Raw genomic sequence first — 72089 nt, forward strand, 5'->3', positions numbered from 1 at the left:
GGTGTAGTTGGGATGAGGGGTAGTTGGGATTGGGGTTAGTTGGGATTGGGGGAGTTTGGGATTGGGGTTAGTTTGGGATTGGGGTAGGTTGGGATGGGTGTAGTTTGGGATTGGGGGAGTTTGGGATTGGGGGTAGTTTGGGATTGGGGTAGTTTCGGATTGGGGTAGGTTGGGATTGGGGGTAGTTTGGGATTGGGGTTAGTTTGGGATTGAGGGTAGGTTGGGATTGGGGGTAGTTTGTGATTGGGTGCAGTTTGGGATTGGGGTAGTTGGGATTGGGGGTAGTTTGGGATTGGGGGTAGTTACAGATTGGGAGTAGATTGGGATTTGGGGATTTGGGGGTAATTGGGATTGGGGGTAGTTGGGATTGGGGGTAGTTTAGGATATGGGTCACTTGGGATTGGGGTAGTTTGGGATTGGGGGTAGTTGGGATTGGGGGTAGTTGGGATTGGGGGTAGTTTAGGATATGGGTCACTTGGGATTGGGGTAGTTTGGGATTGGGTGAGTTTGGGATTGGGGGTGATTGGGATTGGGGGTAGTTTGGAATTGGGGGTAGTTTGGAATTGGTGCAGTTGGGAATGGGGGGAGTTTGGGATTGGGGGTTGTTTGGGATTGGGGGTAGTTTGGGATTGGGGGTAGTTTGGGATTGGGAGCAGTTTGGGATTGGGGTTAGTTGGGATTGGGGGTAGCTTGGGATTGGGGGTAGTGGGGAATGGGGTTAGTTTGGGATTGGGGTAGTTTCGGATTGGGGTAGGTTGGGATTGGGGGTAGTTTGGGATTGGGGTTAGTTTGGGATTGGGGGTAGGTTGGGATTGGGGGTAGTTTGTGATTGGGTGCAGTTTGGGATTGGGGTAGTTGGGATTGGGGGTAGTTTGGGATTGGGGGTAGTTACAGATTGGGAGTAGATTGGGATTTGGGGATTTGGGGGTAATTGGGATTGGGGGTAGTTGGGATTGGGGGTAGTTTAGGATATGGGTCACTTGGGATTGGGGGTAGTTTGGGATTGGGGGTAGTTGGGATTGGGGGTAGTTTAGGATATGGGTCACTTGGGATTGGGGTAGTTTGGGATTGGGTGAGTTTGGGATTGGGGGTGATTGGGATTGGGGGTAGTTTGGAATTGGGGGTAGTTTGGAATTGGTGCAGTTGGGAATGGGGGGAGTTTGGGATTGGGGGTTGTTTGGGATTGGGGGTAGTTTGGGATTGGGGTTAGTTGGGATTGGGAGCAGTTTGGGATTGGGGTTAGTTGGGATTGGGGGTAGTTTGGGATTGCGGGTAGTGGGGAATGGGGTTAGTTTGGGATTGGGGTAGTTTCGGATTGGGGTAGGTTGGGATTGGGGGTAGTTTGGGATTGGGGTTAGTTTGGGATTGGGGGTAGGTTGGGATTGGGGGTAGTTTGTGATTGGGTGCAGTTTGGGATTGGGGTAGTTGGGATTGGGGGTAGTTACAGATTGGGGGTAGTTACAGATTGGGAGTAGATTGGGATTTGGGGATTTGGGGAAGTTTGGGATTGGGGTAGTTTGGGATTGGGGGCAGTTTGGGATTGGGGGAAGTTGGGGTTTGGGGGAAGTTGGGGATTGGTGACAGTTTTGGATTGGGGGTAGTTTGGGATTGGGGTAGGTTGGGGTTGGGCGTAGTTTGGGATTGGGGCTAGTTTGGGATTGTGGTAGGTTGGGATTGGGGGTAGTTTGGGATTGGGGTAGGTTGGGATTGGGCGCAGTTTGGGATTGGGGGTACTTTGGGATTGGGGATAGTTTGGGATATCGGATAGTTTGGGATTGGGGGTAGTTTGGGATTGGGGGTGTTCGGGATTGGGGGAGTTTGGGATTGGGGATAGTTTGGGATTGGGGTTAGTTTGGGATTGGGGGTAGATTGGGATTGGGGGAGTTTGGGATTGGGGGTAGTTTCGGATTGGGGTAGGTTGGGATTGGGGGTAGTTTGGGATTGGGGTTAGTTTGGGATTGGGGTAGGTTGGGATTGGGGGTAGTTTGGGATTGGGGTAGGTTGGGATAGGTGTAGTTTGGGATTGGGGGAGTTTGGGATTGGGGGTAGTTTGGGATTGGGGTAGGTTGGGATTGGGTGTAGTTTGGGATTGGGGGAGTTTGGGATTGGGGTAGGTTGGGATAGGTGTAGTTTGGGATTGGGGGAGTTTGGGATTGGGGGTAGTTTGGGATTGGGGTAGGTTGGGATTGGGTGTAGTTTGGGATTGGGGGTAGTTTGGGATTCGGGTAGGTTGGGATTGGGGGTAGTTTGGGATTGGGGTTAGTTTGGGATTGGGGTAGGTTGGGATTGGGGGTAGTTGGGGATAGTTTGGGATTGGGGGTAGTTTGGGATTGGGGTTAGTTTGGGATTGGGGTAGGTTGGGATTGGGGGTAGTTTGGGATTGGGTGTAGTTTGGGATTGGGGGTAGTTTGGGATTCGGGTAGGTTGGGATTGGGGGTAGTTTGGGATTGGGGTTAGTTTGGGATTGGGGTAGGTTGGGATTGGGGGTAGTTGGGGATAGTTTGGGATTGGGGTAGGTTGGGATTGGGGTAGGTTGGGATTGGGGTTAGTTTGGGATTGGTGTTAGTTTGGGATTGGGGATAGATTGAGATTGGGGGAGTTTGGGATTGGGGGTAGTTGGGGATTGGGGGTAGTTGGGGATTGGGGGTAGTTTGTGATTGGGGGTAGTTTGGGATTGGGGTTAGTTTGGGATTGGGGTTAGTTTGGGATTTTGGGTGAAATGTGGCGTTTAAGCAGTTTCGGATTTAGAGGAAATTTGGTGAATGGGGCGGGGCTTCAAAGGAGGCGTGAGGCCCACGTGCAGGGGCGGTTCCCACGTGATCCGGAATTTCCGTTTGAATTGCCCCACCCCCCGCACATTCGATTGGATGAGCCCTGTCATGAGCGGTTCTGATTGGTTCACGAACACGACGATCGGAGACCCGGAAACATCGAGCGCCTGAGGGAAGCAGGTCAGTATCCGAGAGGGGCAGGGTATTCATGAGTAAGACTGCGCTGTTACTGTCTGACGGGGTCAGAGTGTTAATGTGTATTAGTGGGCAGTGTGTCCCTGACACGGTCGGAGTAATCATGTGTAACACTGGGCTATTGGTGTCTGACAGGGTCAGAGTAATCATGTGTAACACTGGGCTATTGGTGTCTGACAGGGTCAGAGTAATCATGTGTAACACTGGGCTATTGGTGTCTGACAGGGTCAGAGTAATCATGTGTAACACTGGGCTATTGGTGTCTGACAGGGTCAGAGTAATCATGTGTAACACTGGGCTATTGGTGTCTGACAGGGTCAGAGTAATCATGTGTAACACTGGGCTATTGGTGTCTGACAGGGTCAGAGTAATCATGTGTAACACTGGGCTATTGGTGTCTGACAGGGTCAGAGTAATCATGTGTAACACTGGGCTATTGGTGTCTGACAGGGTCAGAGTAATCATGTGTAACACTGGGCTATTGGTGTCTGACAGGGTCAGAGTAATCATGTGTAACACTGGGCTATTGGTGTCTGACGGGGTCAGAGTAATCATGTGTAACACTGGGCTATTGGTGTCTGACAGGGTCAGAGTAATCATGTGTAACACTGGGCTATTGGTGTCTGACAGGGTCAGAGTAATCATGTGTAACACTGGGCTATTGGTGTCTGACAGGGTCAGAGTAATCATGTGTAACACTGGGCTATTGGTGTCTGACAGGGTCAGAGTAATCATGTGTAACACTGGGCTATTGGTGTCTGACAGGGTCAGAGTAATCATGTGTAACACTGGGCTATTGGTGTCTGACTGGGATACCAATTTAATTCTGTTTATTACTGGGAGTTCAGTACCGGTGGGGTCAAATCTATACCTGTATGACACTGGGGTACAGTACCGGTGGGGGACGGGGTCTGTCGCTGTGTAACACTGGGGTACGGTACCGGTGGGGGACGGGGTCTGTCACTGTGTAACACTGGGGTACGGTACCGGTGGGGGACGGGGTCTGTCACTGTGTAACACTGGGGTACGGTACCGGTGGGGGACGGGGTCTGTCACTGTGTAACACTGGGGTACGGTACCGGTGGGGGACGGGGTCTGTCGCTGTATAACACTGGGGCACGGTACCGGTGGGGGACGGGGTCTGTCACTGTGTAACACTGGGGTACAGTACCGGTGGGGGATGGGGTCTGTCGCTGTATAACACTGGGGTACAGTATCGGTGGGGGACAGGTCTGTCGCTGTGTAACACTAGGGTACAGTACCGGTGGGGGACGGGGTCTGTCCCTGTATAACATGTGGTGCTGCCTTCTTTGTGATCCCATTATGTGTTTTTGCTTCCTCTTGTTCTGTGCTTTTCCCACTTGAGGGAGCTTTTCGCTGCCTTTTTTTAATCCAAAACTTTGTTTTTCCTGAGTCGCTGTTTGTATTTTGTCACTTCCTTGCCGTTCTGTTCTGTCCCAGAAAGCCCCACATTTCAGATGTTATGTTGTTAAACACTGCGCTCTCACTGTGCCTGATCGTCCTGACTATGTGGTGCCCAGCCAGTGTGGTTTCATACAGTCCCAGGCCTTGCTTTCGAACCACACGTTTGCTTTTCTGTTCAAATCTTCGAGTGAAAGAGAGAGAGAAATCCTTGTGTTTGTGTCTTGCTAATTTTTGTGGTGTAATGTTTACCACTTAAGTGCTCAGCACGTCCTTGATTTTTGTCTTCTATCTGGACTTTGCTCTTCCCAAATGTCAAAGTACTGTCCTTGTGGTTCCTGCCAAAATAGGCGACCTTGCGTGTATTTCTGCTGAGCTGCTTTTGCCAATTATCGGCCCATTTCCATAGCAGTATCACATCCTCCTTTAATTCATCGCAGAGCTGTTCAGTTCTAACCCTCTCCACCCACCACAGTGTGGTGCGTTCTGTAAGTTTATGAAATGTGTTCTTGCCTCATGATCCCCGATGTCAATTGTGGACACTGCCATCTCTTAGAGAACACCAGTTTGAGCTCTGTTTCAATCTGACTAAGCTCTGCACTTCCTTCCCTTGAAGCTAGACTAACCTTTTGACGATTCCAGATAAATTATGCTTGCCACTCTACCCGCACTCTCCCCTCGTTACCCTGACTGTGTCTACAAGAGCAAGTTGAGAATCCTGTAGCAAGTAACTCACCTCCTGACTGCACCCCCCTGCCCCCCCAAAGCCTATCCACCATCAACAAGATGCAAATCAGGGGTGCAGTGGAATATTCTGCACTCCCTGAATGGGTGCCTGCTTGTACCCCATATCTGTTCCCCATTTCTATCCGAATAGTCATCCAAATTCACCCCCACCCCTCAACAACTGAACCCGCCTGCACTACAGTTCCAGGTAGTGCATTTCCGATCGCTCCAGTTGTGATGGAAGAGTCCTGCCAGATTTGAACCATTACCTCTGTTTCTCTGCTCTCTCTCCACCAGACGCTGCCAGACCCGCTGAGTTTCTCCAGCGTTCTGTGTTTCTACTGACTCTTTGGAATTCAGAGCACTTCTTGTAAGACAGTATTGTGAGGGAACTTGACCAGTTAGGCTTGGAAAGGATGTTTCCTCTTGAGAGAGAGTCTACAACGGGGTGTGTGGCGGTCACTGTTTAAACATAAAGCGGTGCAGATGGGGAAACATTTTCCTCTCTCGGAGGGCAGTCAGTCCTTAGGATTCCCTTCCTCAAAAGGCAGTGGATGCAGAAGCTTTAAACATCTTTAAGGCAGAGGGAGGTAGATTCCTGATGTCTGAGGGGGTGAAAGACTGTCAAGAATATGCAGGAGTCGCAGAGTCGTACTGCACCCTTCGGTCCAACCAGTCCATGCTGGCCATAATCCCAGCCTAAACTAGTCCCAACTGCCCACCTCCAAACCTTTTCCCTATTTTAAACATTGGTACTAACCCTTCATGCACTGCTTAGAATCCTAGAATAGAGCTGTACAGCGCGGAAACAGACCCTTTTGTCCAACTCATCCGCGCCGACCAGATGTCCTAAATTAATCAAGTCCCATTTGCCAGCATTCGGCTCCATCCCTCTAAAACCCTTCCTATCCGTGTCCCCATCCCGAAGCCTTTTAAATGCTGTAACTGTACCAGTCCCCACCCACTTCCTCTGGCAGCCCGTTCCATACACGCACCACCCTCTGTGTGGAAAAGTTGCCCCTCAGGTCCCTTTTAAATCTTACCCCTCTCACCTTAAACCAGTGACTCTAGTTTTGGACTCCCCCCTACCCCTAGGGGAGAAGACCTTGCCTATTCACTCTATCCATGTCCCTCATGATTTTATGAACCTCAATAAGGTCACCCCTTGGCCTCCGACGCTCCAGGGAAAATGGCTTCTGCTTCTCCCTATTAGCTCACCCCCTCCAAACCCAACAACATCAAATCTTTTCTGAACCCTTTCGAGTTTAACAACATCCTTCCTGTAGCAGGGAGACCAGAATCAAACGCAGTATTCCCAAAGTGGCCCTAACCAATGCCCTGTACAGCTACAACATGACCCCCCCAACTCCCTATACTCAACGCACTGACCAATAAAGGCAAGCGTACCGAACACCTTCCTCACCACCCTGTCTACCTGCAACTCCACTCTCAGGGAGCTATGAACTGGCACTCCCCCAGGACCTTACCATTAAGTGTATTAGTCCTGCCCTGATTTGCCTTTCCCCAAAATGCAGCTCCTCACATTTATCTAAATTAAACTCCAGCTGCTATTCCTCGGCCCATCGACCCATCTGATCAAGGTCCCATTGTACTCTGGAGGTTAATTTCTTCACTGTCCACTACACCATCAAAATGTTCCTGTTGTGGCATCCTCTACATCGGGGAAACCGAGCGGAGGCTTGGGGACAGCTTTGCAGAACACTTACACTCAGTTTGCAACAAACAACTCCACCTCCCTGTCGCGAACCATTTCAACTCCCCACCCCAGCCCCAAATAACTCCACAGACGACATGTCCATCCTGGGCCTCCTGTATTGCCATGATGACACCACCTGAAGGTTGCAGGAACAGCAACTCCTATTTCTCTTGGGAACCCTGCAGCCCAATGGTATCAATGTGGACTTCACAAGCTTCAAAGTCTCCCTTTCCCCCACTGCATCCCAAAACCAGCCCAGCTCATCCCCGCCTCCCTAACCATTCCTCCCACCTCAAGTACCACCCCCATCTCCTACCCACTAACCTCATCGCGCCCCATTGACCTGCCCGTCCTCCCTGAACTGACCTATCCCCTCCCTAACTCCCCACCTACATTCACCTTCACTGCCTCTAACCCCACCTGTCTGTCTCCTCTCACCCTATCTTCTCTTCTATCCATCTTCTATCCGCCTCCCCCTCTCTCCCTATTTATTTCAGAACCCCCTTTCCCCTCCCCCATTTCTGAAGAAGGATCTCGACCCAAAACATCAAACTTTCCTGCTCCTCTGATGCTGCCTGGCCTGTTGTGTTCATCCAGCTCTACACCTTGTTATCTCAGATTCTCCAGCATCTGCAGTTCCTACTATCTCTGTAACCTTACTTCCTGATGTTCACATCCAAATAATTTATAAACGACAGAAAAACAGTGGACCGAGCACTGATCCTTGTGGTACATCACTGGCCACAGCCCTTCATTTCAAAACGCAACTCCACCACCGCCCCGCCCGCCCCCGACTCCTACCCTTGAGCCAGTTCTGTATCCAAATGGTTAGTTCTCCCTGATTCCATGTGATCTAACCTCACTAACCAGCCGACCATGAGGAACCTTGTTGAACACCTTACTGAAGTCCATATAGATCACACCCACTGCTTTTCCCTCATCAGTCCAGTTCATTATTTCTTTAAAAATCTCAATCAAGTTAGTGAGTCACGATTTCCTACACAAAAACCATGTTGACTATCCCTAATCAGTCCTTACCTTTCCAAATCCACGAAATCCTGTCCCTCAGGATTCCTTCCAATAACTCGACCGCCACCGATGCCAGGCTCACCGGCCTATGGCTCCCTGGCTTTTCCTTGCCACCTATCCTAAATAGCTGCACCACATTAGCTAATGTCCAGACTTCTGGTACCTCACCCACAGCTATCGATCGCACTCCACTGAAAGCTCATTCCATGTGCAAACCACTCCGTTTAAAAAGAAAAATGCCCTTCATTCTTTTTAAAGTTTTTCTCCTCTTGCCTTACAAAGATGCCCCCTTGTCTTGAAATCCCCCACCCTAGGGAAAAGACACTTCTCCGTTTATTTTATAAACATCTACAAGGTCACCTCTCAACCTCCTAGGTGCCAGTGGAAAATGTCCCAGCCTATCCAGCCTCTTCTTACAACTCAAGCCCTGTATTCCCAGCAACGCCCTGGTAAATCTGAACTCTCCCCAGTTTCATAATATTCTACCTCTAACTGGGCGACCAGAGTGGGGGACAGCGCTCCAGAAGAGGCCTCACCAACATCCTGTACAACCTCAATATGATGTCCCCGACTCCTACACTCAAAAGGTCTGAGCAACGAAGGCGAGTGTGCTAAACACCTTATGAACCCCCCCCCCCCCCCCGTTTACCTGTGACGCAAATTTCAGTGAATTACGTCCCTGAACCCCTCAGTCCCTCTGTTCTACAGCACTACCCAGGGCCCTACCACTAATTGTATAAATCCTGCCCTTGTTTGTTTTACCAAAATGCAGCACCTAACATTTATCCAAATTAAACTCCATCTGCCGCTCCTCAGCCCATTGGCCCAATGATCAAATCTCTTTGTAATCTTAGATAAACCTACTGTCCACTGTACCACCCAATCTTGGTGTCGTCCATAAACTTACTAACCGTGCCTTCTATATTGTCATCGAAACCATTTATATAAATGAAACAGAAGAAGACCCAGCACCGATCCCTGTGGAACACCACTGGTCACAGGCCTCCAGTCCAATAAGCAACGCTAACCCACCACACTCTGTCTCCTGCCGTTAGGCCAATTTTGTATCCAATTGGTAAGCTCACCCTGAATCCCATGTGATCTAACTTTACTAGTTAGCCTACCGTGTGGAACCTTCTCGAAGGTTCTACTAAAGTCCAAGTGAACAATTCCACCCACTGTACCCTTGCCAATCCTCTTAGTTACTTCCTCCAAAAGTGCATCAGATTTGTGAGGATGTAGGGTTCAGGTTAAAAACAGATCAGCTGTGATTTTTATTGAATGGCAAAGCATGTTCGAGGGGCTGAGTGGCCATGCCCTGTTCTTATGTTGCCGAATTTGACTTGTGCTGGCTTGCTTTGAGCTGAAACTATTGACACAGGTTAGAGAGACCATACATTAAAACTCAGCACCTGAGCTTCTCTGTGCAGTTGTGTGGACGGTCTGCCATCCTGTTGCATCTCTCCCCCCACCTACCCCAACAATCTCCCAACCATTCTCAAATCAACAAGTGAAAGGTTAGAACTGCACCTCTTCCTGGCTGCACCGAATTCCCTCGCTCACCATATTAAGTCAGCCTTGTGTCTAGCAGGTACCTCGTTTGGACCTGACACTCCGCCAATGGCCGCCCAGGCAGCGGCGAGGGGTTGGACCGGATTCTGAGACGTTCCCGTACCTCGGTTGGTGGAGCAGGTGCCCACCCCCGGGCCGCGAGCCATGGACGACAAGAGGAAGATTCCAATCATCGAGTGGCAGGACCTTGACAAGCGCAAGTTCTACGTCTTCGGGGTCTTGATGACCATGGCCATCCGGGTCAGTGTGTACCCCTTCACCCTGATCCGTACCCGCCTGCAGGTGCAGAGAGGCAAGAGTCTGTACACGGGCACCTTTGACGCGTTTGCCAAGATCGTGCGGGCGGAGGGAGTCTCTGGACTGTACCGGGGCTTCCTGGTCAACACCTTCACGCTGGTGTCAGGCCAGTGCTACGTTACCACCTACGAGCTGACCCGCCAGTACGTGTCACGGTACAGCGACAGCAACACGGTGAAATCGCTCATCGCTGGAGGATCGGCGTCGCTGGTGGCGCAGAGCATCACGGTGCCCATTGACATCCTCTCGCAGCACCTGATGGTGCAGGGCCAAGCCATGGGCCGCTTCCGAGAGACTCCCCAGGGGCGTGCTGCGGGCAGCATGGGCAGGGCCAAGGACGTGGTGCTGGAGATTCTCCGACTCGACGGCCCAAGGGGTTTCTATCGCGGCTACGCTGCCTCGCTGTTGACCTACATCCCCAACAGTGCTCTCTGGTGGCCATTCTACCACCTGTATACAGGTGCGTGCTAACCCCCCCACCCTCACTCCCTGGAACCTCGCTCGCGGAGGGCCCCCATGTCCTGGCGGGATCCACTCTGGCCCACCCTCGTCCTTTCTACTCTGGGGGGTGGGCACTGCTGGTGAGGCTGGCATTTACTATATCCTCCCCCCACCCCAACCTCATCCCTAATTGCCTGTGAACCGAGAGCCTCGCTTGGGGCCATGCCACGGGGCGGTAAACATTATGGTGTAGTGACTGGAGTCACGTGGAGGATTTCATAAGAACGTGAGCCACGAGAGTAGCTGATCTCTTTGGTGGCCTCAGCTCTGCTTACCTGCCCGCTCACCCTAATCCCAAATTCCTCTACTGTTCAAGAATCCATCTATCTTTGCCTTAAAAACATGCAACGAAATAGCCTCAACTGCTTCACTGGGCAGGGAATTCCACAGATTCACAACCCTTTGAGTGAAGAGGTTCCTCCTCAACTCAGTCCTAAACTTCCTCCCCTTATGTTGAGGCTATGCCCCCCCAGTTCTCGTTTCACCCACCCCCGTGGATACAGCCTTCCCGCTTCTATCTTATCTATTCCCTTCGTAATGTTACATGATCCCACTTCATTCTTCTAAATTCCAATGAGTATAGTCCCAGTCCCGGAGTAATACAGTATGGAAACAGGCCCTTCAGCCCAAACTGGTCCGTGCTGACCATGACAGCCACTCACCTTGTTCCAATTGCCTACATATGGCCCATATTCCTCTAAACCCTTCCCAACCATGTACCTATCCAAATGCTTTAAATGTTGCTGTTGTGCTTGCCTCAACTGCTTTCTCCGGCAGCCCATTCCATATATGAGATAACAAAGTGTGGAGCTGGATGAACACAGCAGGCCAAGCACAGGAGCTTTCCTGCTCCTCTGATGCTGCTTGGCCTGCTGTGTTTATCCAGCTCCACACTTTGTGATCTCAGATTCTCCAGCATCTGCAGTTCCCTTTATCTCTGATCACAATTTTAACCCCCCCCATTCCATATACGCACCAATCTCTGTGAGAAGAAGTTGCTCCTCAGGTCCTTCCTAACTCTTACCCCTCTCACCTTAAACCTATACCGTCTAGTTTTCAATTCCCCATCCCTGGGGGAAAAAAAAACTATAAGCATCCATCCTATCTATGCCCCTCCGTGATTTTATACTCCTCACTAAGGTCACCCTTCATTCCCCTCCTTTCCAAGGAATAAAGTCCTATCCTGGCCAACCTCTCCCTATAACTCAGGCCTACTAGTCCTGGCAACATCCTTGTAAATCTTTGCACACTTTCCAGTTTAACTTTATCTTTCCTATAACAGAGTGACTAAAACTGCACACAATACTCCAAGTACAGCCTCACCAACAACATATACAGCTGTAACATAACACCCCAACTCCGATACTCAATCCCTCGAACAATGAAGGCCAGCGTGCTAAACGCCTTCTTCATTACCCTGTCCACCTGTGACACCACTTTCAACAAACTATGTACTTGTACTCCTGGGTCCCTCTGTTCCAAGACACTCCTCAGCGCCTCACCAGTTACTGTATACGTCCTACCTTGGTTTGACTCTCCAAAGTGCAACACCTCAAACTTATCTGTATTTGCCAATCGTCAGCCCACTTCCCCGTCTGATCCAGATCCCTCTGTAACTTTTAATAACTTGCTTTTCTATCAACGTTACCTCCTGATTTTGTATCATCTGCAAACTTACTGATCATGCCTTGTACATTCGCATCCACATCATTTCTGTCAATAACCAGTAACAAAGGTCCCAGCACCGACCCCTGTGGCACACCAGTAGTCACAGGCCTCCAGTCCGAGAAACAACCTTCAACCGTCACGGTCTGCTTCCTACCATCGAGCCAAGTTTGAATCCAATTAGCTAGCTCTTCCTGGATTCCATGTGACTTAACTTTCGTGACTAGTCAACTCAATCTGCCCTTATGAGCCAACACTATCAATTCCAAGTCAACCTACTGAACCTCATCTGCACCCCGTCCAGTGTCAGTACATCCTTTCTCGAGTAAGGAGACCCAAACTGTCTGCACTACTGCAGGTGTGGCCTCACCAGCCCCCTATACAGCTGCAGCTGAAGTTCTCCCCCTACCCCCCACCTCTTAGGGACCCCTGATGGGAGTTTTTAACCAAAATTGATGACTGTCATCACAGTCACCAACCCCAAGACTAGATTCCAATTTTGAATTTGATTCAGTGAATTTAAATACTACCGCGGATGCCTTGGTGGGATTCGAACCCATGCCCCCTGACCATTAGCCAGGGGGCATCAGGAAAGCTGGTTCCACTGGCTCCCGTTAGGGATCTGAGCAATTTGGGGCATGATGGATGGAGGCCAGGCCTCAGACTGTAAGTGTGGTTGGGAAGAGCTCTGCACACTTCAGGTAGACTGTGCACATTGAGAGAGAGGGTTGTTGCAGACAGAGACAGCAATATCCCAAGTACCACATCTCACAGGTAAGGAATGGGGTCTCCTCTGTCCCTGTGTAACACCAGGGTACAGTACCAGTGGGGTCTCCTCTGTCCCTGTATAACACTGGGGTACAGTACCGGTGGGGGACAGGGTCTGTCGCTGTTTAACACTGGGGTACAGTACCGGTGGGGGACGGGGTCTGTCGCTGTATAACACTGGGGTACAGTACCGGTGGGGGACGGGGTCTGTCCCTGTATAACACTGGGGTACGGTACCGGTGGGGACGGGTCTGTCGCTGTATAACACTGGGGTACAGGACCGGTGGGGGACGGGGTCTGTTGCTGTGTAACACTGGGGTACAGTACCGGTGGGGGACGGGGTCTGTCGCTGTATAACACTGGGGTACGGTACTGGTGGGGGACGGGGTCTGTCGCTGTATAACACTGGGGTACAGTACCGGTGGGGGACGGGGTCTGTCCCTGTATAACACTGGGGTACAGTACCGGTGGGGGACGGGGTCTGTCCCTGTATAACACTGGGGTACGGTACCGGTGGGGGACGGGTCTGTCCCTGTATAACACTGGGGTACGGTACCGGTGGGGGATGGGTCTGTCCCTGTATAACACTGGGGTACGGTACCGGTGGGGGACGGGGTCTGTCGCTGTATAACACTGGGGTACGGTACCGGTGGGGGACGGGGTCTGTCCCTGTGTAACACTGGGGTACAGTACCGGTGGGGGATGGGTCTGTCCCTGTATAACACTGGGGTACGGTACCGGTGGGGGACGGGGTCTGTCGCTGTGTAACACTGGGGTACGGTACCGGTGGGGGACGGGTCTGTCGCTGTATAACACTGGGGTACAGTACCGGTGGGGGACGGGTCTGTCGCTGTATAACACTGGGGTACAGTACCGGTGGGGGACGGGTCTGTCGCTGTATAACACTGGGGTACAGTACCAGTGGGGGACGGGTCTGTCGCTGTATAACACTGGGGTACAGTACCGGTGGGGGATGGGTCTGTCCCTGTATAACACTGGGGTACGGTACCGGTGGGGGACGGGGTCTGTCGCTGTGTAACACTGGGGTACGGTACCGGTGGGGGACGGGGTCTGTCCCTGTATAGCACTGGGGTACAGTACCGGTGGGGGACGGGGTCTGTCGCTGTATAACACTGGGGTACGGTACCGGTGGGGGACAGGGTCTGTCGCTGTGTAACACTGGGGTACGGTACCGGTGGGGGACGGGGTCTGTCGCTGTGTAACACTGGGGTACGGTACCGGTGGGGGACAGTGTCTGTCGCTGTGTAACACTGGGGTACGGTACCGGTGGGGGACGGGGTCTGTCCCTGTATAACACTGGGGTACGGTACCGGTGGGGGATGGGGTCTGTCCCTGTATAACACTGGGGTACGGTACCGGTGGGGGACGGGGTCTGTCCCTGTATAACACTGGGGTACGGTACCGGTGGGGGACGGGGTCTGTCCCTGTATAACACTGGGGTACAGTACCGGTGGGGGACGGGTCTGTCCCTGTATAACACTGGGGTACAGTACCGGTGGGGGACGGGGTCTGTCGCTGTGTCACACTGGGGTACAGTACCGGTGGGGGAACGGGTCTGTCCCTGTATAACACTCGGGTACGGTACCGGTGGGGGACGGGGTCTGTCCCTGTATAACACTGGGGTACGGTACCGGTGGGGGACGGGGTCTGTCCCTGTATAACACTGGGGTACAGTACCGGTGGGGGACGGATCTGTCCCTGTATAACACTGGGGTACAGTACCGGTGGGGGACGGGGTCTGTCGCTGTGTCACACTGGGGTACAGTACCGGTGGGGGACGGGTCTGTCCCTGTATAACACTGGGGTACAGTACCGGTGGGGGACGGGGTCTGTCGCTGTGTCACACTGGGGTACAGTACCGGTGGGGGAACGGGTCTGTCCCTGTATAACACTGGGGTACGGTACCGGTGGGGGACGGGGTCTGTCCCTGTATAACACTGGGGTACGGTACCGGTGGGGGACGGGGTCTGTCCCTGTATAACACTGGGGTACAGTACCGGTGGGGGACGGGTCTGTCCCTGTATAACACTGGGGTACAGTACCGGTGGGGGACGGGGTCTGTCGCTGTGTCACACTGGGGTACAGTGCCGGTGGGGGACGGGTCAGTCCCTGTATAACACTGGGGTACGGTACCGGTGGGGGACGGGGTCTGTCCCTGTATAACACTGGGGTACAGTACCGGTGGGGGACAGGGTCTGTCGCTGTATAACACTGGGGTACAGTACCGGTGGGGGACGGGTCTGTCGCTGTATACCAGTGGGGGACGGGGTCTGTCGCTGTATAACACTGGGGTACGGTACCGGTGGGGGACGGGGTCTGTCCCTGTATAACACTGGGGTACGGTACCGGTGGGGGATGGGGTCTGTCGCTGTATAACACTGGGGTACGGTACCGCTGGGGGATGGGGTCTGTCGCTGTGTAACACTGGGAAACTGTACCGGTGGGGGATGGGGTCTGTCCCTGTATAACATTGGGGTACGGTACCGGTGGGGGACGGGGTCTGTCGCTGTATAATACTGGGGTACGGTACCGGTGGGGGACGGGGTCTGTCGCTGTATAACGCTGGGGTACAGTACCGATGGGGGACACGGTCTGTCCCTGTATAACACTGCGGTGGGAGATGGGGTCTGTCGCTGTGTAACACTGGGGTACGGTACCGGTGGGGGATGGGGTCTGTCCCTGTATAACATTGGGGTACGGTACCGGTGGGGGACGGGGTCTGTCGCTGTATAACACTGGGGTACGGTACCGGTGGGGGACGGGGTCTGTCGCTGTATAACACTGGGGTACAGTACCGATGGGGGACACGGTCTGTCCCTGTATAACACTGCGGTGGGAGATGGGGTCTGTCGCTGTATAACACTGGGGTACAGTACCGGTGGGGGACAGGTCTGTCACTGTGTCACACTGCGGTACGGTACCGGTGGGGGACGGGGTCTGTCGCTATAAAACACTGGGGTACAGTCCCGGTGGGGGACAGGTCTGTCACTGTGTCACACTGGGGTACGGTACCGGTGGGGGACGGGGTCTGTCGCTGTGTAACACTGGGGTACGGTACCGGTGGGGGACGGGGTCTGTCGCTGTATAACACTGGGGTACAGTACCGGTGGGGGACAGGGTCTGTCGCTGTATAACACTGGGGTGCAGTACCGGTGGGGGACAGGGTCTGTCACGGTGTAACACTGGGGTACGGTACCGGTGGGGGACGGGGTCTGTCACTGTGTAACACTGGGGTACGGTACCGGTGGGGGACGGGGCCTGTCGCTGTATAACACTGGGGTACAGTACCGGTGGGGGACGGGGTCTGTCGCTGTATAACACTGGGGTACAGTACCGGTGGGGGACAGGGTCTGTCGCTGTGTAACACTGGGGTACGGTACCGGTGGGGGACAGGGTCTGTCGCTGTGTAACACTGGGGTACAGTACCGGTGGGGGACGGGGTCTGTCGCTGTGTAACACTGGGGTACAGTACCAGTGGGGACAGGTCTGTCGCTGTGTAACACTGGGGTACAGTACCGGTGGGGGACGGGTCTGTCGCTGTATAACACTGGGGTACAGTACCGGTGGGTGACGGGGTCTGTCCCTGTGTAACACTGGGGTACAGTACCGGTGGGGGACGGGGTCTGTCGCTGTATAACACTGGGGTACAGTACCGGTGGGGGACGGGTCTGTCGCTGTATAACACTGGGGTACAGTACCGGTGGGGACAGGTCTGTCGCTGTGTAACACTGGGGTACAGTACCGGTGGGGGACGGGGTCTGTCGCTGTGTAACACTGGGGTACGGTACCGGTGGGGGACAGTGTCTGTCGCTGTGTAACACTGGGGTACGGTACCGGTGGGGGACGGGGTCTGTCCCTGTATAACACTGGGGTACGGTACCGGTGGGGGATGGGGTCTGTCCCTGTATAACACTGGGGTACGGTACCGGTGGGGGACGGGGTCTGTCCCTGTATAACACTGGGGTACGGTACCGGTGGGGGACGGGGTCTGTCCCTGTATAACACTGGGGTACAGTACCGGTGGGGGACGGGTCTGTCCCTGTATAACACTGGGGTACAGTACCGGTGGGGGACGGGGTCTGTCGCTGTGTCACACTGGGGTACAGTACCGGTGGGGGAACGGGTCTGTCCCTGTATAACACTCGGGTACGGTACCGGTGGGGGACGGGGTCTGTCCCTGTATAACACTGGGGTACGGTACCGGTGGGGGACGGGGTCTGTCCCTGTATAACACTGGGGTACAGTACCGGTGGGGGACGGATCTGTCCCTGTATAACACTGGGGTACAGTACCGGTGGGGGACGGGGTCTGTCGCTGTGTCACACTGGGGTACAGTACCGGTGGGGGACGGGTCTGTCCCTGTATAACACTGGGGTACAGTACCAGTGGGGGACGGGGTCTGTCGCTGTGTCACACTGGGGTACAGTACCGGTGGGGGAACGGGTCTGTCCCTGTATAACACTGGGGTACGGTACCGGTGGGGGACGGGGTCTGTCCCTGTATAACACTGGGGTACGGTACCGGTGGGGGACGGGGTCTGTCCCTGTATAACACTGGGGTACAGTACCGGTGGGGGACGGGTCTGTCCCTGTATAACACTGGGGTACAGTACCGGTGGGGGACGGGGTCTGTCGCTGTGTCACACTGGGGTACAGTGCCGGTGGGGGACGGGTCAGTCCCTGTATAACACTGGGGTACGGTACCGGTGGGGGACGGGGTCTGTCCCTGTATAACACTGGGGTACAGTACCGGTGGGGGACAGGGTCTGTCGCTGTATAACACTGGGGTACAGTACCGGTGGGGGACGGGTCTGTCGCTGTATACCAGTGGGGGACGGGGTCTGTCGCTGTATAACACTGGGGTACGGTACCGGTGGGGGACGGGGTCTGTCCCTGTATAACACTGGGGTACGGTACCGGTGGGGGATGGGGTCTGTCGCTGTATAACACTGGGGTACGGTACCGCTGGGGGATGGGGTCTGTCGCTGTGTAACACTGGGAAACTGTACCGGTGGGGGATGGGGTCTGTCCCTGTATAACATTGGGGTACGGTACCGGTGGGGGACGGGGTCTGTCGCTGTATAATACTGGGGTACGGTACCGGTGGGGGACGGGGTCTGTCGCTGTATAACACTGGGGTACAGTACCGATGGGGGACACGGTCTGTCCCTGTATAACACTGCGGTGGGAGATGGGGTCTGTCGCTGTGTAACACTGGGGTACGGTACCGGTGGGGGATGGGGTCTGTCCCTGTATAACATTGGGGTACGGTACCGGTGGGGGACGGGGTCTGTCGCTGTATAACACTGGGGTACGGTACCGGTGGGGGACGGGGTCTGTCGCTGTATAACACTGGGGTACAGTACCGATGGGGGACACGGTCTGTCCCTGTATAACACTGCGGTGGGAGATGGGGTCTGTCGCTGTATAACACTGGGGTACAGTACCGGTGGGGGACAGGTCTGTCACTGTGTCACACTGCGGTACGGTACCGGTGGGGGACGGGGTCTGTCGCTATAAAACACTGGGGTACAGTCCCGGTGGGGTACAGGTCTGTCACTGTGTCACACTGGGGTACGGTACCGGTGGGGGACGGGGTCTGTCGCTGTGTAACACTGGGGTACGGTACCGGTGGGGGACGGGGTCTGTCGCTGTATAACACTGGGGTACAGTACCGGTGGGGGACAGGGTCTGTCGCTGTATAACACTGGGGTGCAGTACCGGTGGGGGACAGGGTCTGTCACGGTGTAACACTGGGGTACGGTACCGGTGGGGGACGGGGTCTGTCACTGTGTAACACTGGGGTACGGTACCGGTGGGGGACGGGGCCTGTCGCTGTATAACACTGGGGTACAGTACCGGTGGGGGACGGGGTCTGTCGCTGTATAACACTGGGGTACAGTACCGGTGGGGGACAGGGTCTGTCGCTGTGTAACACTGGGGTACGGTACCGGTGGGGGACAGGGTCTGTCGCTGTGTAACACTGGGGTACAGTACCGGTGGGGGACGGGGTCTGTCGCTGTGTAACACTGGGGTACAGTACCAGTGGGGACAGGTCTGTCGCTGTGTAACACTGGGGTACAGTACCGGTGGGGGACGGGTCTGTCGCTGTATAACACTGGGGTACAGTACCGGTGGGTGACGGGGTCTGTCCCTGTGTAACACTGGGGTACAGTACCGGTGGGGGACGGGGTCTGTCGCTGTATAACACTGGGGTACAGTACCGGTGGGGGACGGGTCTGTCGCTGTATAACACTGGGGTACAGTACCAGTGGGGACAGGTCTGTCGCTGTGTAACACTGGGGTACAGTACCGGTGGGGGACGGGGTCTGTCCCTGTGTAACACTGGGGTACAGTAGGAGTGGGGGACGGGGTCTGTCGCTGTATAACACTGGGGTACAGTACCGGTGGGTGACGGGTCTGTCGCTGTATAACACTGGGGTACAGTACCAGTGGGGACAGGTCTGTCGCTGTGTAACACTGGGGTACAGTACCGGTGGGGGACGGGGTCTGTCACTGTAAAACACTGGGGTACGGTACCGGTGGGGGACGGGGTCTGTCCCTGTGTAACACTGGGGTACGGTACCGGTGGGGGACGGGGTCTGTCCCTGTGTAACACTGGGGTACGGTACCGGTGGGGGACAGGGTCTGTCGCTGTGCAACACTGGGGTACGGTACCGGTTGGGGACAGGGTCTGTCGCTGTGTAACACTGGGGTACGGTACCAGTAGGGGACACGGTCTGTCCCTGTATAACACTGCGGTGGGGGATGGGGTCTGTCCCTTTATAACACTGGGGTACCGTACCTGTGGGGACGGGTCTGTCGCTGTATAACACTGGTGTACAGTACCGGTGGGGGAACGGGGTCTGTCCCTGTATAACACTGGGGTACAGTACCGTTGAGGGACGGGGCCTGTCGCAGTGTAACACTGGGGTACAGTACCGGTGGGGGACGGGGTCGGTCGCTATAAAGCACTGGGGTACAGTACCGGTGGGGGACAGGTCTGTCACTGTGTCACACTGTGGTACGGTACCGGTGGGGGACGGGGTCTGTCGCTGTATAACACTGGGGTACGGTACCGGTGGGGGACGGGGTCTGTCGCTGTGTAACACTGGGGTACAGTACCGGTGGGGGACGGGGTCTGTCGCTATAAAACACTGGGGTACAGTATCGGTGGGGGACAGGTCTGTCACTGTGTCACACTGGGGTACGGTACCGGTGGGGGACGGGGTCTATTGCTGTATAACACTGGGGTACGGTACCGGTGGGGGACAGGGTCTGTCGCTGTGTAACACTGGGGTACCGTACCGGTGGGGGACAGGGTCTATCGCTGTATAACACTGGGGTACAGTTCCGGTGCGGGACAGGGTCTGTCGCTGTGTAACACTGGGGTGCAGTACTGGTGGGGGACAGGGTCTGTCGCTATATAACACTGGGGTGCGGTACCGGTGGGGGACGGGGTCTGTCGCTGTGTAACACTGGGGTACGGTACCGGTGGGGGACGGGGTCTGTCACTGTGTAACACTGGGGTACAGTACCGGTGGGGGACGGGTCTGTCGCTGTGTAACACTGGGGTACAGTACCGGTGGGGGACAGGGTCTGTCGCTGTGTAACACTGGGGTACGGTACCGGTGGGGGACGGGGCCTGTCGCTGTGTAACACTGGGGTACGGTACCAGTAGGGGACAGGGTCTGTCCCTGTATAACACTGCGGTGGGGGACGGGGTCTGTCCCTTTATAACACTGGGTACACTGGGGTACCGTACCTGTGGGGATGGGTCTGTTGCTGTATAATACTGGGGTACGGTACGGGTGGGGGACGGGGTCTGTTGCTTTGTAACACTGGGGTACGGTATCGGTGGGGGACGGGGTCTGTCCCTGTATAACACTGGGGTACAGTACCAGTGGGGGACAGGGTCAGTTGCTGTGTAACACTGGGGTACAGTACCGTTGTGGGACAGGGCCTGTCGCTGTGTAACACTGGGGTACAGTACCGGTGGGGGACGGGGTCTGTCGCTGTATAACACTGGGGTACAGTACCGGTGGGGGATGGGGCCTGTCGCTGTGAAACACTGGGGAACGGTACCGGTGGGGGACAGGGTCTGTCGCTGTGTAACACTGGGGTACGGTACCGGTGGGGGACAGGGTCTGTCGCTGTGTAACACTGGGGTACAGTACCGGTGGGGGACGGGGTCTGTCCCTGTATAACACTGGGGTACAGTACCGGTGGGGGACGGGGTCTGTCCCTGTGTAACACTGGGGTACAGTACCGGTGGGGGACGGGTCTGTCGCTGTATAACACTGGGGTACAGTACCAGTGGGGACAGGTCTGTCGCTGTGTAACACTGGGGTACAGTACCGGTGGGGGACGGGGTCTGTCACTGTAAAACACTGGGGTACGGTACCGGTGGGGGACGGGGTCTGTCCCTGTGTAACACTGGGGTACGGTACCGGTGGGGGACAGGGTCTGTCGCTGTGTAACACTGGGGTACGGTACCGGTTGGGGACAGGGTCTGTCGCTGTGTAACACTGGGGTACGGTACCAGTAGGGGACACGGTCTGTCCCTGTATAACACTGCGGTGGGGGATGGGGTCTGTCCCTTTATAACACTGGGGTACCGTACCTGTGGGGACGGGTCTGTCGCTGTATAACACTGGTGTACAGTACCGGTGGGGGAACGGGGTCTGTCCCTGTATAACACTGGGGTACAGTACCGTTGAGGGACGGGGCCTGTCGCAGTGTAACACTGGGGTACAGTACCGGTGGGGGACGGGGTCGGTCGCTATAAAGCACTGGGGTACAGTACCGGTGGGGGACAGGTCTGTCACTGTGTCACACTGGGGTACGGTACCGGTGGGGGACGGGGTCTGTCGCTGTATAACACTGGGGTACGGTACCGGTGGGGGACGGGGTCTGTCGCTGTGTAACACTGGGGTACAGTACCGGTGGGGGACGGGGTCTGTCGCTATAAAACACTGGGGTACAGTATCGGTGGGGGACAGGTCTGTCACTGTGTCACACTGGGGTACGGTACCGGTGGGGGACGGGGTCTATTGCTGTATAACACTGGGGTACGGTACCGGTGGGGGACAGGGTCTGTCGCTGTGTAACACTGGGGTACCGTACCGGTGGGGGACAGGGTCTATCGCTGTATAACACTGGGGTACAGTTCCGGTGCGGGACAGGGTCTGTCGCTGTGTAACACTGGGGTGCAGTACTGGTGGGGGACAGGGTCTGTCGCTATATAACACTGGGGTGCGGTACCGGTGGGGGACGGGGTCTGTCGCTGTGTAACACTGGGGTACGGTACCGGTGGGGGACAGGGTCTGTCACTGTGTAACACTGGGGTACAGTACCGGTGGGGGACGGGTCTGTCGCTGTGTAACACTGGGGTACAGTACCGGTGGGGGACAGGGTCTGTCGCTGTGTAACACTGGGGTACGGTACCGGTGGGGGACAGGGTCTGTCCCTGTATAACACTGCGGTGGGGGACGGGGTCTGTCCCTTTATAACACTGGGTACACTGGGGTACCGTACCTTTGGGGATGGGTCTGTTGCTGTATAATACTGGGGTACGGTACGGGTGGGGGACGGGGTCTGTTGCTTTGTAACACTGGGGTACGGTATCGGTGGGGGACGGGGTCTGTCCCTGTATAACACTGGGGTACAGTACCAGTGGGGGACAGGGTCAGTTGCTGTGTAACACTGGGGTACAGTACCGTTGTGGGACAGGGCCTGTCGCTGTGTAACACTGGGGTACAGTACCGGTGGGGGACGGGGTCTGTCGCTGTATAACACTGGGGTACAGTACCGGTGGGGGATGGGGCCTGTCGCTGTGAAACACTGGGGTACGGTACCGGTGGGGGACAGGGTCTGTCGCTGTGTAACACTGGGGTACGGTACCGGTGGGAGACAGGGTCTGTCGCTGTGTAACACTGGGGTACAGTACCGGTGGGGGACGGGGTCTGTCCCTGTATAACACTGGGGTACAGTACCGGTGGGGGACGGGGTCTGTCCCTGTGTAACACTGGGGTACAGTACCGGTGGGGGACGGGTCTGTCGCTGTATAACACTGGGGTACAGTACCAGTGGGGACAGGTCTGTCGCTGTGTAACACTGGGGTACAGTACCGGTGGGGGACGGGGTCTGTCACTGTAAAACACTGGGGTACGGTACCGGTGGGGGACGGGGTCTGTCGCTGTGTAACACTGGGGTACGGTACCGGTGGGGGACGGGGTCTGTCCCTGTGTAACACTGGGGTACGGTACCGGTGGGGGACAGGGTCTGTCGCTGTGTAACACTGGGGTACGGTACCGGTTGGGGACAGGGTCTGTCGCTGTGTAACACTGGGGTACGGTACCAGTAGGGGACACGGTCTGTCCCTGTATAACACTGCGGTGGGGGATGGGGTCTGTCCCTTTATAACACTGGGGTACCGTACCTGTGGGGACGGGTCTGTCGCTGTATACCACTGGTGTACAGTACCGGTGGGGGAACGGGGTCTGTCCCTGTATAACACTGGGGTACAGTACCGTTGAGGGACGGGGCCTGTCGCAGTGTAACACTGGGGTACAGTACCGGTGGGGGACGGGGTCGGTCGCTATAAAGCACTGGGGTACAGTACCGGTGGGGGACAGGTCTGTCACTGTGTCACACTGGGGTACGGTACCGGTGGGGGACGGGGTCTGTCGCTGTATAACACTGGGGTACGGTACCGGTGGGGGACGGGGTCTGTCGCTGTGTAACACTGGGGTACAGTACCGGTGGGGGACGGGGTCTGTCGCTATAAAACACTGGGGTACAGTATCGGTGGGGGACAGGTCTGTCACTGTGTCACACTGGGGTACGGTACCGGTGGGGGACGGGGTCTATTGCTGTATAACACTGGGGTACGGTACCGGTGGGGGACAGGGTCTGTCGCTGTGTAACACTGGGGTACCGTACCGGTGGGGGACAGGGTCTATCGCTGTATAACACTGGGGTACAGTTCCGGTGCGGGACAGGGTCTGTCGCTGTGTAACACTGGGGTGCAGTACTGGTTGGGGACAGGGTCTGTCGCTATATAACACTGGGGTGCGGTACCGGTGGGGGACGGGGTCTGTCGCTGTGTAACACTGGGGTACGGTACCGGTGGGGGACGGGGTCTGTCCCTGTGTAACACTGGGGTACAGTAGGGGTGGGGGTCGGGGTCTGTCGCTGTATAACACTGGGGTACAGTACCGGTGGGGGACGGGTCTGTCGCTGTATAACACTGGGGTACAGTACCAGTGGGGACAGGTCTGTCGCTGTGTAACACTGGGGTACAGTACCGGTGGGGGACGGGGTCTGTCCCTGTGTAACACTGGGGTACAGTAGGGGTGGGGGACGGGGTCTGTCGCTGTATAACACTGGGGTACAGTACCGGTGGGGGACGGGTCTGTCGCTGTATAACACTGGGGTACAGTACCAGTGGGGACAGGTCTGTCGCTGTGTAACACTGGGGTACAGTACCGGTGGGGGACGGGGTCTGTCACTGTAAAACACTGGGGTACGGTACCGGTGGGGGACGGGGTCTGTCCCTGTGTAACACTGGGGTACGGTACCGGTGGGGGACAGGGTCTGTCGCTGTGTAACACTGGGGTACGGTACCGGTTGGGGACAGGGTCTGTCGCTGTGTAACACTGGGGTACGGTACCGGTTGGGGACAGGGTCTGTCGCTGTGTAACACTGGGGTACGGTACCAGTAGGGGACACGGTCTGTCCCTGTATAACACTGCGGTGGGGGATGGGGTCTGTCCCTTTATAACACTGGGGTACCGTACCTGTGGGGACGGGTCTGTCGCTGTATAACACTGGTGTACAGTACCGGTGGGGGAACGGGGTCTGTCCCTGTATAACACTGGGGTACAGTACCGTTGAGGGACGGGGCCTGTCGCAGTGTAACACTGGGGTACAGTACCGGTGGGGGACGGGGTCGGTCGCTATAAAGCACTGGGGTACAGTACCGGTGGGGGACAGGTCTGTCACTGTGTCACACTGGGGTACGGTACCGGTGGGGGATGGGGTCTGTCGCTGTATAATATTGGGGTACAGTACCGGTGGGGGACGGGGTCTGTCGCTGTATAACACTGGGGTACGGTACCGGTGGGGGACGGGGTCTGTCGCTGTGTAACACTGGGGTACAGTACCGGTGGGGGACGGGGTCTGTCGCTATAAAACACTGGGGTACAGTATCGGTGGGGGACAGGTCTGTCACTGTGTCACACTGGGGTACGGTACCGGTGGGGGACGGGGTCTATTGCTGTATAACACTGGGGTACGGTACCGGTGGGGGACAGGGTCTGTCGCTGTGTAACACTGGGGTACCGTACCGGTGGGGGACAGGGTCTATCGCTGTATAACACTGGGGTACAGTTCCGGTGCGGGACAGGGTCTGTCGCTGTGTAACACTGGGGTGCAGTACTGGTGGGGGACAGGGTCTGTCGCTATATAACACTGGGGTGCGGTACCGGTGGGGGACGGGGTCTGTCGCTGTGTAACACTGGGGTACGGTACCGGTGGGGGACGGGGTCTGTCACTGTGTAACACTGGGGTACAGTACCGGTGGGGGACGGGTCTGTCGCTGTGTAACACTGGGGTACGGTACCGGTGGGGGACGGGGCCTGTCGCTGTGTAACACTGGGGTACGGTACCAGTAGGGGACAGGGTCTGTCCCTGTATAACACTGCGGTGGGGGACGGGGTCTGTCCCTTTATAACACTGGGTACACTGGGGTACCGTACCAGTAGGGGACACGGTCTGTCCCTGTATAACACTGGGGTACGGGGTCTGTCGCTTTGTAACACTGGGGTACAGTACTGGTGAGGGACGGGGTCTGTCGCTGTATAACTCTGGGGTATGGTATCGGTGGGGGACGGGGTCTGTCGCTGTGTAACACTGGGGTACAGTACCAGTGGGGGACAGGGTCAGTTGCTGTGTAACACTGGGGTACAATACCGTTGTGGGGGACGGGGTCTGTCCCTGTATAACACTGGGGTACAGTACTGGTTGGGGACGGGTCTGTCCCTGTATAACACTGGGGTACAGTACCGGTGGGGGACAGGGTCTGTCGCTGTATAACACTGGGGTACGGTACCGGTGGGGGACGGGGTCTGTCGCTGTGTAACACTGGGGTACAGTACCGGTGGGGGACGGGGTCTGTCGCAATAAAACACTGGGGTACAGTATCGGTGGGGGACAGGTCTGTCACTGTGTCACACTGGGGTACGGTACCGGTGGGGGACGGGGTCTATTGCTGTATAACACTGGGGTACGGTACCGGTGGGGGACAGGGTCTGTCGCTGTGTAACACTGGGGTACCGTACCGGTGGGGGACAGGGTCTATCGCTGTATAACACTGGGGTACAGTTCCGGTGCGGGACAGGGTCTGTCGCTGTGTAACACTGGGGTGCAGTACTGGTGGGGGACAGGGTCTGTCGCTATATAACACTGGGGTGCGGTACCGGTGGGGGACAGGGTCTGTCGCTGTGTAACACTGGGGTACGGTACCGGTGGGGGACGGGGTCTGTCACTGTGTAACACTGGGGTACAGTACCGGTGGGGGACGGGTCTGTCGCTGTGTAACACTGGGGTACAGTACCGGTGGGGGACAGGGTCTGTCGCTGTGTAACACTGGGGTACGGTACCGGTGGGGGACGGGGCCTGTCGCTGTGTAACACTGGGGTACGGTACCAGTAGGGGACAGGGTCTGTCCCTGTATAACACTGCGGTGGGGGACGGGGTCTGTCCCTTTATAACACTGGGTACACTGGGGTACCGTACCTGTGGGGATGGGTCTGTTGCTGTATAATACTGGGGTACGGGGTCTGTCGCTTTGTAACACTGGGGTACAGTACTGGTGAGGGACGGGGTCTGTCGCTGTATAACTCTGGGGTATGGTATCGGTGGGGGACGGGGTCTGTCGCTGTGTAACACTGGGGTACAGTACCAGTGGGGGACAGGGTCAGTTGCTGTGTAACACTGGGGTACAATACCGTTGTGGGGGACGGGGTCTGTCCCTGTATAACACTGGGGTACAGTACTGGTTGGGGACGGGTCTGTCCCTGTATAACACTGGGGTACAGTACCGGTGGGGGACGGGGTCTGTCGCTGTATAACGCTGGGGTACAGTACTGGTGGGGGACGGGTCTGTCCCTGTATAACACTGCGGTACAGTACCGGTGGGGGACGGGTCATCAAGGTTTGTAGTATGGAAACACGTCCTTTGGCCCAAAGTATCCATTGCGCGCAGTTTTAACAGTTAACCTCGTCCCATTCGTTTGTGTTTGGTCCATATCTCTCCGTCCCTGTTCCATCCATGTTCCTGGCTAAATGTTTCTTAAATGATAAAATTGTACTCCACTACCTCTGGCAGCCTGTTCCAGACACTCTCCGTGCAAAAACTGTCCCCTCTGGACCATTCTGTATCTCTTTCCTCTCCCCTTAAACCTCTGTGGTCTCGTTTTAGACTCACGTTCTCTGGGAAACAGCTGTCGGCTAACTACCTTATCATTACCTCTCGTCATTCTGTAGATCTCTATAAGGTCAGCCCTCAGTTTTATAGAATCTCCACAGTGTGGAAACAGGCCATTCAGCCCAACAAGTCGTCACCAACGCTCCAAAGAGCGTTCCACTCAGACCCATCCCTATAAACTTTCATTTCCCACGGCCAATCCACCCTAACCCGCACATTCCTGGGCACTACGGGACAATTTAGCACGGCCAATCCACCCTAACCCACACATCCCTGGGCACTACGGGACAATTTAGCACGGCCAATCCCACCCTAACCCGCACATCCCTAGGCACTACGTGTAATTTAGCACGGCCAGTTCACTCAAACCTTCATATCTTTCGACTGTGGGAGGAAACCGAAGCACCCGGAGGAAATGCACGCAGACAGTTGGGATCGAACCTGCCAGTGTCCCCTCTCTACTCCGTGGGAGAATGCCCCAGCCTCTCCATGTAACTCGGAGTCCAGCCCAGGCAGCATACTAATAAATCTTGTCTAATTTAATAACATCCTTTCTGTAGTAGGGTGACCAGAACTGCATGTTACTCTAAATGTGGTCTCACCAACATTATGCTCAGCCACAATAAGGCGTCCCAGCTCCTAAACTCCACACTCTGACCGATGAAAGCCAACATGCCGAAAGTCGTCTTCACCATCCTGCCCACCTCTGGCTCCACTCTCAAGGATCTCTTTGTTCTGTAACAATCGCCAGGGACCTACCACTGACCATGTAGTGTCTCTCACTGTATAATACTCGGGTACAGAACAGCTGGGGACAGTTCTTTCACTGTAAAACATTGGGGTACACTAATTTGTTTAGTTTTTAATGAGTCCTTTCTTTCTCTTCCTCTGTCTTTAGAGCAACTTTCCTGCGTGACTCCCAGTTTCTGCCCCCACCTGCTGGTCCAGGCGGTGGCCGGACCCCTGGCAGCTGCTACTTCCTCCACCCTCACCAATCCAATGGATGTTATCCGGGCAAGAGTACAGGTAATATCGTGTGGGTGGTCAGGGATAGTGCGGTGCCCCCTTGGCACCGACTCTCCGGCGCCCGCCCCACTTTGCTGGACGTTTCTTTCATTTGGGCGGTGGGAATGGAAATTCCTGAGTTGTGGTGCTAATGGAACGGACTGTTTATTGAATGGTTCTACGTACTGATGTGGCCAGCACTCTGTGTGTGCGAGCGTGTGCGCGCCTGTGCGTGTGTTTGGGATCTCTCCTCACTGTGCGTTCTCGCTGCAGGTCGACGGGTGCCCCTCAATGGTGCAGACCTTCAGGCAGCTGATGCAGGAGGAGGGTATCTGGGGTCTGAGCAAGGGATTGTCTGCCCGCATCTTATCCGCGACCCCGTCCGCTCTCTGCATCGTGGTGGGCTACGAGAGCCTGAAGAAACTGAGCCTGCGCCCGGAGCTGGTGGATTCACGGCACTGGTAGCCTGCAGGGGCAGGGGAGGTGAAGGACTGTCTGGGCAGTGTCTGACTGGGAGCAACCTGTGCCCTATTGCCTGGGCCTGGGCCAGCCTGTCCAATTCTGTCCCCTCTCTGGTTCAGTGTGCCCGCGGTGGAGAGTGAACTGCAATGTGCCTACGACAACTACAGCGCATACCCACAGCTACCTTTCCCCAGGATGGCAGCAGCTTCCGGAGGGAGCGAGTGTGGATGGAGGGAGGGACGAGCTGTGCCCTTCTCATAAACCACCTCCACCCCACCCCCACCCCCTCCATTCCAGGGAGAGCGCTTTGGAGGTGAGGGGGCGGTTTGCTGCTGTGAAACGGAGTGAGGGGGTCAGAGAAAACCCTGTAAACAGGATGCTGTATCACTGTCACCGCTGCTGCTGCTTCGACCTGGGGAAGGAGGCGAGTGGGAGTATTGCAGGGCACCCCATCCATGCCACGCTAGTACCCAGTAACCGGGCATATAGCTGGGGGAGTCAGACACCGGGGAGGCTTGGTGTGCCTCTGTCACAGAGGGGAGGGAGTTTCCTGGCCATTGAAGTGGACAGACGGTTTACCCAACGCTCTGTGTGTGAGAGAGACACAGTGTGTGTGTATGTGAGAGGGACAGAGTGTTTGAGTGTGTGACTGTGTGTGTGTGTTTGTGTGTATGTGAGAGGGAGACAGAGTGAGAGTGTAGTGGGGGGGAGGGGACCTTGCTCTCTGACAGGGGTCTCGGTCCATGCAGTCTATGAGATGGTGAACATTAGAGGGTGAGTGTGTGTCGATGTAACTCTGCTTTTTTTGATATTGATCAAGGTGCTGTACACTTTAATAAACCATCATATGACTGGTGTCCAGCTCGAATGCTACAAAGCCGTTCTTCTCCTGGCTGCAAACACTCGTGGTGGGGGTCCAGGGAGTGGGCTGTGGCCAGTGAACTGCAGGGACACAACCTCCTTACACACACCCCACCACGAAAATCCCCCACCCATCACCACAACACCCCTCCCACTCCCGGTCCCATCCCTCACCACAAGGCCCTCCGGCCTCTCCACCCCCTCCCTATCCCTGTCACCCCCTCCAGCCCCTTCCCTATCCCTGTCACCCCCTACACCCCTTCCCTATCCCTGTCACCCCCTCCAGCCCCATACACCCCCTCCCTATCCCTGTCACCCCCTACATCCCCTTCCCTATCCCTGTCACCCCCTCCAGCCCCATACACCCCTTCCCTATCCCTGTCACCCCCTACACCCCTTCCCTATCCCTGTCACCCCCTCCAGCCCCATACACCCCCTCCCTATCCCTGTCACCCCCTACATCCCCTTCCCTATCCCTGTCACCCCCTCCAGCCCCATACACCCCTTCCCTATCCCTGTCACCCCCTCCAGCCCCATACACCCCTTCCCTATCCCTGTCACCCCCTACATCCCCTTCCCTATCTCTCTCATCCCCTCCAGCCCCTCCACCCTCTCCTCCCTGATTGGTCCCTACCTGATGGGGGATGGTCAGTGGCAGTGGGGTTGTTTTGCAGATGCACAGGCAGATCCCACGCCGTTGCGGTGTGGAGAGAAATATCAGTGACCTCTCTCTGAATCTCCCCAGGGGATGTTTTCTGAAACCTCTGCGGTCAAACGTTGACGATGTGACAGAGATTCATTCATGGGATGGGGGCATCGTTGGCTAGGCCAGGATTTATTTCTCATCACTAAATGCCCATTAGGAGTAAGCCACATTGCTGTGGGTGTGGAGTCACATATAGTCCAGACCAGGCAACGTCAGAAATTTTTTTCCCCAAAAAAGGACATTAGTGAACCAGATGGGTTTTCACCATTAGACTCTTAATTCCAGATTTTTTTAAAAATCGAATTCAAATTCCTCTATCTGCTGTGGTGGGATTTGAACCCAGACCCGTAGAACTTTATTCATTAGCAGGATGAGGGTGTTGCTGGCCAGGCCCAGCATTTATTGCCCCATCCATAATTATCCAGAGGGCAGCTCAGTGTCAACCACATTGCTGTAGGTCTGGAGTCACATGTAGGCCAGACCAGGTGAGGATGGCAGTTTCTTTCCCTAAAGGACGTGAGTGAACCAGATGGGCTTTTCCCAACAATCAGCAATGGATTCATGGTCATCATTACCTAATTGAGGTATACAAGATAATGAGAGGCATAGATAGAGTTGATAGCCAGAGACTATTTCCCAGGGCAGAAATGGCTAGCACGAGGGGTCATAGTTTTAAGCTGGTTGGTGGAAAGTATCGAGGGGATGTCAGAGGCAGGTTCTTTACGCAGAGAGTTGTGAGAGCATGGAATGCGTTGCCAGCAGCAGTTGTGGAAGCAAGGTCATTGGGGTCATTTAAGAGACTGCTGGACATGTATATGGTCACAGAAATTTGAGGGTGCATACATGAGGATCAATGGTCGGCACAACATTGTGGGCTGAAGGGCCTGTTCTGTGCTGTACTGTTCTATGTCCTATGTCTATGTCTATTAGATTCTTAATTCCAGATTTTTTTTAATTGAATTCAAATTCCATCATCTCCTGTGGTGGGATTCGAACCCAGGTCCCCAGAGCAGTATCTGGATTAATAGTTCAGCAATAATACCACTAGGCTGTCTCCTCCCGTGAGACATTGCAGGGCATCGTGCAAGAGTGCAGCCTCTTGGAGACCAGGAAACCATGGAAGCTGGCCATTCGGCCCATCAAGTCCATTCAGCCCATTCCATGCCATGGAGGCTGATTTGATCGTCCTCAACTGCACTACCAGGCCTCAATGAGGGCTGTGGGTCAAGAGTACAGATAGCTCAGTCAAAGCCTCAACTCCAGGCCTTCAACCATCTCCATGAGATCACCCTTCTCCCTATTCCCCTGATTGGCACCCTCTCATGAGTCTGCAACCTCCCCCCACCCCCCCCCCCCCCCCCCCCAAATCCCCCAACTCTCTTACCCACACTCAAACTCCTGGTTATATAATCACTGAAATTAGGAGGATGTGGGGCCTACACTCAGGCCTGGGGTGTAAACTTGGGGCCTAGGTTCAGGGACATTGGGCCAACACTGAGGACCCAGCGTCTGGGGTCAGGGCCTGGCACCTGCACTCAGTGTCAGGGATCGGGGTCTGATGTCAGGCCAGAGTCTCTGCACCAGCTCCTGGAGGGTGTTCTTGGGCCCAGAATCCACAGCAATCAGGTCTGGGATCCACAATGTGGCCCTGGGGAGCAGTCTGAGGGACTATAGCTCTGTGCCTAGGGTGATGAAAGACTGTAGGGACTGTGTTCCCCCTTGTGGAAATGCTTTCCTTTCTCTTGTGTGATACCCTCTGTGATATTAACATCCTGCCTCCTGACTTTGATCTTTCTACCATCTTCCCTGTAAATATTTCCTTTGTCCAATCTGCTGTTCTTATTCAGCCAAGGAAGTCCCTTGGCCTAATGAAAGGCCAGCCTATTCTCTCACGCTGTAACTGACTACAGCATGGGACTTGCACAAGTTGATAGCTTCTTTGAAAGTGTTCCTCCCCTCTCAGCAGACATGCTCGCATGGCAGGATCTGTTTCACCCAAAGCCACCTATTTCTGAGAAGATCATTTCCTCCCCCACCTCCCCCCCCCCCCCCCACCCATCCCTGCCAGACCCTCGGCCTTTGGGTAGCAGTCTCAATGCGATCACATGCTGATCATTGGTCTCTCTCTCCCACTGAGCTCTGATGTTCAACCCAACAGTGTTACAGGAGGAACTTTCATTCAGGGCATCAAAATGTATTTTGAAAATCTCTGCTCCTCAGTGAGAGTTCGGCTGCGATACAGCTGAGGTCTACCTCTCCCCAGCACTGATGGCAAGGTGGTTACTACTGTTCATTCAGGCTTTTAAATTAACTCCGTTGCAATGTCTTACATTTGGTATTTTCCTGGGATATGTTTATTGGGAAGTGTTCCCAGCTTAGGCTGTGTTCACTGGCTGACAGCGAGGCGGCTATGACACCAACTGCAAATACTGTTCTCCATGCAGGCCCAGTGTTCCTCTCCGTAGGACACAGACAGGCCAACAGCTCTCCACCCAGCATGCAGACCCCACTCCCACACACACCTCACCCCAACACACACCCTGCTCCCAACACACGACTGCCCAGCAAACCCCCCCCCCCCCACATGTGCATGCAGACCCCATCCCTGCACACACACATCACCCTCACACACACCCTGCTCCCAATACACGTGTGCCCAGGCCCACACACAGACCCTGCCACCACACACACACCTCACCCTAACACGCACCCTGCTCCTGATACACATTTGCGCCCATCTCCCTCCCAGATGTATGCCGAGACCCCCATGCAGACCCTGCCCCTGCACACACACACACCACCCTAACACAAACCCTGCTCCCAATACACATTTGCGCCCAGCTCCCCCCATGCAGAGCCCACCCCTGCACACACACACCACCCTAACACACATCCTGCGCACAATACACATGTGCATCCAGACCCCCATGCAGATGTCACCCTAATACACACCCTGATCCTGATACACATGCGCCCAGCTCCCCCCAACATGTGTGCCCAGCACCCCCATGCAGACCCCACCCTCTGCACACACACACCACCTGAAACACACCATGCTCCCATTACACGTGCGCCCAGCACCCCCCCCACACACGTGCCCTGCACCCCCCACACACGTGCCCTGAACCCACAGGTGCACCCCAATCCTCCCACACAAAGATGCACACCATGCCCCCCAACTCCTGCACCCCCCCGCACCACAAGCGCACACCCCACCATGCACACAACCGCCCAGCGCATGCGCGCGCACACACACCCCGCACTGCCTCCCCCCCCCCCCCCCCCCCCCCCTCTCCCTTCAACACTTCTCCGCACTCTAACCCTGTTTACTACCATGCATGTCAGGCTCACTGGCTTCTCTGTGCCACCTTTCTTAAACGACGGAACAACATGACCCACCTTCCAGTCTTCTGGAACTTCAGTGGCTAAAGATGAAGCAAAGGCCTCTGCAATTTCTTCCTCGGCCTCCCACAACATCCGAGGATGGACTTGATCAGGCCCAGATCACATTGTTGCAAACACCTCCTCTCTCGTCATGTGTATGCGGTCCAAAACATTCCCATTTATTTCCCTTATTTCCTCAGCATCCACAATTCTCTCCTCAGTAAAGACCGGGGCGAAATAGTCATTAAAAATCACCCCCCATCTCCTCTGGCTCCTCACACATTCTCCGACATTGTAATCAGCGTGTCAGTCCGAGGGGTCACCACATTGAGGCCTATAAAGTTAGGAGGGGCATGGATGGGACAAATGCATATAGTCTTTTTCCCGGGGACGGGGAATTAGAAACTAGAGGGCACAGGTTTAAGGTGAGAGGGGAAAGATTTCAGAAGGACCTGAGGGGCTACTTCTTCACATAGAGAGGGATGCATAGATGGAAAGTGGTGGAGGCAGGTACATTAGCAACATTTAAAACAACATTTGGATCGGTGCGCGGATGGGAAGGGTTTAGCGGGATATGGGCAATTAGAACCAGCTCAGTGGGCCCCATGGACCAGTTTGGGCTGTAGGGCCTGTTTCCATGCTGTATCACTCTATGGCTGTAAATCATTCCCTTTTTCCCCCACAGTGTGTGCATGTGCGCTTCCCTCAGCACAGTCCCTCTGACAGCGTGGTTACAACCCTTTCTGTCTGCAGGGATTGGCGCCTGGGTTAGAGCAGGCGGACGTAGAGAGGGCTGGTCTTCCAGGAGGGCCTCAGGCGAGGAGAGAGAGAGACAAACAGAGGCAGTGAGGAGTTCAGGGAGGGAATTGCTGAGCTCGGGGGCCCAATAATGGCAGAGCGATGGGAATTGGGAGATGTGTGAGAGGCCAGGGCTGGAGGAGCGCAGAGATGTGGGAGAGTGAGCCACTCTGACACTGGGTTGAACCTTATAAATGAAGATTTACAAACGGACTGTCAATGTGTGTTGGTTTGGAAGCAAAATATTGACATTGGCATGTTGCTGCTGATCACCATCTGTTCGAAACCTGTTAGAGCCCTGTCGTTGGCTGGGATTAGTTCCAGGGCTGGGCTGGTTTGGTTTGGCTCCTAGAGGATCCTGAGGGAAAGGATTGCTTTTGTTTTGGGAGGCATTCCAGCAGCTGTAGCGGCCTGGGAACAGGGCCTCCTTGGTGCACACAGCTGAGGTGGGGGTGCGGGGGTGCGGTGCAGCGTGAAGGCCTCAGGCTCTGCTGCGAGAGCAATCCCAGGACACACGACGCTCAGCCTTGAACCTGCTTCGAATACTGCGGCGCCTCAATCAGCTGATTTCGGGGCAGGAAGCTTCCGAGGGCGGGGGTTAACTGTCGGTTCATTGGAAGCACAGTCAAACCCAGAGGGCCCCCTTTCTGCTTCTCACTCCCCTCTTCACCACCATCGTCTTCCTCCTCTCATCCCACTCGTTCCCACGTGCCCAGCTCTCTCTCTACCCATTCCCACCACTTTGCTTCCCCCCCGTTTCTTTCCTCCCCTGCTTGCCTTTGTCACTAGCCCTGTTGCACCCCCTCCCCTCTTATTAATCCCCTCCAATCCACCATTTCCTCTGTTCACACCCTCAAGCTGCCTACCCAACCCCATCCATTCCAACTCTCTCACATTTCCACCCATTGATCATCCACCCATCCCTGCTCTCTATCAGACCCCACCCACTCTCTCCCCTTTAGCTCTCTCTCTCTCTCACACACACATTCCTTCTCTCTGTCTGGCTCTCCCTCTCTCTCTCTCTATCAGACCCCACCCACTCTCTCCCCTTTAGCTCTCTCTCTCTCACACACACACATTCCTTCTCTCTGTCTGGCTCTCCCTCTCTCTCTCTCTCTCTTCTCTGTCTCCCTCTTCCTATATCTGAATCTCTATCTATCTCTCTCTCTCATTCTTTCTTTATCTCTCTTGCTCTCTAGTTTTCCCTATCTACTTCTCTCTCCAGTTCTCCCTCACATGTCGGAGGGTCGGCGCCGAGGGAGCAGGCGGAGGTGCTTCTATGAGGTTGTGATTTTAAATCAAATATCCTGTCTGTCAGAGCTGCTGCTGGGTGAAAGCTCGGGCAGTTTTGGTCTATTGCACACGGTTCTGGTCATCACGTTAGCAGAAGGATGTGGATGCTTTGGAGAGGATACAGAAAAGTTTTATCAGGATGTTGCTTGGTATTGGGGGGGGGGTTGCCATTTTAGCGATGAAGAAAGGTTGGATGGACTGAGATAACAAAGTGTGGAGCTGGATGAACACAGCAGGCCAAGCAGCATCTCAGGAGCACAAAAGCTGACGTTTCGGGCCTAGACCCTTCATCAGAAAAAGGGGATGGGGAGCGGGTTCTGAAATAAATAGGGAGAGAGGGGGAGGCAGACCGAAGATGGATAGAGGAGAAGATAGGTGGAGAGGAGAGTATGAGTGGGAAGGTAGGGAGGGGATAGGTCAGTCCGGGGAGGACGGACAGGTCAAGGGGGCGGGATGAGGTTAGTAGGTGGGAATTGGAGATGCGGCTTGAAGTGGGAGGAGGGGATAGTTGAGAGGAAGAACAGGTTAGAGAGGCGGGGATGAGCTGGACTGGTTTTGGGATGCAGTGGGGGAAGGGGAGATTTTGAAGCTGGTGAAATCCACATTGATACCATTGGGCTGCAGGGTTCCCAAGCGGAATATGAGTTGCTGTTCCTGCAACCTTCAGGTGGCATCATTGTGGCACTGCAGGAGGCCCAGGATGGACATGTCGTCTGAGGAATGGGAGGGGGAGTTAAAATGGTTCGCGACTGGGAGGTGCAGTTGTTTATTGCGAACCGAGCACAGGTGTCCTGCAAAGCAGTCCCCAAGCCTCCGCTTCGTTTCCCCGATGTAGAGGAAGCCACAACGGGTACAGCGGATGCAGTATACCACATTGGCAGATATGCAGGTGAACATCTGCTTGATGTGGAAAGTCATCTTGGGGCCTGGGATAGGGGTGAGGGAGGAGGTGTGGGGGCAAGTGTCGCATTTCCTGCAGTTGCAGGGGAAAGTGCCGGGTGTGGTGGGGTTGGAGGGGAGTGTGGAGAGGACAAGGGAGTCACGGCGAGAGTGGTTTCTCCAGAAAGCAGATAAGGGTGGGGTTGGAAAAATATCTTGGGTGGTGGGGTTGGATTATAGATGGCGGAAGTGTCGGAGGATGATGCATTGTATCTGGAGGTTGGTGGGGTGGTATGTGAGGACGAGGGGGATTCTCTTTGGGAAGTTATTGTGAGGGAGGGGTGTGAAGGATGAGTTGCGGGAAATGCAGGAGACACGGTTGGGGGCTTTTCGACCACTGCCGGGGGGTGTGTGAAATTGCGGCCCTTGAAAAATGTGGGATGTGCGGGAGTGGAATGCCTCATCCTGGGAGCAGATGCGGCAGTGGCGGAGGAATTGGGAATAGGGGATGGAATTTTTGCAGGAGGGTGGGTGGGAGGAGGTGTATTCTAGGTAGCTGTGGGAGTTGGTGGGCTTGAAATGGACATCAGTTTCTAGGTGGCTGCCCGAGATGGAGACAGAGAGGTCCAGGGAGGTGAGGGATGTGTTGGAGATGGCCCTGGTGAACTTGAGGTTGGGGTGGAAAGTGTTGGTGAAGTGGATGAACTGTTCGAGCTCCCCTTGGGAGCATGAGGCGGCGCCGATACAGTCATCAGTGTAACGCAGGACGAGGTGGGGTTTGTGGACTGTGTAGGTACGGAAGAGGGACTGTTTTGCGTAACCTACAAAGAGGCAGGCATAGCTTGGGCCCATGCGGGTGCCCATGGCCACCCCCTTTGTCTGTAGGAAGTGGGAGGAATTGAAAGAGAAGTTGTTGAGGGTGAGGATGAGTTCGGCTCGGTGGATGAGGGTGTTGGTGGAGGGGGACTGGTCGGGCCTGCGGGACAGGAAGAAGCAGAGGGCCTTGAGGCCATCTGCATGCGGAATGCAGGTGACTGAGTTTGTTTTCGCTGGAATGCAGGAGGTTGAGGAGCAAAGTTGGTAGAAGTTTATGAGATTAAGAATGGTGTGGATAGAGTGAAAAGCATGAGGCTTTTTCCCGGGGTGGGGTGGTCAATTACTAGGGGAAACATGTTCAAGGTACAGGGGGAAAGCTAAAGGGATGTGCGAGGCGTGTTTTTCACACAAAGAGTGGGGAGTGCTTGGAATTTGCTGCCAGAGGAGACGGTGGAAGCCGACATGACAGCTGCGTTCAAGAAGCACCTGGAACAATACATCTATAGGAAGGGAATAGAGGGATACAGATCCTGTACGTGAAGACAGTTTAGTATGGAAGGGCAAAATGTGGCAGCACTGGCTTGGAGGGCCGAAGGGCCCGTTCCTGTGCTGTCATGTTCTTGGTTCAGTTCCATCCAATGCCCAAAGTACTCGCTTCACCTCCCACATTATTAAATTGTCATTAATTTGTTGCGACCCTTCCAGCTTGACTGTACTTCAACACTTTTACACCTTAAAGCTGTTTGCGATGTGAAAACAGTTTCAAAAATACAAAGATAATGAGTGATAATGGGAACTGCAGATGCTGGAGAATTCCAAGATAATAAAATGTGAGGCTGGATGAACACAGCAGGACAAGCAGCATCTCAGGAGCACAAAAGCTGACGTTTCGGGCCTAGACCCTTCATCTGAAACTTCAGGCCCGAAACGTCAGCTTTTGTGCTCCTGAGATGCTGCTTGGCCTGCTGTGTTCATCCAGCCTCACATTTTATTATCAAAAATACAAATCCTTCTTTTTGTAAACTGGCTCGGTGCTTCCTCATGCGATTGAATTGCCTTCAGAGTAAGTTCATGCTGCCCAACACAAACGTACATACCCAAAACACACCCACACCCACAGATGTACACACAAAATCTAAACATACAGTCAGACCTACACAAAATACAAACCCTCAGGCAAATACAACTATACATGTACAACACACACAACCATTAAATATACAGGCAGACACGCACACACAAAATATAAATTCACAGGCAAACAGACGGGCGCACAAAATACAAATATACACACCCAAAACACTCTCTATCTCTCTCTCTCTCGGACACTCACGCAGGTGCACACACAATTTAAATGTACAGGCAGACACACACACAAGATACAAACACAGGGAAACAAACAAAATACGAGCTCTCAGGCAGACACACAAAATACAAAGCGACAAACACACACAATGCAATCACACAGGCAAACAGAGACACACACACATTCAGAATGAAATTAAATATTCACGCAAAATAAACAGGCACTCAATGCAAAAGTGGGTAAGTGCAATAGAACCACCTAATCCTATCACAGGCAAACAAACACACAACATGTAAACACAGGCGAACAGATGTCCACACTGAAAATATGAAGCCACCTGCAAAAACTCACTCCGAACACACAGTTGAGTTGCTCGAGGTGTTTCCTTTGGGCGGTTGTGCTGCGAAGCAGGAATCCTGTCAGGATCAGTGTTGCTGAGTCAACCTCAGCGGACACCATCACATGTTGCTTATGTTGGCTTGGCTTTCGTGTTACCCGGGGTTTGTTGGACGGTACTGTAAAAGAAAGCAAGGCTTTAGCCAGGTTCTGCTGAATCCAATTTTGTTCAAACAGGCTGCTGAAGGTTGGGTGACCCGAGGTAGTGCCCTGAATAACAAACAGAGAGACAGGGGAAAACTAACACCAGTGAGTGTAGAGTGAAGCTAGAGGTCCGAGACATTTCATCATCTGTGCAGACAGACAGACAGACAGACACACACACACACACCCCCCCCCACACACACACTCTCATCCCCACACTCTCTCTCACACACACACACACTCTCATCCCCACTCTCTCTCTTTCACACACACACTCATCCCCACTCTCTCTCACACACACACACACACACACTCTCATCCCCACTCTCTCTCTTTCACACACACACTCATCCCCACTCTCTCTCTCACACACACACACACACACACACACACACTCTCATCCCCACACTCTCTCTCTCACACACACACACACTCTCATCCCCACTCTCTCCCTTTCACACACACACTCATCCCCACTCTCTCACACACACACACACACACACACACACACACACTCTCATCCCCACTCTCTCTCTTTCACACACACACTCATCCCCACTCTCTCACACACACACACACACACACACACACACTCATCCCCACTCTCTCACACACACACACACACACACACACACACACACACACTCATCCCCACTCTCTCACACACACACACACACACACACACACTCATCCCCACTCTCTCACACACACACACACACACACACTCATCCCCACACGCAGACACACAGGGGAAAACACACTCTGCAAATACAGATGCACAGAAGACACATAAACACCCTCACACCCTGCCAAATGGACACATTTGGTAAAAGCACAGGACAGCGCAGCTACCCCCACAGCAGAAACACACTGTTCGGAAGCTTGTCTGAGGGATGGTGACCACAACAAATGTCATCGATTGTGGTAAAGACCCCCATCAGGGTCTTTAATGGGGGAAGGAAATCTGCTGTCCTTACGCTGACCTACCCTACACACTGATAGTACAGATGGTTGTTTCCTTCCCACAAGGTTATTAGTAATGCGTTCCTCCCCTCCTCCTCCCCCAGTAACAGTCACCATCAGACTTTTAGTTCCAGAGAACTTTTTATATTGAATTCAAATTCCACCATCTTCCATGGCAGAATTCAAACCTGGGCCCCCAGAATATTCCCAGGTTCACTGGATTAACAGCTCAGTGTTAATACCACCGCGCCACAGACTTCTTGAAATAATCCAGTGTCTCAATGTGATCATGTGTCATTCTTCCAGATTCTGCGGGCTACTGGCCCCCCCACCTACTCACCCTCTCCTCGGAGGAATAAGGCTCCTCATCAGAGGGATCAGCCAAGTGAACCTTCCCTGAACTGCCTCTGATACCAATTTATCTCATGTTAAATCTCCTGACACTACTAACGATGCATGAGATGTGAGTCTTGCTAAAATTTGATTCCAAAAATATTACTTCTTAATTTTTTTTATTAGAAAATGGTTACAAAACATTTTGCTCCAATATTACAGAACTTGCAAGAAAATTCAATTTTGCTCAATATAACTCACTCTGTTCTATAGTCTTAATACTTACAGTCAGGGACACCATTTGTGGCCAAAACGGTTCAAACTGGAAATTACACTAGAATCTATACAGTACAGAAAGAGACCCTCCAAAGAACATCAAATCCTGTCCCCAAACCCCGCATGGAGTTTCTACCATCGATCTACCGTGGACATCCCTGGGCACTATGGGACCATTTAGCACGACGAACCCACCCTAACCCGCACATCCCCGAGCACTACGGGACAATTTAGCACGGCCAATCCACTCTGATCCGCACATCCCTGGGCACTACAGGACAATTTAGCATGGCCAATCCACCCTAACCCGCACACCCCTGGGCACTACGGGACAATTTAGCACGGCCAATCCACCCTAACCCGCACACCCCTGGGCACAACGGGAAAATTTAGCACGGCCAATCCACCCTAACCTGCACATCCCTGGGCACTATGGGACAATTTAGCACGGCCAATCCACCCTAACCCGCACACCCCTGGGCACAACGGGACAATTTAGCACGGCCAACCCACCCTAACCCGCACATCCCTGGGCACTATGGGACAATTTAGCACGGCCAATCCACCCTAACCTGCACATCCCTGGGCACTACGGGACAATTTAGCACGGCCAATCCACCCTAACCCACACATCCCTGGGCACTATGGGACAATTTAGCACAGCCAATCCACCCTAACCCGCACATCCCTGGGCACTACGGACAACTTAGCACGGCCAATCCACCCTAACCTGCACATCCCTGGGCACTACGGGACAATTTAGCACGGCCAATCCACCCTAACCTGCACATCCCTGGGCACTACGGGACAATTTAGCACAGTTAATCCACCCTAACCCACACATCCCTGGGCACTATGGGACAATTTAGCACAGCCAATCCACCCTAACCTGCACATCCCTGGGCACTACGGGACAATTTAGCACAGCCAATCCACCCTAACCCACACATCCCTGGGCACTATGGGACAATTTAGCACAGCCAATCCACCCTAACCTGCACATCCCTGGGCACTACGGGACAATTTAGCACGGCCAATCCACCCTAACCTGCACATCCCTGGGCACTACGGGACAATTTAGCACAGCCAATCCACCCTAACCCACACATCCCTGGGCACTATGGGACAATTTAGCACAGCCAATCCACCCTAACCTGCACATCCCTGGGCACTACGGGACAATTTAGCACGGCCAATCCACCCTAACCCGCACATCCCTGGGCACTACGGGACAATTTAGCACAGTTAATCCACCCTAACCCACACATCCCTGGGCACTACGGGACAATTTAGCACAGTTAATCCACCCTAACCCACACATCCCTGGGCACTACGGGACAATTTAGCACAGTTAATCCACCCTAACCCGCACATCCCTGGGCATTATGGGACAATTTTGCATGGTCAGTCCACCCTAACCTGCACAACTGTGGACCAGGGGAGTAAACTGGAGCAGAAACTCAAGCAGACATGGGGAGACTGCGCAAACAGAAAGTCGCACAAATGTGGAATCAAAACCATGTCCCAGGAGCTGTGAGGCAGCAGTGCTAACCATTGAGCTACCCAGATATAATCAATTTAGATAATAAATAAGGTGCAGGTTCATAGCTTGTTGAAAGTGGAGTCGCAGGTGGACAGGGCAGTGAGGAAGGTGTTGGGTACACTTCCCTTTATAGGTCAGTGCGTTGAGTAGAGGGAGTTGGGAGGGTCATGTTGCGGCTGTACAGGACATTGGTTAGGGCCACTTTGGGAATACTGCGTCCAATCCTGGTGTCCCTGCTACAGGAAGGATGTTGTTAAAATTGAAAGAATACAGAAAAGATTTACAGGGATGGTGCTGGGGTTGGAGGGTTTGAGCTGAATAGGCTGGGGTAGGGGGTAGATGCTAAGGGGTTGACTGTATAGAAGTTTATAAAATCATGAGGGGCTTGGATAGGGTGAATAGACAAGGTCTTTTCCCCAGGGTAGGGGAGTCCAAATCTAGAGAGGCATAGTTTTAAGGTGAGAGGGGAAAGATTTAAAAGGGACCTATGGGGTAACTATTTTCACGCATGAGGGTGGTGTGTGTATGGAAGGAGCTGCCAGAGGAAGTGGTGGAGGCCGGTACAATGACAATATTTAAAAGCCATCTGGATGGGTACATGGATAGGTAGCGTTTAGAGGATAAATGCTGGCAGATGGGGCTAGATTTATTTAGGACATGTGGTCAGCATGGATGGGTAGGACTGAAGGGTCTGTTTCCGTGCTGTACAGCTCTACCACTCTGTATCAGCTTTAATTCCATACAAGGTACATTGAACCTTGCAGTGCCTCAGTACATTATCGGTTCTCTTGATTTACAACCTGCTTCCTTTGTAAGGCACTCAGCCTGAGGGGGTTCGATGTCAGGGCTCCGCGGGTGGAAGGTCCCAAAGCGATGACCTTTACCTCGCTGTGGTCTCTGCAGTGGCTGCTCCAAGCTTCATTGTGTCCCTCAGCATGTCGCCCTGAGCCTTGGACTGTGCCAGTCTGTCACACTGAGTGTATTCACACTATTGCCCTGGCTGGCCTAAACAAGACTCCTCTGATGCTGCTTGGCCTGCTGTGTTCATCCAGCTTCGCACCATGTTATCTCAGATTTTCCAGCGTCGGCAGTTCCTACTATCTCTCTAAACAAGACTTCCCCTTTGCAATAAATGCCAACCTGAATGTTTGCTGCATGTAAATGTTTTAATACTCATGTCCCAGGTCACCCAGATCCCCCAGCATCTCAGAGTTCTACAGTCTCTCGGCCTCCATTTAAATTGTATACTGTTTATCTATTCTCCTATGTGAATGAACATGTTAAACAGTCCCACGTGGGTCATTGCAGCAAAACAAATCTTAAGGTTAACAGACTTAACAACATGTCATGTTGCAGTGATCTCAAAGAACCATTCACACCTCAGGGGGCCCCAATGTTGGGGAGTTTCTGTTCACTCTTTTGGAAAAGTGGATCTATTTCCAACAGGGTCTTGTGATTTATTCTCTTGTGCAGTCTGGTCCAAATCTCAGCTCGGTTCACAAGGGTACTCATATGATCTTTTTCCTGTTGTAGAACTTATGCCCATTTTCAAGACAGATTAGCTTTCTCTCCAAAATGTAATGACATTGTCATAATGGGGGTCCCGGTTCGGAAGGTGGTTTAAGGAGCCTCACGGAGACATTGTAGACGGTACACACTGCTGCGACTGAGCGTCAGTGGCGCAGCGAGTGGGTGCTTGTGGGTGTGGTGCTAATCCAAGCCTGGGGGGGGGGCACTGTTTTTTCCCTGTCGAGATTCTCGAGTGTTTGTCGGAGCTGCCCCCATCCAGGGCAAGTGGGAGGGGAGTGTATTCCCTCACACTCCTGCCTTGTTGATGGTGGGACAGGGCTTTGGGAGAGTCGGGAGGGGAGTTACTCGCTGCAGGATTCCCAGCCTCTGACCTGCTCCTGTAGCCACTGTGTTTATATGGGGCTGGGTCCAGGTCAGTTGTAACCCCCAGGATGCTGATCCTGAGGAATTGGCTGGAAAATAAAATTCCTTGTTTTGCTTCTGATAACTGCCACATCCCTCTGACTCACTCAGTGTTTCCCACAGCCAGGAGATATGGACTGACCTTGCTCCTTCATCCCAATCTCTCTCTGCCCACACCACTTCATTTATTTGCAGTCACTCTCCCCCTCTTACCTTGCTTCTCTCTACCTCCTTTCTTCTTCGCTTTCTCACTACCCCCTCCCTTCCCCCCTCTCTCTCTTGCTCCTTCTTATAGACTCACACTCACCCTACACACTGCACCCCAGCACCTCACCCTCTGCTTTCTCCCCCACTCAATCTCCTCTCTCTCCCTCATTTCTCTGTCCCTCCTCCACTCCCTTTCCCCTCTCCCTCTTCCACTCTCTCCCCTGCTCCTCTCCCTCTGTCCCTCCCCACTCTCTCTCCCTCATTTCTCTGTCCCTCTTCCACTCCCTTTCCTCCTCTCCTTCTTCCACTCTCTCCCCGCTCCTCCCCCTCTGTCCATCCCCAATCTCTCTCTCTCACCCTCATTCCTCTGTCCCTTCTCCATTCCCTTTCTATCTCTTCCTCTATTCTACTCTCTCTTTCCTGCTCCTATGCTTTCTCTCTCTCCCACCACTCTTTTGCTCCCTCTCTCACTCCCTCTCTCGCCTATTCTCCCTTTCCCTTGCTCACTCCCTATCTCTACCTCTTCCACTCTGTCCCTGCCTCTACTGTCTCTCTGTCTCCCACTCTCTCCCTCACCTCTCTCTCTCTCCACTCCCCCTCTCTTCCCCTCATCTCTCTGTTCCTCCTCCACTCCGTTTCCACCTATATCACTCTTTCACTCTCTTCCCCACCTACTTTCTCTCCCTCCCTCTTTCACACTCTCTATCCCTCTCCCACTCTCCCTTTCTCCTTCTCCCTCTCCTCTCTGTGTCTTCCACTCTCTCTCCTACTCCCTCTCCTTCTCTTTCTCCCTCTCTCTCAGTCACTTTCGCTCTCCTCTCTCTCTCTTCTCTCCTACTCCCTCTCTCTCCCATACCCTCCGTCACCATCTCTCTCCCTCTTTCACTTTTGCTCTCCTCTCTCTCCCTCCTCCTCCCTCTCTTTTCTCCTACTCCCTCTCCTCTCTCTCTCCCACTTCCACTTTTGCCGTCCTCCTCCTCCTCCCTCTCTTCTGTCCTAATCCCTCGCCTCTTTCTGTCCCATTTTTGCTCTCCTCTCTCTTTCATCCTCCCTCTCTTCTTCTCTCCTACTCCCTCTCTTTCTCTCTCTCTCTCACTCCCCTCCGACATCCCTCTCTCTCTCCCTCAGATGTTTAAACTGCAATTCTTTGCCAGTTCCTGTTTTCTGTTCCTTTCGCATTGCCGTCACTGATTCATGACTGTGGAAATATTTCAATTAAGAGAGTGATGAGGGAGTGGTGGCGGGGGTGGGGGTAGTGGGTTCAATCTGGGTTAATCCTGACTCCAGGCCCTGTCTCCCTGGATGCCACAATCCCAGGGAATGCTTTGAGGATAGGCCAGGGCTGCGCTGCAGCTCTTGGAGCTGGCCTTAATTGTCCTGCTCTCTGTCATTGCCTCCAGGAACACATTCCATCCAAATGAGACAAAGCTCAGGACCTGCCCTCACAAGCAGCTCAGTCCGACCGCATAGGGAGAGGGGGAGGGAAACAGAGGGAGAGAGGAGACAGAGGGACAGTTGGTGGGGGGTGTGGGGCAAGAGATAGAGGAGAGAGAGAGAGACAGAGGGAGAGAAAGGGAGGGAGAGAGACAGAGGGAGAGAAAGGGAGGGAGAGAAACACAGGGAGAGAATGGGAGGGAGAGAGTGGGAGAGAACGGGAGGGAGAGAGACAGAGGGAGAGAGTGGGAGAGAGACACAGGGAGAGAACAGAAGAGAGAGAGACAGAGGGAGAGAGTGGGAGAGAGACACAGGGAGAGAGACAGAGGGAGAGAGCCGGAGGGAGACACAGAGAGAGAACGGGAGGGAGAGAGACAGAGGGAGAGAGCCGGAGGGAGACACAGAGAGAGAACGGGAGGGAGAGAGACAGAGGGAGAGAGTGGGAGAGAGACACAGGGAGAGAGACAGAGGGAGAGAGACGGAGAGAGACACGGAGAGAGAACGGGAGGGAGAAAGACAGAGGGAGAGAGCGGGAGAGAGACACAGGGAGAGAAAGGGAGGGAGAGAGACAGAGGGAGAGAGCGTGAGAGACACACGGAGAGAGACAGAGGGAGAGTGTGGGAGAGAGACACAGGGAGAGAGACAGAAGGTGAGAGCGGGAGAGAGACACTGGGAGAGAACGGGAGGGAGAGAGACAGAGGGAGAGAGCGTGAGAGAGACACGGAGAGAGACAGAGGGAGAGTGTGGGAGAGAGACACAGGGAGAGAGACAGAAGGTGAGAGCGGGAGAGAGACACTGGGAGAGAACGGGAGGGAGAGAGACAGAGGGAGAGAGCGTGAGAGAGACACAGGGAGAGAGACAGAGGGAGAGCGTGGGAGAGAGACACGGAGAGAACAGGAGGGAGACAGACAGACGGAGAGAGTGGGAGAGAGAGGGAATGAGGGAGACAGCAAGACAGAGAGATGGATTGAAAGAGATGGCGGGGAGGGAGTGGGAAGGTTGTGAGGGTTGGGGGTGGTGGGTCAAAAGAGAGAGAGAGAGGATGGGAGCCAGGATGAACGAGAGAGGGGAAGGCGGGGAGAAAGATGGGGGAGAGGGAGAGAAAGATTGGGAAGGCGGAGAGACAGGGATGTGACAGAGAGGGGCAAAGAGTGAGAGAGGGAATGAGGGAGAGAGCAGTGATGGACTGAAAGAGACGGGGGAGAGAGTGGGAAAGTTGTGGGGGTGGGGCAAGAGAGAGAGAGAGTGGGAGCCAGGTTGAGAGAGTGAGGGGGAGGTGGGGAGAGAGAAAAAGGCAAAGAGAGGGACAGAGAAGGAGAGGGAACCAGGGAGAGTTCTAGGAGAAAGAGACAGAGGATAGCAGAAAGAGGTTGAGACAGTGACAGATGGATTGACAGACAGACTGACAGACAAAGCCATGAAGATTTGAGAGGGGATTGAGAGAGAAAGATAGAGCAAGAAATTGATGGGAAGCGAGCGTTGACAGAGAGAGAGAGAGAGAGAGAGAGAGAGACAGGCAGAGGGAGAGCATTGAGCAGTGGGGTTACTGCCTGTAAGCCGTCTGTGTGTGTATGGGAGAGACAAGGGACAGGGCGTTGGGACGGGCGACAGGGCACAGAGACAGGGGGCGGGGCAGGGCGCAGAGACAGGGAACGGGGCAGGGCGCAGAGACAGGGGGCGGGGCAGGGCGCAGAGACAGGGGACTGGGGACAGGCCGGAGAGACAGAGGACAGGCCGGGGTATGGGGGACAGGGTGCAGAGAGACAGGGGATGGGGGTAGGGTGCAGAGAGACAGGGGGATGGGGAACAGGATGGAGAGACAGAGAACAGGCCGGTGGGACAGGGGAGGGGGTGCAGAGAGACGGGGGACAGGGTGCAGAGAGACGGGGGTTGGGGGAGAGGGTGCAGAGAGACGGGGGATGGGGGATAGGGTGCAGAGAGACGGGAGATGGGGGATAGGGTGCAGAGAGATGGGGGATGGGGGATAGGGTGCAGAGAGACAGGGTGATGGGGGACAGGACGGAGAGACAGAGGACAGGACAGAGAGACGGGGGACAGGGCGGAGAGACGGAGACAGAGCAGAGAGACGGGGAGAGGACGGAGAGACGGGGACATGACGGAGGGACGGGGACAGGATGGAAAGATGGGGACAGGAGGGAGTGACGGGGGACAGGGCGAAGAGATGGGGACAGGGCGGAGAGACGGGGGACAGGGCGGAGAGACGGGGGCAGGATGCAGAGACGGGGACAGGAGGGAGACGGGGACAGAGCGGAGAGACAGGGGACAGGACTGAGAGACAGGGACAGGACGGAGAGACGGGGGACAGGGCGGAGAGACAGGGACAGGATGGAGAGAACGGGGACAGGACAGAGAGACGGGGGACAGGGCGGAGAGACGGGGGACAGGGCGGAGAGACACGGGACAGAGCGGAGAGACGCGGGACAGAGCGGAGAGACGGGGACAGGGCGGAGAGACAGGGACAGGACGGAGAGACGGGGACAGGACGGAGAGACGGGCGACAGGACGGAGAGACGGGGGACAGGACGGAGAGACGGGGGACAGGACGGAGAGACGGGGACAGGACGGAGAGACGGGCAACAGGACGGAGAGACGAGGGACAGGACGGAGAGACGGGGGACAGGACGGAGAGACGGGGACAGGACTGAGAGATGGGGGACAGGGCGGAGAGACGGGGGACAGGACGGAGAGATGGGGGACAGAATGGAGAGACGGGGGACAGGACAGAGAGACGGGGGACAGGACTGAGAAACGGGGGACAGGGCGGAGAGACGGGGGACAGGACGGAGAGATGGGGGACAGGACGGAGAGACGGGGGACAGGACAGAGAGACGGGGGACAGGACAGAGAGATGGGGGACAGGACGAAGAGACAGAGGACAGGGCGGAGAGACGGGGGACAGGACGGAGAGACGGGGGACAGGACGGAGAGACGGGGACAGGACTGAGAGATGGGGGACAGGGCGGAGAGATGGGGGACAGGGCGGAGAGATGGGGGACAGGACGGAGAGATGGGGGACAGGATGGAGAGACGGGGGACAGGACAGAGAGACGGGGGACAGGACTGAGAGACGGGGGACAGGGCGGAGAGACGGGGGACAGGACGGAGAGATGGGGGACAGGATGGAGAGACGGGGGACAGGACAGAGAGATGGGGGACAGGACGAAGAGACAGAGGACAGGGCGGAGAGACGGGGGATAGGACAGAGAGACGGGGACAGGACGGAGAGACAGGGACAGGACAGAGAGACGGGGGACATAGCGGACAGACAGGGGACAGGGCGGAGAGACAGGGGACAGGGCAGAGAGACGGGGACAGGACAGAGAGACGGGGGACAGGACGGAGAGACAGGGACAGGACGGAGAGATTAGTACATTCTGCCAAAAACCACCCTCAACTCTTTACCCCTCCCCACACACACACACACACACACACAGACACACACACACACAGACATTCCCCCCTGCACACACACGCACCAACATTTCCCCCTCCACACACATGCACCGACATTCCCCCCCAACACACACACCGACATTCCCCCCTACACACACAAAGGTGCACACGCATGCACACACACACACTCACCGACATTCCACCCCACCACAAACACACGTGCGCGCACACACACACACACACACACACACAGACATTCCACCCCACCAAACACACTGACATTCCGCACCCCCCCCAACACACACACAGACACACACACACACACACAGAGACATTCCCCCCTGCACACACACGCACCAACATTTCCCCCTCCACACACATGCACCGACATTCCTCCCCCCATACACACACACACCGACATTCCCCCCCCAACACACACCGACATTCCCCCCTACACACACAAAGGTGCACACGCATGCACACACACACACTCACTGACATTCCACCCCACCACGCACACACGTGCGCGCACACACACACACACACACTGACATTCCACCCCACCACACACACACTGACATTCCGCACCCCCCCAACACACACACACACACACACACACACACTCTCACGGACATTCCACCCCACCACACACACACCGACATTCCCCCCTACACACACAAACGTGCACACACACGCACACTCACTGACTTTCCCCCCCACCACACACACACACACACACACCCTGACTTTGTGCCCCTCACTCACACCGACGTTCCACTCCCACACACACCGACATTCTCCCCACACACACACCATTACCCCCCCACACAGACCGACATTACCCCACCACACACACCGACATTCTTCCCCCCCACACACACCAGTACCCCCACACACACACTGACATTGCCCCCCCCACACACGACATTACCCCCCACACACACCGACATTACCCCCCACACACGCACACCAACATTCTCACCCCACACATGCCAACTTTACCCCCCCACACACACCAACATTAAACCCCACACACTGACATTACCCCCCCACACACACCGACATTACCCCCCCCACACACCAACATTGCCCCCCAATACACACTGACATTAACCCCCACACATGCCAACATTACCCCTCCACACACACCAACATTACCCCCCACACAGACCAACATTAGCCCCCCACTCACACCGACATTCCCCCCCAACACACACCAACATTACCCCCCCAACACACACCGACATTCCCCCCCAACACTCACTAACATTCCTCCCCAACACACACCGACATTCCCCCCTACACACACAAACGTGCACACACACGCACACACACACTCACTGACATTCCCCCCCACCACACACACACACACACAAACACACACCGACATCGCCCCCCCCAACACACAAACGTGCACACACACACACAGACTTTATGCCCCTCACTCACACCGACATTCCACTCCCACACACACCGACATTCTCCCCACACACACACCAACATTAGCCCCCACACAGACCGAAATTACCCCCCCACACACACCAACATTCTCCCCCCCACACACACCATTACCCCCCACACACACCGACATTACCCCCCAAACACACACACACCCCGACATTCTCCCCCCCACACACCAACATTACCCCCCCCACACACAAACATTCTCCACCCCACACATGCCAACTTTACCCCCCCATACACACCGACATTCCCCCCCAACACACACCGACATTCCCCCCCACACACACAGACATTCCCCCCCCACACACCGACATTCCCCCCCACACACATTGACATTCCCCACCGACATTCCCCCCCCACACACACTGACATTCCCCCCCGACACACCGATATTCCCCCCACCACAAACACTGACATAAACCCCCCACACACACCAACATATTCCCCCCCCCCCCCCCCCGGCTGGGTATTTTCCCCAAACTCTGTGCCAAGGCCCAACTGGGACATTTGACCCCCTCCTGCGCCCTGGACTAGTCAGGAGATGCTTGTGTTGGGAGGCCTAAGGCTAGAGTTGGAAAGGGTCGGGGCGGTGTCAGTCTTTGAAGGGGCACCTCAGAGGAGAGGGAGTGAGAGGCCTTCATGTTCGGAATTCCTGAGCTCAGGGATCTCCCCCACCCCACCCCTAGGCAGCTGAAGGCCAATGGCAGGGGAGGGAGGATGCTGGAGAATGATCCTGGTGGCAAGAATTCCTTTCGGAGCTGATTTACCTCTTGGCAATTCTTTTTCTTAAACAATCTTCTGCAGCGTAATCTTCCTCAGCGAGCCCGTGGGGCTGACAGTGCCCATCTATTCTCTGGCAGTCCAAAGGCCTCTGAGCCGTAGCTGGGGCCTGGCGAGCCACCATCCAGCTCGGTTTGGAGGGGTATGGTGGGGTAAGGGAGCAGGGTGGGGGTAGGTTGGGTGCGTGTGTGTGTGACTCCTGACCGCAGCCAGGGGTCATGGTTTGTGTTGTAAATTAAGTGCCGGGAGAGGGTGAGGATCTGAATAGGCCGTGCGGGAATGTGGGAAAATATTTGAGTGAAGGCGGGGATTTGACAACAGGGCCAAACCGACTGAAGCAGCGGGGCCTGGAAATTGGAAGCAGATTTGTTTCGGAGGGAGAGCTGGTGGGGGGATGGGGGTGTGATGGCAGCACTGAAACAGAATCTTCCAGCTATGTTTCCCTGGATCACTCACTCGCACTCACCTCTCTCTCCATCTGACTGACTCCAGGCTTAAGGAGCAGTAGGAGGCCAATCAGCCCCTCTGGCTTGTTACTGTGTTCAACAACACAGTTGCGTTCTCCACCCTCCAATCACCTCCGCTCTCACTTCTGCTTCCTTTCTCTCTCCCTCCGTCAATCCCTCCATCCCTTGATTCTTGTTCTTTCTCTCCCACTTTGTCACTCTCTCGTCCTTGTCCCTTTTCCTCCTTCTCCTTCCCGCTTTGTCACTTGCTCTCTTACTTCTCCCTCTCTCCCTTCACTGCTGTCCTTTCTCACCTTCCCTCTCCCTCTTTGTAAATGCCTCTCTCCCTCTATCCTTATCCCTTTCTCTCCCTCTCCGTCACTTGCCCTATCTATCTCACACTCTCTGTCTCCCTCCTTTGCATTCCTTCAGCTCCATCTCTGTCACTCTCCTGTTGAGTCCCCTCAAACTCCCTTCCTGTCTCATCACTCCGGCCCCCCGTGTCACTGTCCCCCTTGCTCTCCCTCGCTTGCTGTCACTCCCTCCTTCTTCTCAGTCCATCCCTCTATCCCTCCACCTTCCCTCTGTCCCTCTCCTCAACCATAGCCACCACCCCCCCCCACTTCTTTCTCGGAGCAGTAGAGATTACAGAAGACCATGCTAGTTTAATGATCTTTTCCCAGAGCAGGGGCTTCTCTTTGAAGTTTGGGTCTGTTTGAAGAAAGCTGCCTGTAATTCTTTCTGATGAGCTCCTCTGGGAGTTCTCTAGTTAGTGAGTTCCTGTTTGCTGGGAGGTGCATACGTTGCCAATGTCGACTTATTGTCTCCGGGAATTCCCTGCCTGAAGAGTTACTGCCTTCAATGAATGGATTGTATTACCCTCCTCTGGGCTTTGAGGTCAGGAAGCGGACAGCTCTCGGAGAGTGTGTTTGTCAAAAGCAGGGCAGTGGTTTACACTGCTCACGCTCTGTGAACTATGCTTGTAGAGTTTACAGCATGGAAACAGGCTCTTCGGCCCAACTTGTCCATGCTGCCCAGTCTTCACAGTTTAAACTAGTCCCTTTTGCCCGTATGTGGTCCGTATCCTTTTGTACCTGTCCCATCCACGTACCTGTCCAAATGTTTCTCAAATGACAAATTGTATTCGCCTCCACCACTACCACTCTCTGTGAAAAAGTTTCTCTTCTGCACCTTTTTTGTATCTCCGACCCCCCCCCCCACCTTAAAACCAGTTTTAGACTCCCCTGCTATGGGAAAAAAATTCTTGGCTATCTGCCTTTTATTCTCTCCCTCACTCCCTTCACTAAGTTGTCTCTCTCACAACCCCTTCCTCTTACTCACTCTTCCCCTCGTTCCCTCTTCCAGCCTTTTCCTTTTCTACTCTGCTTCCCTCACTATATTTATCCCTCTCTCTCACACTGTCCCATCTCCGTCTCTCCTTCACTGTTTCCCTTTGAGGCTCTTTCTTTCTCATTATCGCCATCCCTTTGTCTCTCAACATCCCAATGCCTTACGGTCCTACATGTCTCTGTAAAATCATCTCTCATTCTTTAAAAACCAGTGGCTAAGGGGCTCAACCTCTCCCCATGAAACAAACCTCCTCTTCCTAAGGTTTGGCTGAGAGAGGTGTAAGTCTATCTCCTCTAAACAAAGGAGACCAGAACTGTACATAGTACTGCAGGTGTGCTCCCACAGATACCCTGGACAGTTGTATCAGAACTTCCTTACATGGACTTTGTAATAAAGACTAACATTCCCAGTGGAGATAGTAGGAACAGCCGATGCTGAAGTCAGATAACACAGCGTGGGGTCGGAGGAACACAGCAGGCCAGGCAGCATCAGAGGAGCAGGAAGGCTGACGTTTTGGGTCAGGTCTTCAGAAATGGTGGGAGCTCCGAAATAAATCGAGAGAGGAGGGCTGGGGCTTGGGAAGGTGGATGGGATGGTGATAGGTGAGTACGGGTAGACAGTGGTGGGGATTGGTCAGTGAGGTGGGAGGAGTGGAGAGGTGGGAGAGAAGACAGACAGATCAGGGAGGTGGGGATGAGAGGGAGGGTTGGTCAGGGGATGAGGCTGGGGGTGGGGAGATTTTGAAACTGGTAAAGTCCACAATGAGACCATTGGGCTGTAGGCTCCTAGGGTGGAATATGAGGTGCTGCTCCTCCAGTTTCCGGGTGGCATCAATGCAGAGGATGCCCAGGATGGACATGTCGCCCTGGGAGTGGGAGGGAGTGTTGAAATGGTTCGTGACTGGAAGGTGTTGTTTGTCGCGTACAGAGCATAGGTGCTCTACAAAGCGGTCTCCAAGCCTCCACTTGGTCTCCCCAATGGAGAGGATCGCCTTCCTTGTTCGTACCTGCATGCTGACATTTTTGCGGCAGGACTCCCGTTTCCATCTGTACCACCGCAGTGTTTCTCTATTCCATTTCAAGCAAGTCCAACTGAGGGGTTAGACATAGGAACATGTCGCTCAGATCTGTTCCCAGTGGGTGTCCGGTGGCTATTTGGATTGGAATGGTGAGGCGGGAATGTGTGGAAATGGATAGGAGACTGCCTCCTTTGAAGGGCTGGTGGAGGTACAATACGCTCTGTCCCATAACACTTCTGCTGTCCTGTGACCTAAACAATTCCTTTCCTGTTCTTCCTGGCAAAGTGAGCACCCTATATTGTCTGTAAGCAATTATATCCACCCGCCAAACACTGTGCCCCTCATTGTTCCCTTTGTATCCTCCTTACAACATGCCTCCTTCAAAATATAATTGGGACATTTGTTTGAGACATTGATATAGCTTGCAAATAGCCATGGTGCCAGCACTGGTTTGTATGACCCTCTGATAGTTATAATTTGCCATCCTGTAGAAGGCTCATTCATTCCAACACCGTTTCCTGTTGTTTGGTCAAGCTACCACATGACCCCCTGTGCCTGAGTTCTTACCACGTGATGTAAACTTTTAGGTGGCCCTTGACTAACGCGTTTTTGAAAATCCAGATTTAACTCTTCATCCAGATTCACCAAATCATGGAGACTCTGCACAGTTGTGTTATTAATTTCTAAATATCCCACTGTTACCGCCTTAGTAATGGATTCTAGCATTCTCCTGATAACAGAAGTTAGCCAATCTGGCCTATTGTTTGCTCCTCTTGCCTTTCTTGAATAGTGGTGTTACATTTGGAGTAGCAGGATGGCTTAATGGTTAGCACTTTTGCCTGACAGCGCCAGGGACCCAGGTTCGATTTAACCCTCAGGCAACTGTCTGTAGAGTTTGCACACTCTCCTCCTGTCTGTGTGCGTTTCCTTCGGGTGCTCTGGTTTCCTCCTGCAGCCCAAAAATGCGCAGGCTAGGGTGGATTGGCCATAGGAAATTGCCCATAGTGTACAGGAATATGTAGGTTAGGGTGGATTGGCTGTGCTAAATTGACCCACAGTGACTGGGAATATGCAGGTTAGGGTGGATTAGCCATGGGAAACAGAGGATGAGGTGTTGGGAATGGGTGAGATGCTCTTTGGAGGGCATATGGACTCAATGGGCTGAATGGCCTGCTTCACACTCGGCATTCATTTGGGGTTTTCTGATTCAATGGAATCTTTCTGGAATCCAGGGAAGTTTGGAGGATCATAGCCAATACACCCAACTATCTCTTTGACTGACCTGCCTGCCTTGGTCAACCTATTGTTTCCGCCTGCTCCTGTCCCACCGAACTTATCTCCACCTATCTTGACTCCATTTTCTCCCCCTTGGTCCAGGAACTCCTGATCTACATCCATGACACCACCCATGCCCTCCACCTCCTCCAAAATTTCCAATTCCCTGGTCCCCAACATCTCATCTTTACCACCCGCACATCTGCCAATGTGGTATACGGCATCTGCTGTTCCCATTGTGGCCTCCTCTACATTGGGGAAGCCAAGTGGAGGCTTGGGGACCACTTTGCAGAACACCTACGCTCGGTTCGCACTAAACAACTGCACCTCCTAGTCGCAAACTATTTTAACTCCCCCTCCCATTCCTCAGACGACATGTCCATCATGGGCCTCCTGCAGTGTCACAATGATGCCACCCGAAGGTTGCAGGAACAGCAACTCATATTCCGCTTGGGACCCTGCAGCCCAATGGTATTGATGTGGATTTCACAAGCTTCAAAATCTCCCCCTCCCCCTACTGCATCCCATAACTAGCCCAGCTTGTCCCCGCCTCCCTAACCTGTCCTTCCTCCCACATATTCCCTCCTCCCACCTCAAGCCCCACCGCTACCTCCTACCTACTAACTTCATCCTGCCCCCTTGACCTGTCCGTCCTCCCTGGACTGACCTATCCCCTCCCTAACTCCCCATCTACACTCACCTTTACTGGCTCCATCCCCGCCTCTTTGACCTGTCTGTCTCCTCTCCACCTATCTTCTCCTCTATCCATCTTCTATCTGCCTCCCCCTCTCTGCTTATTTATTTCAGAACTCGCTTCCCCTCTCCCATTTCTGAAGAAGGGTCGAGGCCCAAAATGGTAGCCTTCCTGCTCCTCTGATGCTGCTTGGCCTGCTGTGTCCATCTAGCTCTACACCTTGTTATCTCTGCAGCTATATCCTTTACAACTCTGGGATTAGGAAGTCATTAGGACTAGGGAACTTGTTATCCCTTAATTCCATTAGTAGCTGTTCCACTAGCAACTGTTTTAATTTCCTCCTTCACTTTTGTCTTATTTCTACTATTCTTAGGATGTTGTTTGTGTCTTCCACTGAGAATCTCTGCCATTTCCTCATTTCCAATTATTATTTCTCCAGTTCCTAGGAAAGAATACATACATTAGCTACTCTCTTCCTTTTTATATTCTTTCAGAAGCTTTTGCTGCCCATCTTTATATTTCTTGCTGGTTTTCTCCCATTCTCCAATTTCTCCTTTGTTTTTTAAGTCTTCCTTTGCTGGTTTACAAAACTGGTTCTAAATCTTCTGACTCACCGCTATTCTGCTTGGAAAATGCGTGTCTCTCCTTTCATCCAATTGAATCTGTTACTTCCTTATTGATCTATTCTTTCTGGTAGCATCTTTCATTCTCTTTGCTGAGAGTTATAAAATAGCTCCTCAAATTTCCGCGAACATTTCTCCACCATCTCACCAGTTCACCTCGCAGTGGAATGTGGCTGTCGCTCACGACGCCAGAATTTATTGCTCAACCCCCATTGCCCCTTGATCTGCTGGAGGGAGGAGGGCATACCCAGAGATGGTGATGACAGTGGTGTCTGGGATACTGTCTGTAAGATATGTTTCCGTGGGTATGACTAGTCTGTGAGACAGTTTCCCTGTTTCAGCACTAGTACCCAGATGGAGGGGAGGAGATGGCCTCATAGTATTATTGCTGGACTGTCAATCCAGAGAGGTGGGTCTAAGCGGGATGCTGTTCAGACTGCTGATATGGACTTGATGGGCCGAATGGCCTGTTTCTACACTGTAACAATGAGCTGAAGTTGGGGGAAACAAAGCTCTCAGTGGGGTGACTACTGCAAACGTCATTTAGCTTCACCCATCCTTGGGGCCAGCACGGTGTTTAGCACTGCTGCCTTGGGGCAACTGTCCGTGTGGAGTTTGCACGTTCTCCCTGTATCTGTGTGGGTTTCCTCCAGGTGCTCCGGTTTCCTCCCGCAGTCCAAAGATGTGCAGGTTAGGTGGATCAGCCATGGGAAATTGCCCAAAGTGTTCAGGGAGGTAGGGGGCATGTATTAGGTGGGTCATAGGGGGATGGGTCTGGGTGGGATGCTCTGAGGTTTGGTGTGGACTTGTTGGGCCGGAGGGCCTGTTGGGATTCCATGATCTTTCCCCCTGCCCCGACCCGCCTTTATCCACTGCTGAGGAGGGAGACTGTTAGCTCTGGCACCTCTTTCTCACTGATTGACACTGGACTCTTGCCAGTTACAGCCGCGTATCAGTCTCAAACGATTGGTAATCTCACAGAAGGATAATCGAGAGCCTATTCACCATCCACATCCACGGGTGAGCGTGGGGTGTTTGACATTTACGTCCCACGCGCTTGTCCGAAAGCCTCCACCAATCACTGGCACTTCATGCAGCGATCAGTGCTTCCTTGCTGTTACTGGGAACTCTTGGACACAAAGAAGAGGATGTTAAATTGATTAGCCAGGAGACAAAGAGGACCATTCTTCTGTTATTCTGATATTTACAGTAATCGCACGCACAGGGCAGCTCACAGGGGCTGGCATAGTTAGGGTTGAAAATATCTTGACAGGTGATTGGATGGAGCGGGGTATACTTTCTCAAATACAGCTTGGCGTAGCCTCAGTCCTTGCCAACATGCCAGCCCCGTGGCCCCAAGAGGCTGGTAGATGGGCGGGTTGTGACCCTCTCACCTCCTGGGCAGCATGGTGGCTCATTGGTGAGCATTGATACCTCATGGTGCCACGGACCTGGGTTCACAGAGTAATAAAGATTTACAGCACGGAAACAGACCATCGGTCCAAGCCATCCATGACAACCAGATATCCTAAATTAACCTAGTCCCATTTGCCAGCGTTTGGCCCATATCCTTCTAAACTCTTCCTCTTCATATACCCACCCAGATGCTTTTAAAAGCCATAATTACACCAGTCCCCACCACTTCCTCTGGCAGCTCATTCCATACACACACCACCCTCTTGTGTGAAAATGTTGCCCCTTAGGTCCCTTTTAAATCTTTCCCCTCTCACCTTAAACCTATGCCCCTCTAGTTTTGGACTCCCACAACCTGGGGGGGAAAGACCTCGGATCTCCACCCTGTCCATGCCCCTCGTGATTTTATAGACCTCTATAAAGTCACCCCCTCAGACCCCTACACTCCAGGGAAAACAGCGCTGGCTCATACATTCTCTCCCGATAGGTCAAACCCTCCAACCCTGGCAACATCCCTGTAAATCTTTTCTGTACCCATCCAAGTTTAACAGCATCCATCCCATAGCAGGGAGACCAGAATTGTGTGCAGTACTCCAAAAGCGGCCCTAACCAATGTCCTGTACAGACCCAACATGAACACCCCCAACGCCCGCCAACTCCTATACTCAATGCACAGATCAAATCCACCCTCGGGCGACTGTCTGTGTGGAGTTTGCACATTCTCCCTGTGTCTGCGTGGGTTTCCTCCGGGTGCTCCAGTTTCCTCCCACCATCCAAAGATGTGCAGGGTAGGGTGGATTGGCCATGGGAAATTGCCCGTGGTGTCCTGGGATTTGCAGGCTAGGTGGATCAGCCATGGGAAACGGGCATAGGTTAGATCTGGGTGGGATGTTCTTTCAGAGGGTTGGTGTGGGCTCAATGGGCTGAATGGCCTGCTTCAACACTGAGGGGATTCTATGACTCAAATTACTTGGGGAAGAACAGCTACTGTGGTGAGATGCACAACAAGCTCCCAGGAGAATAAATGAGCAAATAATCAATTAGCTCCTGTGGGTTTTGGTTGAGAGTTTAATTGTGCGTTAGCAGTAGACATTAGAACCAATGGTCCCCCCAAAACCCCACTATCAACATCCTGGGGGTTACCATTAACCAGAAACTGAACTGGATTCACCACATAAATACAGTTGAACAGGCCAGAGGCTGGGAATCCTGCAGCGAGTAACTAGCCCCCACCGACTCCCCCAAAGCCCTGTCCCACCATCGACAAGGCACAATACCTCCCCCCCCCATCACTTGCCCTGGTTGGGGGCAGCTCCGACAAACACTCGAGAAGATTGGCACCGTCCAGGGACAAAGCAGACCCCACCCCACCTTGGGTTGGCACCACATCCACAAACCCCCGCTCCCTCCGCCACCCATGCTCAGTCGCAGCAGTGTGTACCGTCTACAACGACTCCCCAAGGCTCCTTAGACAGCACCTTCCTGACCCGTGGTTGGCAGATTTGGAATGTCAGAGAAACATCAACACACCCTGTCAGTTCAATTTCCACACCCCCGAGGTTATCATGGGGGTGTCCCCTTCTCAGTCTCACCACCCCCCCCCGACCCAACCAGCACCATCCCTCTCCCCCACCAAAGAAATGCGATAATCCTCAGGTTAAAGCACTGCCAGCTGTCTCTCTCCAATGAGACTGCACCTCGTGTTGCCCTGTGCAACTATATGAGTTCACTCTCACTAACACACACACATACACACACACAGACACTCACACACACACTCACACACAGACACTCACACACACGCACACACACACACTCACACACACACTCTCTCACACACACACACACACTCACACACACTCACACACACACGCACACACACGCACACACACACACTCTCACACACACACTCACACACACGCACAAACACGTACTCTCACACACACACAAACACGCACTCACACACACGCACTCACACACATACACACACACAGTCACGCACACAGACACTCACACACACAAACTCACACACACACATACACACGCGCACACACTCCCTCTCACATACACACAATCTCTCACACACACACACGCATGCACACACACTCACACACACACTCGCACACACACACACACACTCTCTCACACACACACGCACAAACACGCACTCTCTCACACACACACAAACACACACTCACACACGCACTCACACACATACACAGAGTCACGCACACAAACACTCACACACACACACTCACACACACACACATACACACGCGCACACACTCCCTCTCACATACACACACTCTCTCTCACACACACACTCGCACACACACACAGTCACACAGACAGACACACACACACATGCACACACACTCACATACACAGAGGCATACACACAGACACACACACACACATACGCACACACAGACACACATACTCACACACATACACAGACACACATGCACACAGATGCACACACACAGACACACACACACACTCACAGATATAGACAGATACACACACACACACTCTCAGACACAGACAGACACATACATACACACATACACACATGCACACACATGCATGCTCACACACAGACAGACAGCCACATACACACACACACACACACTCACAGACACATACAGACACACACACACACTCATACACACACAAACACACAGTCACACACAGACACAGACAGACAGACACACACACACACACCATCCGATGTGGAAATATATCGGCCGTTCCTTCAGGGTCAAACTCCTGGAATTCTGTCCCTAATGGCACTGTGTCCCTCCATCGTACAGGATGGGGACTGCAGCGGTTCAAGAAGGTGATTCTCCTCCTGCTTTCTCGAGGAGGGGCAGTTAGGGGGGTGGGTAATAAATGCCAGCAACATTCACATCCAGCGAATGAACTTTTTAAAAAATTCCCTGCAGTTCTCACACAGACACACTCACTCCTTCTCCACCCCCACGATTGATCTCACTCTGACTCCTCCCAGTCTCTGTAGGGGCTGAGTTTCTCAGAATCTCCACTTAAAAAGGTGAGGGAATTGGAGCAGTGTTGCTCACCAGAGGAGAACTGAGAGAGAGACAGAGAGAGAGAGGGGCACAGAGATATAGTCAGAGAAAGAGACGGGGGGGGGGGGGCGGAGGGAGAGATCACAGAGGGTCAGAAACAGAGACAGGCAGTGTAGGACAGAGGGGGAACACAGAGGAGCGGGGAGAGACACAGAGAGAAGCAGGGATAGAGAGACTGAGGGAGAAACAAAGAGTGAGAAACAGAGAAAGGGAGAAGTTGACACAGAGAGAGAGAGAGAGACAAAGGGAGAGACAGTGAGGGAGAAACAGACAGGGACAGAGACAGACGGTAAAACAAAGAGAGAGATACAGAAAGAGAGAAAAAGAGATACAGAGACATAAAGAAGGATAAACAGAGACACAGAGAAGCAGAGATAGGCGGAGAGCAGGATAAGGAGAGGGGAAGCCAGACAGATATAAAGAAGCCGAGTCAGTGCAATTGAAGCTACAATCCCAGAGTTCCGGAACTATTGCCAAGATGTCCAGAAACTTCACCGGCACCTGGAAAATTAAGAGCAGCGAGAACTTCGAGGAGCTTCTGAAACAGCTAGGTGAGAGGGAGGGAGAGAAAATCTGTACATGTGAGAGAGAGAGTGTGTGTGTTTGAGAGAGAAAGTGTGTGTGAGAGAAAGCATTTATGTGTGTGTGAGAGAACGTGTGCGTGAGAGAGAGAGAGAGAGCGTGTGTGTGTGTGGAAAAAAAAGAAATTGAGCGTGAGAGAGACAAGAAGAGCAAGTGGGAAATTGAGACAAGGATAGAGAGTCAGAGAGAAAGAGTGTGTGTAAAAGTGGCAGAGACAGATGCAGAGAGGTAGACAGACTGCGAAGAAAACCTGATAGCTTTACAACGAAGCATGTGAAAGCGGGGGAGAGACAGTCAGACACAGAGAGAATGAATTTGTGGACAAAAAAATACAGGAGAAAGAGACAGGGTGTGAAAGATACAGTTTGATGCAGACCGTTCCACAATGAAAGAGAGAGATACATACTTAGATACAAAAACAGAGAGAAGGAGAGGCAGACAGAGACAGAGAGCGATAGAGAGAGACACACACACATAAATGGATAAAAAGAGAGTGAAACAAAGAACATAGAGTACACCAGACAGAGAGAAAGTGTTAGAAACAGGCTGTGTGCGCGCGTGGGTGTATGTGTGTAAGAGACAGAGAGACAGCAGGAGATAGTGAGAGAGTAACAGAATGAAAGATAGTAGGTGACAGAGACAGACACAATGTGGGAGAGAGTTCATCAGACAAAATGGGAGGGTGTGTGATAGAGGGCTCGCACAATCAGAGGCTGAAGATACACAGAGTAGAGTGAGAGAAATATAGTCTGAGTGTTTGTGTGACTATGAGAGTCTGCGTGTGTGTGTGTGTGTGAGCCTGAGTCTGTATGGGAATGTCTCTGCGTGAGTGTGTGTGTGTGCGATTGAGAGAGTGTGGTAATGTCTGTGCGTGTGTGTGTGTGTGTGTGTGTGTGTGTGTGTGAGAGAGAGAGACCGAGAGAGTCTGTGTGGAAGTGTGAGTGTGTGTAAGACACAGTGAGAGACAGTGTGTGGTAAAGAGAGAATTAATTGTGTGGGAGACACGGTAACAAAGCAAATGAGGGAGAAACATAGGGAGAAGAAAATAATGAGAACGAGGAGGATGTAGTAGAGTTAGTGGGAGGAATGAGTAAGAGGGATGGAAGAGGAGATTACAACAGAGACAGACAGAACATGGGACAGTGTTGAGGGAAAGCGAGAGAGAGATTGGAAAATGCTGGTGGGGAGAGATCCAGAAAAATAGAGAGAAAAAGCGAACAAGAAAGAGAGCGAGAAAGGGGGGCAAAGAATATTGATGGGGAGAGTAAGACAGAATAGTGGGAGAGACGGATGGAGACAAAGAGAAATCAGTAGGAAAGCGAGAGTTGAGGGACTGAAAGAGGGAGTGCAGAAATAGAAGGAGGGGCATGGTCAGGGCACAGGAAGTTTGAGAGGGGACGGGCAAGGATCGAATAGAAGGATTAGGGGACAGCGAAGGGGAGGGAGACAGGAGGAGAGAAAGAATTGGGAGGCTGAACATGTAGAGGCAAATTGGGTCAGTGCTGGAGGTGAAAATAGAGAGGCAGAGAGAGGGTAAAGGGAGAACAGAAGACAGCATAGAATAAAGCAAGCATAACTAGAGGGCAGTGTCGCGAGAGAGAGATGGGTTGAGTGAGGGAGAAACCTATTGCAGAGTGAGGGAGGGGGAAAGGGTGAGGAGGACTAAAACAGAGAAAGGATGAAAGGGGAAAGGAATGGGGGGAGAGGGTGGTGGGTCTGCACTGAGAAATGGAGAAGAGAGAATGGGGGAGAAGGACAGACAAACAAACATGGTCTCTGAGGACACAATCCTGTGAGTGAGCTCTTCCTCTGTAATCCCACACAGACAGACAGACAGCCACACCTGCTCTCTCTCTCTCTCTCACACACAGACACAGACACACACACACACACATACACTCCCTCTCTCTCTCTCTCACACACACACACACACACCCTCTCTCTCTCTCACACACACACACACACACACACTCCCTCTCTCTCTCACACACAGACACACACACACACTCCCTCTCTCTCTCTCTCACACACACTCCCTCTCTCTCTCTCTCTCTCACACACACACACACACACACACACACGCACACTCCCTCTCTCTCTCTCTCTCACACATACACATCCCTCCAGAATGAAGGTCTCAAGTGATGAGCATGTTTCAAAAAGGACAAGTAACCATCACAAGCTTCAGAAACAACAGCAGGCCATTTGGCCCCTTGAGCCTGCTCGTCTCGTTGATCACAGTTGACCTGCAGCCTGGGCAGCTCCTTCCCCCTCTTTCCCTACATCTAGTATTTCCCTCTGTGATCAATACCTCTCAACACCCACTCAGTCCTAGACTGTCCAGCACTGAGATGGTGCGTGAGGAACAGCTCCTCAGCTTCACTCTAATGATCTCAAACTTACTGAGCAGGAGACAACTTCCAAATTTGCTGTTGACGTGAAACTCATGAGCATCGTAAACGACGAGGAGCACAGTCCACAAGGACATTGATAAGTTGGTGGAGCGGACAGATAGGTAGCTGATGATGTTCTCTGTAGAGAAGTGTGAAATGATGCACTTTTGTTGGAAGAATATTCAAGGGCAATGTGAAATAGAGGGTACAATTCTAAAGGGGGTGCAGGAGCAGTGGGACCTGGGTATGTATGTATACAAAGGTGGCAGGGTAGATAGACAGAGCAGTTAATAAACAGGCAGATCCTCAGTTTTATTAATAGGGGCACAGAGTATAAGAGTAAGGAGGTGATGTTAAACTTGTACAAGACACTTGTTTGACCCCAGCTGGAGCATTGTGTACAGTAATGTGTGTCTCACTGCAGGAAAGATGTGAAAGCATCAGAGAGAGATAGAAGCAATTTACAAGAACAGTTCCAGGAATGAGAAACTATAAGGACAGACTGGAGAGACTGGGGCTATTCTCCTTGGAGAGCAGGGGGCTGGGAGGGAGATCTGATCGAGGTTTTCAAAATCACGAGCGTGGGTTATGTAGAGTAGACAGGGAGAAGCTGTGAGAGGGAAAGAACATAGAGTACACCAGACAGAGAGAAAGTGTTAGAAACAGGCTGTGTGCGCGCGTGGGTGTATGTGTGTAAGAGACAGAGAGACAGCAGGAGATAGTGAGAGAGTAACAGAATGAAAGATAGTAGGTGACTGTATCTTTACCCTCTGGTAAAGGGAACAAGAACGAGAGGGGCACAGATCTAAAGCGATGTGGGGAAAATGTTTACCTAGGCTCTGGAATGTGTGAGGGAAATGTGGGGAAGGCAGGTTCAACTGAAGCATTCAAGAGGTGCATTGGATCACTATTTGGATAGATATGGTGGGCAGAGATATGGGGAAAAGACAGGAGATTGGCACCAGGGGGATAGAACCAGCGCAGGCAGCTCAATGGGCCGAATGGTTTCTATCGACACTGTAAACACATCTGGGTTTCTGTGACCTTGTCAGACTCTCTCAGAATGTGATCATTTTCAATCAGATCACCTTGAGTTCTTCTAAGCTGCAGCGATTCCTTGGGCTGCTCCACTCAATCTCCCTCGACCCAACTATCAATCTTCACTGCAGCTCCTCCTAAATGATCCTTCCTGAGATAAAGGCATCCAAAACAGAATACAGTGTGCTCTTGCCCTCACAGCCCTTTATAACAGCAGCAAGGCTTCCATTGCCTAATGTTGCAAGCCCTTTGCTAAGCAAATTATAGACCCATCGAGACATAGAGATGTAAAGCATGGAAACAGACCCTTTGGTCCAACTCATCTATGCTGATATCCTAAATTAATCTGGTCCCATTTGGCAGCATCTGGCCCCTATCCCTCTAAACCCTTCCTATCCATGTGCCCATCCAGACGCCTTTTAAATGTTGTAATTGTACCAAACCCCAACACTTCCTCTGGCAGCTCGTTCCATACACGCACCACCCTCTGTGTGAAAATGTTGCCCCTCAGGTCCCTTTTAAATCTCTCCCCCTCTAACCTTAAACATATGCCCCTCTAATTTTGGACTCCCCCACCCTGGGGGGGAGAAAGGCCTTGGCTATCCACCCTATCCATGCCCCTCATGATTTTATAAACCTCTATAAGATTACCGCTCACCTCGGACTGAGGAAAATAGCCCCAGATGAATCAGCCTCTCCCTCGAGCTCAAACCCTCCAACACAGCAAAATCTTTTCTGAACTTTTTCAAATTTCATAACATCCATCCCTCCTATGGTAGGGAAACCAGAACTGAATCCAACATTCCAAAAATTAACACATGTATTTTGGTATAAGAAACACAGAGAGACAATAAAGGCTCAATGGTACAACTTTGGTGGAAGTGCAGGAGTAGAAGCAACTTGAGGTTCATGTACATGTTTCCCTGAAGGTGTCCAGGCAAACTTAAGCAGATGTTAAGAAGGCTGACAGGTTTATAAATAGAGGCATGAGAGTATGAAAGCAAGGAAGTGATCCTACACCTTTCCAAAGTATTGACCAGACCATATTTGGAGTATTTTGTTCAGTTCTGAGCAACTTATTTAAGGAAGATCTGAAAGCCCTGGAGAGGGTTCAAAGAAGATTTACCAGAATGATTCCAGGAATGAAGGGTTTCAGATATAAGGAAAGATTAGAGAATTCGGGCTCTCTCCTTGGAGCAGAGAAGATTCTGATGAAGGGTCTAGGCCCGAAACGTCAGCTTTTGTGCTCCTGAGATGCTGCTTGGCCTGCTGTGTTCATCCAGGTTCACATTTTATTATCTTGGAATCTCCAGCATCTGCAGTTCCCATTATCTAAGATTCAGACGTGACCTGATTGAAGTCGCAAACGATTTTGATAGGTTAAGGAAGGACATTCTGCTTCCACTCATTGGTATATCTGTAACGAGGGGAAGTCACAATTTCAAGATTGTCAGCTCGGTGTGAGATGAGGAGAAACTTCTTCACTCAGAGAGTTGTCAGGATTTGGAATGCGCTGCCTGGGAATGTGGTGGAGACGGATTCCATCGGAGGTTCCGAAAGAGATCTGGACAGATATTAGATGAAGTTAGAGGGCTACGGAGATAGGGCTGGAGAGTTGGGACTAAGCTGGTCACTCTTTTCAGGACTGGTACTGACACAATGGGTCGAATGGTCTCCTGCGCTGTAAAATTATACAATTCCATACTTTCCTCACACTTGCTGTACCTGCTCCCTCCAAGGGCACTCTCTGAGTGCAAACATTTGTCACTCCCTCGTTCAGTCTTTGAAAAGCCATTCTGTTTTCTTTCATGTCTACCAAGGGGGCAGCTTCACCCTCCCATGCATTAGGCTGCATTTGCCACTTTCATGTCCACACCATATCCGTACAGATCCCTTCCTGTGTGTTCTCCCTACAGCTTACATTCCCATCAAGCTTTCCAAATGTAGACACCGCACCCCCCGACCCCAGTTCCCTCAGGGAAGGTGGTTTTGCTTCACGGAGCGTTGGTGAGGGAGGTGTGGGCGTTCACCAGCTCGGGGCGGGGGGGGGGGGTGTTGTGGGTGCTGTGTTTTAGCGAGAGACCATGGGTTGTGTAGCTGCGGCTGGCCTTGCCATTTACCCGCCACGAGGCCTGATGTTCCTTCCCCCACCACCATCTCCTTTGCAGACGTCAGCCTGTTGCTGAGGAAGATCGCAGTGACCGCGGCTTCCAACCCCAGCGTGGAGATCAAACAGGATGGGGAGAGCTTCTATATTCGCACGGCCACCCCGGTCAGGACCACGGAGATCCAGTTCCGGGTCGGAGAGGAGTTCGAAGAGCAGACTGTGGACGGGAGGCCGTGCAAGGTGAGGTGAAGGGGCAAGGGAAACTGAAAACTCAGGGACCCTGGTCACAGAAGGGACAGTGCCCAGTGACCCCAGTTACCACGGGACCAGAGACCTTGTTTGCTGCAAGGCAATGGTACCTGTGGGCCCTTGGACACTGATTGCTGTGCAACCTGAAATGCTGGTTGTCATGGGCCTGGAGACACGGTTACCATGGGTGCTGATAAACTGGTTGCCATGGGCCTAAGCCAATGGTTACCATGGGCCATGAGACACTGGTTACGATGGGTCCTGATACACTGGTTGCCATGGGCCATGAGACTCTGGTCGCCATGGATCCCGAGACAATGGCTGTCGAGGGTCTGAGACAAAGATTGCTGTGAGCCCTGATCAACTGGTTGCCATGGGACCCAAGACTGTGGCCGATGTGGGCACGGAAACATTTGTTGCCATGAAACCCAAGGCACCGGTTGCCATAGACCCCAAGACATTGGTTGCCATGGGCACTAAGATGTTGGTCGCCATCAGTCCCAGGACATTGGTTGCTGTGAATGCTGAGAAGTTGGTTGTCATGTGCACCAGGATGATGGTTGTCATGGGCACTGAGATGTTGGTTGTCTCTGGGAATGAGTAGCAGTCCAAGATCAAGAGGATTTGAGAGCAGTGGTGGCCCAGAGTGCTTGGTGCTGGGTGAGGTGGGTGGGTGGTGAATTTCTCCAGAGGGGCTCAACCCGAGGAAGGCATGCTCCAGCTCTCACAGGATTGACTGCTGTTTCTTTCTCGCTCCTTCCAGAGTTTGGCACGATGGATTGGGGAGAATAAGATGGAATGCGAGCAGAAATTACTGAAAGGAGAGGGACCAAAAACCTCCTGGACGCGGGAACTCACCAGCAATGATGAGCTCATTCTTGTAAGAGCCTTCAGTTTGCATTAGCTCCACGTTAACCTGCCCTTGAAAGCCAGTCTCCATGAGGAAGGTGCAGGGAAGTCCTTCATGAGGAAGGTGTACGATACAAAAATGGAAAAAACCTCTCGAGCCAGTTAATTAGACCACAGTTCTGGACACCCCGCAGACACGGGGAGAACGTGCAAACTCCACACAGACAATCACCCCAGGGTGGAATTGAACTCGGGTCCCTGGTGCCATGAGGCTGTGACACCAGCCACTGAGCCACCAGGCTGCCATCAATGCATCTTGTGAATAGCTTGGTCCAACCTCTGAGGTGCCTGCCACTTTGAAAATGACCCACTTACTCCTGCACTGTTTCCCACCTGCCAACCTGTTCTCTGTCCAAGCGAGTGTATTATCACACCCCTTACCCCATACTATTTCTTTTGTTTTGATCTTGCACACTGAACTCTTCAGATTTTGCATCCACTGGTTCTCTCTCATTTACTCCATTTATCACATCCTCAAGACACTCCAGTAGGGTTATCAATTTCCTTTCTATAGAGAGAATGCATATTGACTTTGTGTCATCCTGGTGTATTTTTGAAATATCCTGTTACCACATGCTTTATAATATGATTCCAGCATTTTCTAATTGCTGATGTTTGGCTAAGCAATCTGTCAATCCCCTAAACCTAACCCTGCCTCTTTGAAAAATGCTTACCAAACCCCAATCGACCAGGACTGTTCTCAGAGTCTACGGAACTTTAGAAGATGACAGCTAATTTTTCCATCATCAACTCCTTCAGTGTCGTGGGAGGGAGGTGGCTGAGGAATTTATTAGCTTTCAATTTTTCAACTAGTACATTTTTTTTAACCAGTTCCTGCTTCCCAGTTGACCATCACGTCCCGAGCATTTCTGGAAAGTTACTTCTGTTTCTCTTTGGTGAAGACAGGACTAAAGTAGCTGGTTAGTTGCACTGCCAGTTTCTTGTTCTGCATTCTCAGTTCTCCTGATTCGTACTGTAAGGGATTACATTTGTCTTCCCCCATCTTCATCTCAAACACATATAGGAATTCTAACAACCTGCTTTTACATTCCTTGTATTTTTTCCTCAAATTAATTAACATCAAGGCCTTCCTTTACTGAATTCTAAATTGCCCCCAATCCTCAGTATGCTACCTTTCTAAAAGGAACTGTATACAACGCCTGCCTGGGGTCGATTACAAACTCTCAATTCTTTCGTTAGCCATAGCCGTATTTTTGAGCTGAAACAACCAGGCTAATGGTACTGTGTTTGATTCTGAGATGAGCTCCTGAAATCTTGTCTGTGTCATTACTCAGGCCTCCCATTGCTATCTCTGAAACATCATACATCGCTGCCCCATCTCAGCTCCCCACCATCAAAACCTCCAGACTGGATTATTCCCATGTACTTCTGGCTGCTCTCCCACATCTGGAAACTTCATACACTTGACGCCTTACCCCTCCCTATCTCTGTCATCTCTCCCAGACCATAAGCCTTGTCCATTTCTGTCACCTCCTCCAGCCCCTACACCCCTCCCTATCTCTGTCACCTCATCTAGCCCCCTCGACCCCGTCCCTATCTCTGTCACCTCCTTCATTCCCCTACACCCCCTCCCTATCTGTGTTACCTCCTCCAGTCCCCTACACCCCCTCCCTATCTCTGTCACCTCCTCCAGTCCCCTACACCCCCTCCCTATCTCCATCACCTCTTCCATTCCCCTACAGCCCCCATCTCTGTCCCCTCCTCCAGCCCCTACACCCCCTCCCTGTCTCTGTAAACTTCTCCAGCCCCCTACACCCCCTTCTTATCTCTGTCCCCTCCTCCAGCCCCTACACTCCCACCCTATTTCAGTAAACTTCTCCAGCCCTTACACCTTCCCATCTCTGTCACTTCCCAAAACCCTCCAGGATCTCTACGCCTCCAATCCCAGCCCCTCAAGCTCTATCAATGGCAGCTGTGCCTGGAAGGGTTGGGGTCCTGAGCTGTGGAATTCCCTCTCTAAGTCTCTCCACGCCTCTCTCTCTACGTTTAACCTACTCCTTAAAACCTGACATCTTTGACCAACTCATTGGTCACCAATCCCTAATAACTCTGGACATGATTGGAGGTCAACTGTTGTTTGGTAGCCCCTGCTGTAGAGGGATATCTAACTACGTTGAAGGTTCAATGTAAATGCATGTTTCAGTTGTAACCCAGGTCATGCCGCCTCAAAGGGCAATGGGAGAGGTTCAACAGGAACTTGCAAAAAATTAAGTGAGGGAGTTATTGGAGAAATACTGGAAGGAGATAGATTTTCAGGGAACATTGGTGGGGAGGAAGGAATGTGTGTGCGCGAGTGTGTGACTCTAATTGGAAAACTCTTTCAATAAACCAGTCTATGCATGATTGACCGAATGGCCTATCCCAGAAGTGAGGGAAGGGAATAGGGGCGTTCATATCAAGATTGGGGACGGGCTCAACGGCAAGGGATTTCCTGGTGTATGATTGGGATGTGTGGGGAAGTGTCCAAATGGGGCAAACCCCCAGGGTAGGGGTCCCTGAGGTGCCTGTTATGGAGTTCTGATGGAATTATCTCCCTCTCTCTCTTTTGTAGACCATGACTGCCAATAATGTGGTGTGCACACGCCTTTATGTTCGAAACTGAGTCAGCGATCAGTCTCTGAAGTGGAAAAACCAAAAAGATGGAAACTCACCAGAATTTTCACCCCTGACCCCTATATCTAAACCCATTCATAAAATGCCAACTGGAGATCCAGAACCACCACGCCTCCCACTCGCCAGAATGGACTCTTCACGATCTCCCTCTACCCCTACCCTTCTTGCACCGCTTGTTCTCTGGATGGACTTGACCAGAACAGACCACCTTCCAGCTCCATGCCTCTGAATGCCCTCTCCCTAGTTCCTGTTCGCCACCTTCTGGGATAGATCATCCCATTTCCCCCAATCCCAGAATGACTCCTCCCATTACTCCTTCTCCCAGGATAGATGGATGGACCATCCCATTAGACACGCCTTTCTGTCCCATTCCTATTGCTCTCCTTCTCCTGAGATGAGTCTTCCCAACTTTCCCCTCCTCTCGTGAACAGATTCCCCCATTTCTCCCCTTCTCCTGTGATGGGCTTTCCCATTTGGCCCCACTTCTGGGATAGATAACCCCAGATAGATCCTCCAATACGCCCCTTTCCTGGGACAGACCCTTTAACCCCCAGGACAGACTGTCCATTTGCCCCCTGTCCTGGGACAGACCACCCCATTCTCCCCTCTCCTGGAACAGACCCTCCAAATCCCCTGTCTCGGCGGTATGGGGGGGACCCTCCATACTCCTCACCCTAGGACAGATTCACCAATTCCAAT

The 72089-nt window shown here is 53.3% G+C and overlaps 2 protein-coding genes across 5 annotated transcripts in view; both read left to right on the plus strand.

Moving 5' to 3' along the window:
• Nucleotides 1-2871: 2871 nt before the first annotated feature.
• Nucleotides 2872-29476, plus strand: LOC125449786 (solute carrier family 25 member 44-like). 3 transcript variants are annotated; one of them, XM_059642949.1, is made up of 4 exons: nucleotides 2872-2951; nucleotides 9452-10189; nucleotides 28073-28200; nucleotides 28453-29476. In XM_059642949.1, the coding sequence occupies exons 2-4, from the start codon at nucleotides 9577-9579 to the stop codon at nucleotides 28642-28644; spliced, it is 933 nt and encodes a 310-aa protein (XP_059498932.1). In that variant the 5' UTR covers nucleotides 2872-2951; nucleotides 9452-9576; the 3' UTR covers nucleotides 28645-29476. The 3 variants fall into 3 exon arrangements, with proteins under 3 accessions (XP_059498932.1, XP_059498933.1, XP_059498934.1); XM_059642950.1 differs by having other exon boundaries at nucleotides 2928-2951; nucleotides 9449-10189; XM_059642951.1 differs by lacking the exon at nucleotides 2872-2951 and adding an exon at nucleotides 2967-2983 and having other exon boundaries at nucleotides 9449-10189.
• Nucleotides 29477-61536: 32060 nt separating this feature from the next.
• Nucleotides 61537-72089, plus strand: part of LOC125449811 (cellular retinoic acid-binding protein 2-like) — a 10974-nt gene continuing 421 nt past the window's right edge. The window contains exons 1-4 of one of the 2 annotated variants that reach the window (XM_048525727.2): nucleotides 61537-62029; nucleotides 67660-67838; nucleotides 68611-68727; nucleotides 71329-72089. The exon at nucleotides 71329-72089 is cut by the window's right edge and continues 421 nt beyond it. In XM_048525727.2, coding sequence (XP_048381684.1) covers nucleotides 61957-62029; nucleotides 67660-67838; nucleotides 68611-68727; nucleotides 71329-71379 — 420 coding nt within the window. In that variant the 5' untranslated portion in view covers nucleotides 61537-61956 and the 3' untranslated portion in view covers nucleotides 71380-72089. Of the gene's footprint in view, nucleotides 62030-63748; nucleotides 63853-67659; nucleotides 67839-68610; nucleotides 68728-71328 lie in introns of those variants that run through there. The other variant, XM_048525728.2, reaches the window with a different exon arrangement.

Source organism: Stegostoma tigrinum, chromosome 47 (assembly GCF_030684315.1).
Source record: "Stegostoma tigrinum isolate sSteTig4 chromosome 47, sSteTig4.hap1, whole genome shotgun sequence".
Lineage (NCBI taxonomy): Eukaryota > Metazoa > Chordata > Chondrichthyes > Orectolobiformes > Stegostomatidae > Stegostoma > Stegostoma tigrinum.

Excerpts from the sequence above, each read along its gene's own strand:
- LOC125449786 (XM_059642949.1), top strand. The coding sequence starts at position 9,577 with ATGGACGACAAGAGGAAGATTCCAATCATCGAGTGGCAGGACCTTGAC. Across the intron at positions 10,190-28,072 it reads ATTCTACCACCTGTATACAG|AGCAACTTTCCTGCGTGACT; the intron begins GTGCGTGCTAAC and ends CTCTGTCTTTAG. Across the intron at positions 28,201-28,452 it reads TTATCCGGGCAAGAGTACAG|GTCGACGGGTGCCCCTCAAT; the intron begins GTAATATCGTGT and ends TTCTCGCTGCAG.